We start from the raw sequence: 72,089 nt of genomic DNA on the forward strand, positions 1-72,089 counted from the left end.
ATCATGCTGCCAGGGGACCTCACCAGCACCTCCTCCAAGAATATTCAGTTCCTCCAAGGTATGTGCACAATGTCATCATGGCTTGAGTCTTCTACAGGAAGATGCAGACTTTCTACAGGAAGATGCAGACTTTCTACAGGAAGGTGCAGACTTTTCTACAGGAAACACAACTTTTCTACAGGAAAGTTCTGTATTTCTACAGGAAGCCTCCTGTAGAAGTTCGGGAAGGGCCAGAATTCATTTTATGAGGATATCTAACGACCAAGGGTCGGTTTGGACGCATGCAAGCTACTGTTGTCACCCTTATACATTGCTGTCACCTCTTTCTACCGTCCTTGTCGACATGCAACCAAGTTACCTGCACCATCAAAGCAGATCAGTGAGTTATCAAGAGAAAAGCAATTTTTGAAATAAAAAAACGTTGAGATGTCATACCATATCCATCCCAGCCATCCATGAGCTCTGTGAGCGTGATCGTGGGGCCATTGCCTTCGTCGTGCAGCATGCACCCGAGGAGGAAGAAACTGTTACAGGACATCCTGTAGGAGTCCCGTAACAGTTACGCCCGCTAGAGTGCACACCATATACGATGAAAACGCGGGCGCATGCAGCTGAAGCATCCAATCCAGCGTCAGCGGCCTATGAATGTGAACCTCCGGGCCTGTGCAAATCAAGCAGCAGCAACCAAATCCACTCATCGTCATCCAAGAGCCTGAACAATCGTGTTGCAGCCGCACAGGTAAGTGTCTCGACCCTTTCTTCCGACGAATTGCATGAATTTTACTTTGAAAATGTTTGCAAAGTGTGAAATGGATGGGTTGAGCGGTTGTATGGTCAATCGATTGGCCACGTCGACCAGTCAGCTGGTCGAGCTGGATGTGTGAATGGTGGCTGTGGAAAAAACGGGCAGTGGACACGTGAGAACCGTCCACTCGGGGAGAAACGAGTTCTAACAAGAATGGCGGCGGCGGATCTGCGGGGAATGATGCGGCAGTAAGTAAACTTGCAGAAGAATGATGGTGTGACGTCGCCCAACGGTCCGGCAGGGACAGCTCACCCCCGCGCCACGGATTCCGCCGATTCAAATCTAATTGGCTAGATTATCAACCTCATGCATTTATCATTCACCGTTTGTGACTCGAGTGATCATCCGGATCCATCTGCAGTTCGATACTCCGAGTCTTTGGCCATCAGAACGCCTGTAAAGCCACAGCAAGAGCGCAGACCCACTGCAGTATCCCCCGGAAATCGCGCGCTGCTCCTACATGAAAGCTGCTCCTACAGGAAAGCTGTTTCTACAGGAAGTCGGGTTCCTCACGTCAAAAGGTGGCGAATTAAAAAGGTAAGCCTAAACTCTCCATGAAATTGGTTTTTGAAGGTGGCAGAATCGTCGTCTACAGTCTGGTCGAAGAAAAATTGTTGCAATTTTTGTCTGCCGTGCATGAACTGTCGTCCTACAGGATGTCAGTGTAATTAGCTGTGTTAAAGGTTTGCAGGGGGTAAGCTTTGTGAATTATGTGCATGACAGAGGCGTAATCCTACGCCCTGTCCCAGTAGACCGAATTTCTTTCCCATTTGCCACCTCCAGCTAACACAACAGTTTTTCACCATGCCGGGTGGGTTCATCAGAAGGGAGCCCACTGATTCAGCGAAGTTAAGAGAAAATCCTGAGGTGGTGGAGCTCTTCACACGAGCACAATGGATATCCTTCTGTGACAAATTGCAGGGCTATGACGACGAAGTGGCAGAATAGTTTTTGCAAGCTCTGAGGCCGAAATCTAAAACGTTGGCCACCGTTACCTTCAGGGGTCTGAGCCTCAAACTCACCCCACAATTCATCAGCCGAGTTACGGAGCTCCCAATGGGATTACCATGGGATAAAGAAGAAAGGAAATTGAGCCAACAAGCTAAGAAAGAATTCTTTCCACCAGAGGAGGAATTCTCAGAAGATCGTAGAACCAGTTTACTGCCACCATGGAATGAAGTGAGCCTGCAAATTATGAAGTACATCACCTGCGAAGGCCGTTTTAGCATTGTATACGGGTACCACTTTCGGTTACTCAATGAATTACGGCACCAGATGGAGCTACCTGTAGAAAACAAACTCAGTCTCCCTTACTTTCTACTACAGTCTCTGATTGAGTGTGCAACCAAGCTAAAAAAAGGCATACCAGACCAGGTAGCTGACCATGGACTGATCAAACTCCTCGTGGAGGATGCGCTCCACACGTACAAGGTTCCTCTCTCATGGGAAGACTTCAGAAATTTGACAAAGGACGGGGAAATAAAGATGCTAACCTAAGAGATCGGTTCTTCTAGCAGTGAGGAGAAGGAGTCAGTGGCCGCAGTAAAGAAAGAAAAAGGCCAAAAGACCTCGACCACAGAGCAGAAGAAAAAGCAAGAGAAGAAACAAGAGAAAAAGGATGACAAGGAGAAAGATGACACACCCATCTTGACAGCAAGAGAGAAAAGGTTGCAAGGCAGAGTGGACAAGGCTGAGAAGGTCCATATCAGCAAGAGTGCCTCGACAGCGACCGCAACTAAGTCAAAAAGAAAAACTCATGCAGCAAAGCAAACCAAGGCGGCGACACCTGTTTCTACAGGAAATCCAAAACCTGCTTCTACAGGAAGCCCGAAAATTATTGAAAAAGGGTCTTCTACAGGAAGCCCGAAAATTACTAAAACAGGGTCTTCTACAGGAAGCCCGAAAGTGACTAAAACAGGGTCTTCTACAGGAAGCCCTGAAAAAGTGAAACCCAAGGAGAAGAAAGCTGACATTTGTGAAAGGGAGGCAGCAGCTGTGTTGGTCGGCCTCAGCACACCTCCTAAGCCAAACGAGAAGAGAAAGAGGGAGACCCCTCTATACTTTGAAGCTCGAAGAAGTGTGAGAATAAAGACGGGCAAGCCATAGCCTCCATCCAGCAGCCAAATCACTACAGGGGATGCCCCTACTTCACCCAGTGAGAGGTCCCCCTTGAAGATATCGGTCACCTACGAGAGGGGGAGCCCAAAAACAACTACTTGGAAAGGAAGGGTGGACCAATCGGCTTCAAAAGCCCGGCCCAAGGTCAAGGAAACAGAGAAGAGGGAAGGAGCGGCACCCTCATCACCACCAAGGGCAGAATAGGCAGAGCCACCAAGAGCAGGAAAGAAAGAGCGTATTTCGGAGCCTAGTTCCCGGCCAAGGACAAGGAGCCGAAGCAAAATTGCTCAAGGATGAGAAAATATTTTAGCTGGGGGGTGATGATGGGCCCCAAATTTTGGTAACAATTTGGGCTCATTTGGCCTACTTACCTTGCTCAACCCTTCATTTTTTATCACTTATGCATCATTTCTTAGTATATTCGTGTTATTTGTAGGGAGAAGGGCAGTCATTATGCCTACGTAGCTAATACATGATGATTTCAGGTTTTTTGGCATTAAATGGAGCAAAGACCATGCAAATGGAGACAAGGAGACAACCAAGGTGGCATTGCGGGTTTATAGGGAGGTTGTCCACAGCCTTGAATGACCTCCCTCGTGATCTCCACCCCAACTCCGAGCTCCAACAGCTATCACCACCGAGCTAGAAGGCAACCAACGGATTCTACAGGAACAGCAGTTCACTTTCAGTTGGACAGCCAAGCTCCACTAATTGAGGAGGCCAGCTTGGCCCTCATCATGTATAAATATTAAGGCTGTTGCCTTCGATGAGACTCTTGAACTTTTGTTGCAGATTTTGGATTACGAGCTGTAGCTCTGTTTTTTCTCTTTGTAAGCCAATTTTGGCATGTTGTTAGATTCATGATTATGATATTTTAATAAAGGCAGTCAGATTTGGATTCGATTCTGAGTTCTTAGGGGAGCTATAGCTCTCAGGTCAGGGCCCAACCTGAGAGCAATAGACCTCCTTTCCTTTGTATTGTTACTTTTTTTTTTATCATTGCATTTCTTTCCTTTACATGCACTTGAAAAATACAGTTTGCTGAGTTGATTGTTTCGGTTTGGTTATGTAGGTTAGTTTCATGAATGCAGTTGTTTCAGTAGTTCAAAATTAGCATAGGGAGATTGAAGTTACATTGAGTTCAAAAAAAGGTTGAATGCATGCTCACTTTCACCTCTGTTTGGGGACCGGAAGTGTAGACCGCGCCAACTGCCAAAAAAAACATTGTTTTAACATATGCATGCAAGTATTGTTGTAATTTTTTCGAGTGAAGAATTGTCCATGCGATTTTATCTTGAGTAATGACTCTTTGGTTCAACATTGTTATCACAAAATCAAGCACTGAAGGGCTGCTGATCAGGCAAACTCTGTGTAACTGTTTCAGACCAATCTTTTGACTAAGGATTAGCCTCCCTAGCCTGAGAGGGCTCTCTCAAAAGGTTATTGATTTTGACTATTGATAAGATGGCTAACTCTTGTAAGGTGAATTTAACAAACATGCTGGCTGGACAGAAATTACAAAGACTTCCATTGGGATTATGGAGTTAATCATACTTCAGTAAACTATAACACTACTCATACATAGAAGTCAGGGCATGTGATGTTTAAATACTCAAAACACATCTCATAGAAAACCTCAGCTTACAAATACACACAGGAAATCAGAGCAGCATAAGTGAATTCTGAGTGATTGTGTATTTATACAACTGTAAAAACATTAAGGATAAAGCAAAACCACATATCTTGAGCATTGAAACACTGTATGAATCCTGAGAAGAAAAGCAGCAAATTGTATTACTGAAACTGAGTTTTTACACAAGCCAAAACAATACTCTGTTTTCTCAAATATCCAACCCTCATTACATAGATATTTCAGCTATATATAGAAACATTATTCTAACCACTTCGAGCTTCCTCCTCCAGCATGAGGGGAGCTCGATGACTGTCACTAATGACACTTATCTGCTTTACAACAAACTATTAAATACAATTAATGCTAAGTGGAGTTCTAAAGAGTTCTACTTTGATTATAACTCTAACACTATCTTCTTCGTAGAAAGATTCCTTCTTGTTCTTTGACACCTGGATTCTTTGCAGTTTGGCTGAGATGAGCATTTAAAGCTCCATATTGGCCTCGGATGCTAAATACTTTAATCTGCTCAGTGATGCTAGGTGATATCCCCTGTTTTTTCGGTTCCAGTCCTCCATAACTTCGAATATATAGTAGCACATTTTAGCCCTTTAAATAACCCCAAAATATACGGGACCACCATGTTCCTGATGTGTTGGAGACTTCATCGATGGCCAAGTGTGCAAGCCAAAATTATTCGTATGCAACTTATTCCATACCCTATGACTGGTAATAAAGTGGCTTTATAACAAAAACTTCAAATTTGAGTTAAAGCATTCCACCTTTTAAAGGTACAGCTGTCTTGATCTGAATGGTTGTGATGGCTTCATCTGGTCCCTTTGATGTCCTTTAGGTGTCTCCTTTTGAAGATTCCCGCACATATCACCAAACTGTCTTTTTGCGTTGAAAACACCACCTACAGCAGTTTCGTAGCGTGCTACGAAACTGCTGAAGTGTTTAAATAGCTTGTCTTTTTCCTGAGGTATTTACCGCCTAGATCTTTGGTTGCCAAAACTCCTTTTGATCTTTGATACATATAGCAGGGATATACATGTCCTCAAAACAACAAAACAAAGAAAAATTTGCCAAAATTTGGAACAAAACCTTTCTTTGAACAACAACTTCATTTATCAGCTAATTGGTCTAGCTGGGCCTTTAAGTCTTCAACCTTCTTCCACTGACCTAGCTGTGATTCCAAGTCTTCAATCCTCTTCTTCATAGCTTTGTTTTCGGCTCTTAAACGCATATTTATCTTTCTGATGAATTTAGCCTCCTTAATTGCGGGAACTGTCCATGTATAAACATCAGCTACTGAATCGACCTGGTTTACTAGGTTTTCACTTCCTTTCAATACAACTTTACGATAATTTGCATACCTGACTGTAGATTCCCTAGTGGTATTCTTCAGCTTAGTAATCTCATGTTTGGCTGTTTCTAACAGGTTCCTTACAGCTATAGTATTACCTCCTTGGGATATGATGACTGTTCTATTTGTGTCTTTTTGCTTGATTTTCTCTGCCTCCTCTGTTCTGGACAATTCCTCAGCTACCTCTGTTTTAGGCAGTTTCTCGGCTTCCCTTACTTGCTTTCTTGTAATAGGTCTTCTTGGTTTGAAGATGAATTCATCACCTGGTTCATCAAACCTCAGTCTTTTTGAAGCCCTAGACTTCTTGGTGCTTTCTGGTGATGACTGTGTCAAATCAATGTGCACTGGTTCAATGTGCACGGGTTCAATTTGCTCAAACTCAATGGCCTCCAACAAATCACTCAAGCTTGCCTTAGATACCGGGCTCTCTTCAACAGCTAAGGCTTTACCCTTTTCTTTACTTATTTGGCTCCTTGTCCTAACTCTTGACACTGTTTCAGATCCACTTGGTCCGGGTACAGTCTTCTTATGCTGAGCTTCTTCTTTTGCTGATGGCTGAGGTTGTTCTTTAATGATCAATGGCTTCACTGACTTTCTCAACTGTGACTTGGCTTGCTTTTTATCCTTTGCTTCCTTTTGAAGCTCAGCTATCGTGAGTTCTTTGACTGATTGTTCTTTTTCTTTAACTGGTTGTGGAGTAAGACCTGTTTTACTTTGGAAACCAACCATGAAAATGAACGAGTTCCAGTCTCTACCTATTTTCTGGAGACCATCCAAAACTAACAATTTAACCAAACCATGGTGAAACAAAGATGTTTCACAGTCTTCCTTTCTTAATTGCACTTTGTCACACATTTTGCTCAGACTGCGAAACAAGTAAAAGGGAATGTCTATGGATGCTTTACCAGTAAAATGTAACAGCAACTTGAAGTGATAAGAGTAGACCTTATTGTATCTTCCCTCACAGGTCAAGTACTTCTGAATACAGGTGAGAAGAAGGGCATAATGCTCCTTGACATAGTTTCTAGGCACTGCTTTTGTTAGGTCTTCATTCACATATGCCTCTTTTAAAAACTCTTTGCATGGATTCATATCGAACTTAAAATTCTTAAACCATTCTTGCCCCCCTCTTGGGATCTCAGTTACAGTAGCTATTGCCTCCAGAGACACTTGAACTTCCAACATAGCTATTTTAGAATTTAAACCGGTGAAGTTTAAAGCAAAATCTTTTGTTACCTGAGCATGGCCACCTTGCAGCTTCTTACAGAAATTCCAACACCCAGCATCTTTGAATGCTTTCTTCACGCCTTCATCTCTTAATGCGAGGTCTAAACCTTCAGGTTCTGTTCTCTGACATCTTCCAGATCTATGTTCTTTCCTCTCCATTTTGCTTTTGAAATCTTCGCACAGACAATGACCAACAGCTTCAGTTAAAATGGTGATTCAATTCTCTTTGACTCGGCCTCGCTTGTAATCAGGCTCGCTTGGAAACAGGCTCGCTTGAAAACTCAAATACATCATCACACAAGCTGGTCACTTATGCATCGTTTACGATCATCATAAAGATCCATGCACGGTAAAATCCATTTGAATGATATTTCTGTGCATGTCTACAAATCTATTGGTGGAATTGTGGTTAATGACTGACATGAGAGGACAGAATTGATGACTCATCAACAGACTTGATACTTTGGGAAAAATTTTCTGCCAAACGCACGAATCTACGATTTCGCAGCGCGGTTAGTTTTGAATTCTCATAACGCGCTGCGGAATGGCTGAACAATGCGCTGCGAAACTGACCAATAAGAGACTGCGCTGCGAAATCACGGAAAGAGCCGGTGACTAGGATATGACAAGACATGGCTTATGAAACCATGATGGTGGAGGACGACCAATAGGATTAGAGTATAATTTAAATCAAACACCTTTAAAGCTCCAATCCTAAGTAAGAAACATAAAACAAAAACAATTTGACACCAACTTTTGACATTGAACTTAGAACAAAGGATTACATGCAAATTTTTATAGTTCTAAGTGATAACAAACATCATGCATGAATTCCCTTCAACTTACATTGTTGTTCTTTGATTCCTAATAAAACAGTTAGAATAGGTTGGTGAACTTTCGTTTTCATGCAAGATAAAGGTGATTTGTTTCATTTACACTGCGCAGCACCACTTCATCGTGTTCTTATCTTTCTGAACCGTGCCCAAGCCACCTACTCATCCTCTGTTCAGCTCATTTACCTTCCAACCCTTCTATTATCCACGTTGCTCAATCTTTTTGGCCTTCCATTGCCTCTACCCTTCTATCGACCAACCAGCTCTATCCACTCTCTCTCTCCACCTCATCTCTCTGACCATAGGTGTTATAGCTCCAAATCTCACTCTTATGGTTTGTGATGCTGCACTCATGGCTTAGGGCAACCCCTCCTTCCAGACCTGGTCCAAAAATTTTAAAAACAGTGTTTTATTCCCTATACGTGACATTGCCCTGAGTTAAACGCGTGTACACGCAGGTATGTCATACCCAACCCGCGTGTATCTATTAAAACACTTAAAAAAATAATAAATTCCTCTTTTTTGGGCGGAGATCGCGGGTTTACCTGCTGGATCACCTGTTAGTGCCCGTGGCCCAACTGTTCCCAACCAACTCCTAACTAAAAAACTACTTTGGAGAGGGTATAAAAAGACATCAAAGGGAAGGCCAAGGAGAGAGAAGAGAGCAAGATTATTATGCTGAGATTTTTCCCTTAGACCAGGTCTGAAGTCCTTGGTGCTTTCAACACTTCCCCCATTTTGCATAGGAAACCCTTGTTTCCATGTGTATTGGTGATCATTCATCCTTGATATCATCATTGAGTAGGACTTGGAAGGAGCTCTTGTTGGAGGCTTGAGGCTGGAACGAATCCAGGAGGAAGCTTTGCTTGGAGCCTGCTGAAGGTGTTCAGGTGATATGTACTTTATTTGCCTTTATATATAAAGAAACACGTCTTTGTTCCCGAAACAATCTTTCTTTATGCTTATGAGATTCTTGTCTTGAATTCTTATGCAAGTGGTTACTTAAAGATTTTTATAACTAACTTTATAGCATAAAGATGGTTTATACATAAGTATTTGTACATGTACTGTTGTGTTCTTTGATTTGTTTGTCTTGCAGGACAAAGAAAGAAGAAGGGAACTCCAAGAAGGGTTTGGACCCTAAAGGCCTTCTCGAACGTAGGACCTTAGGTACGTACCCTAAACATTAGAATTTGCTTAAAAGTAAAAATGATGGCTGTGTGTGTGTTTCTTTGAATAAGCAATTTTCAGTCTGGTAGAGTCTTAGCCCAAAGGACCCTAGGGGTACTTTCCCTTCAACCAGAATTGGCGACTCCGCTAGGGACAACACTCTTGTTGTTCCTAGTTTGGGTAGCCTTCAAGCCAATCAAGGCTCAGCCCCTCTGTTTGTTGGCTCTGACTGTCTGATCTTTTCTTGAACTCCAAGCTTTTCCAGTTTTTCAGTCTGTGTTTTTTTTATTTTTCTTGAAAGACTTCAGATACGCTCTTTTCCTGGATTACAGAAGCGTATATACGCAAGTTGCACTAAGTGAACCCACGTATACGCAGGTTTCCTTAGTTACAGTCGCGTATACATGCATTCTGCACTTAATTGCAGGCGCGTATATTACACAAATTTCAAGATTTATAAATTTTCTTTTTGCTGAATATTTGTCTGGTGGTTTGGGTCAGTGTCAAGCGGTCACTTTTCCAGTAACAGTTCTCTGTTTGACAGGGGGCATCTTGTTCTGAACTCTCTCTAGTCATAAGGAGTATTAGTCTTGTTTTCGTTGATTGCAAGCGTCATTGATTTTTGACACACAAGATTTCTGTTTAAGAATCTTGATTGCTCTGTTTCGGCAGAGTAGGAAGATTGGGTTCAATCTTTGTGTCCATTTTTGCTTTCATGACACTTTTTGTTTGCTTAACGAAATCATTTTTATGACCATTTGCTCCTTCGTTTCGGGAAACTTGTTTGTTACCATTTTCTTGAAACTTGTCTTTTGATATTTTGGACTTTCATTGCTGCTTTTGATTGTCAAAAGCGATTTCAAACACATTTTATTTTTGTTGAGTTTTCATCATTTGAAAGGTGTCAATTTACAAAAGTGTTTGGTTGCTTGTTTATCAATCATTGGTGTCAGTTTTGGAGAGCTTTCCTTTGAAAAAGACTTTTTGGTTTGATTGAAAGAAAATCTTTTGAAAGTTTTTGAGTTTCATTTTCTTAAACTTTCTTCTCATTTGATTTCCTTTTTTGCGAAGTGAAAGTGCTTTGTTTTTATCTTAGAACTTGTTTTTATTGTTTGGACGAAATGATTGGTAACACATCATCTTCTATCTAAGCATTTTAGTGGCAAAACAAAATTTGGTAAAGCAGCAACTTTCCTTCTTTGTTTTTAGAGTAGTCTTTGAATCTTGCATCCACATATAGTTCTTGCATTAGGGTAAGATTTGCATCTCTTTTTAGGCATATTTAGTTTTGTTAGTTTTTGTGAGTGTGGAGTCTGAAAAGAAAAAGAAAATTTGTTTATATTACAAGTACCTCTGAACCTCATAGAAATTGCTCTTCATCGAAAACAAAAGTGCATGTGCATGTAGCTAAGTTTTATTAATTTCTTTTGCGTCCATAAAAACACCACAAGTTTCACCTCCATTACCTTGTGACTTAAAGAACAACCTAATAAAATCAAGCGCTTAATTAAAATCCACTAGAACTTTTTGTTTTAGTTATTACACCAACAAGTTTAGGATTTTAGGGCCTTGGATTAGGCGAGAGGAGAGTTAACTCTCCAAGGCCACATAAAACGTCAAACATAAGAGTCTGATTAACGAGAGTAAATCCAATAGCGTTAGGAAGACCAGGAAAGCTCCGGATCTGGGAGTTAAGCACGAGGGTCTGTGAAGACAGGGAAGAGAGATACCCCCTCTCCTACTTGTCCGAACTTACCTCACGACTGTTCCGCCTGGCTTCTGCGACGAGTTGGTACCCATAGTTGCCTCTCCTAGGGATCTGCATAGGTGGCTGCGGAGGGGAATCCCGTGGCACCTGAGGTCGACGTTGTATCACTCTCGACAGTACTACTGGAGGGCACCCTTGCGAAGCTTGGGGGCTTGCACCGGCGCAGGCTATTGTTAGGAGGTCAGCGTAACTTCCTCTGTTACCTTCGCTGATAGGACTGGGCCGTCATTATCCCAGACTATCTTCGGAAGGCCCCTGACTCTACTTTCTTGTATTTTGGTGTCCGGTCCTCATCACCCAGAGCGGAAATACTTGGAAGTTTTTTGACTGGTTGTATCTTTAGGGACTTTATAGTGTGTGCTCTTTGTTCCTTGTATATAGTTGGCTTTAGGTATTTTTGTCTAGTCGTGTTTGGACTTTGTGTTCTGAGTGACTGGCTTACCACTCTACCAATCTTGAAAGGCTTTTGGTCGTTCTTTCAGAAGTTGTAGAGTTGCCTCCTCAAGGGCAAAGGTTTTGATTGCTTATCCATATTCCTTGAAGAGTTATTTCTATATTCCTGTAGGGGAAGGGTCTTTGGAACAGTTAGATATGGCCAATATTCCTGTGGAAACCAACCAAGGTGCCCTCCCAAAAGGGGATCCTTGTGCTTTCCTTTCTTTGGAAACATTGGTACTCCCTTGATGGCCACTTTGAATATTCCTGGGTTGAATGTTGGACTACCCGTTTGGTTGTGGTCCACTCCGAATATTCCAAATGCTCTTGAAGCCTCTCAGTTGAATGCTTTATTTCAAGGGCATCACATGGGTGATAATAGTTCATCTTCTTTCAAAGAGAAATCTGGGGTTCCTTCTTCTCCTCCTTCTTGTCACAAGAAATCTAAAAAGAGGAGAAAAAGGAAGTCAAAGAAGAAGAATAATTCTAGCACTTCATCACCGACCTCTGCAAGTCATGTTGGAGATGAGCCTTCAGCCGCTGCAAGTCATGCTGGGGGCACAAGTCTAGTCACTGCAAGTCACACTAGCACTCCATCCTCAACTTCTGCCAGTCATGTTGGAGATGAGCCTTCAGCCGCTGCAAGTCATGCTGGGGGCACAAGTCTAGTCACTGCAAGTCACACTAGCACTTCATCCTCAACCTCTGCAAGTCATGTTGGAGATGAGCCTTCAGCCGCTGCAAGTCATGCTGGGGGCACAAGTCTAGTCACTGCAAGTCACACTAGCACTTCATCCTCAACCTCTGCCAGTCATGTTGGAGATGAGTCTTCAGCTGCTGCAAGTCATGCTGGGGGCATGAGTCTAGTCACTGCGAGTCACACTAGCAAAGAGTCACCGACCTCTGCAAGTCATGTTCAGGACTCTCCGCAAACCACTGCTAGTCATGTCGGCGGAATGGAGGTTGATAAGAAACCTGGACGTAGAAGTTTTAAACCTAAGTTCCCTTGTAAGATATGCAAGGGAGACCATATTACTCATTTATGCCCTGGTATTCCAGAGGTTCAAAAGATATGGTCCGAGTCTGAAAGTACTTCTACTCCTAAACCTGATATGGTTTCTCATCAATCCCATCAACCATCGGTTGAAAATGTGGTAAAGCCAGTGCAATCACTGGCCGATTACACTCCTCTTTTGGGGGGTGAAGTGCCTAACAAAAGAGTCTGTTTGATCTCTAGTACAGAGTCTTCTAATATAGGGGGCATTCCGGTTACTTCGAATGCTCCCCCTCCAAGTGCTAAGAGTGTTTCCTTTGATTGGGATAGCCTTGTTGAGCCTCGTCTTCCTTCCGCTGCACCTTTTCAAATAAAGGTCAGGGTTAATTCCACAAATGTCTATCGATGTATGGTGGATGAAGGATCCTCTGCAAGTATTATATCCTCTTTGACTTGGAAAGCTTTGGGTTCCCCAAAGTTGTTGACAGCTCAGAGTCAGTTGTTAGCCTATGATAGAAGGCCTGGTGAATCTATGGGTGTTCTTCCTCAAGTGCCTATCACTTTATGTGGGAAGACTGTCTTAATCGATATGATGGTGGTTGATAGCCATTTAGACTTTAATATGCTACTTGGGCGTGATTATGTCTATGCTATGAATGCTGTGGTGTCTTCACTCTTTCGAGTAATGTGCTTTCCTCATAATGGGAATATTGTCACTATTGATCAGCTTGCATCTGGTAATCACCACCCTAATTCGACTTTACTATAGAATGCCCCTTGGTTTGTTCCAAGTGTTCAAGTAGACTCTACCCCGCCACGGGTGAATTATGTGGCATTGAGTCCTCAGTGTTCAATTTCTTCTGAGAGGGATCCTTTGACTTATTATTCTCCTTCTTGGGACTTAGTCTCGGCAGTTGACCGAGAGATTCATCCTATAGGGACATGGGACCCTTTAATTCCCTCTTTTGATCCTTGTAGTTCTCATGATTTCTTAGAACTTGTTTTGCCTTCACAGGAGGAACTCTTTGAAGCCATGAATTATGATTACCAAAGGAGTCCTTGGTCCGATCCCTGCAAAGGGTTTGTCCAGCAGAACTATTATGTGTAAGCCGCCAGGCTGCGTGGTTCCCTGTACCATATTGTACATATGAGGTACGCATTTTCAAGTTTTGTATTCTATAACACAAAGATTTTATATGAAGTTTATGTGTGGGATGCATTAACTTCGTGTCTAGTGTTCCTATTTATGTTTATAGAACTTGGAAGATTTCTCCTTTGGAAGTTTATGGTTGGTCCGTTCTGACAGGTATTGGTTCTCGAAACTGGCATATAGGTTAGGTTTTTCCACCTGCATTGTGCATTTATCAGTTTCCTTTCCCATTTTTGCCTTAGGATCGACCCCACCAAGTTATGGTGCGGAACCTTCTCATTGCTTAGAAGTATCATGACTTGTGTGGTAGAGCCTACCTTATCATGGGTGCCCTAGTTAGTACCTTTTTGTCGCTTGGCACTCATGCTGATTTTTCATCCCTAGGCTCGGGAGTCCTCTGTAGTCCCACCATGACTTATGCGTTGAAGACTCATTCCTCTTTGCTTCTGCGCTTCGTTCTGGCCTTATACCCTAGAGGCTCCTATGTGTGTTGAGTTGTACTTCTGCATTGCATGTTGACCATTTGCACCTTTTGGCCTATAGCCGGCTTCACTTGGACTCGTGTTTAAGCCAACTTTTGACCATAACGTCTGCAAAATCAACCTTGCATACCCTTGACTTCTGCAGCTTGACATACCCAGATCCGTGGAAGGAACTTACCTCTGAGTGTCACTCACCAGTTTTTCACCTCCTTGCATTGAGCATAGGAACGTTCCTTTCCCAGGAACTAGATCATCTGTTTCACCGACACTCGTTCTTTCCACTGTACCATAGCATTCTTTTATTCTTTTTCCGGCTTATCAGAAAAAGACAAAAAAAAATTAAATATTCCAAAAAGAGCGGGAACAGGGACATTATTTCCATTTATTGTTGGCAGCTAGGGCCAGTCGTGTCGCCCTTGAACAAAGCACTCAAAACAAAGTCTCCTCCGCATGGGTGGGATTTAGTTTGACTTAGGTACGCCATAACCTTGTTATCGAGTCAGTTCTCCCCCGATTGGTTATCTCTTCCAATCATATGGAGGGTTCGTTTGTGCCTCCTGCATGACGAACTTATACAGATTCATCATATGCTGCCACATAGTCACATTGAGTCGTGCTTTTGTTCAAGGGAAGTTAGCCTGAGTCGGCCTTTCTGCGATGTCTCTTGACTCATTTTTCAGTCGGCCATCCCTGGTTGTCAGTGTCATGTCTATCATCACATCAGTTATATTGGTCCATCTCAAGCTCCTCTTTCATATTACCCATCCATCCATACAGTTCCTTCGCTCCTCCATTACCCAAAACTCCGACTGTAAGACATCCTGTAGAAGTTAGCAGACTTCCTGTAGAAATCCCGAGTTTCCTGTAGGATCCCCTGCAGACATCCTGTAGAAGCCTGCAAACACGGTTGCCAAGCACCTGAACGTTGTGGACTTCTGTGGAATGATGTGATGGATCCCCTGGAACCTCTCCGAGCCCTCCTGACCGTTCCCAAGCCTTCCTCCCTTTGAACTACCCCTGCACAGTCAAGACCTAGTAAGAAGCACAATCACAATCGCTCCACCCACTTGAGCAAAAATACAAAAATGTGTTCTCTTCCATGAAAGTAGTTTAAATTCATGCATCTCATCTCACTAGAAGTAATGGCATCATTTCTAGAAGTTTGCACTTCCACCATTGCATCATAGAGATTAAACTAGTCAGATTAGGGTTTACTAGGGTTTCCATGTTTGGTTGGCTTTCAGTTCATTCTTGCAAAGTAGGTTAATTTCCTTTGAGATAGCCTTCGTCCATCATTTATAAAGCTTCTTCTAAGAACATATAGAAGTTGGCTTGAGCCCTAGCGGACTTGTGCCAGCTGACCAAGTGACAGCTGCGACAAGAGCTAGTACTTGTGCATACAGCACCGTCGCTTCCAAGTTTGTTACGAACTACCGGGTTGATAAAATTAGAGATAGGAAGCTCCAGGAGTTGTAGCATTATTGCTACAGTACTAGAGCCCACCACTAAGCTTATGGTGAGCACCATGTACTTGGACAATGAACGATGGAAATGGAAGGAATGGCATCAGCGTTGCAATGGACATTTTCAGAATTGGGCCCAATTTGCCAAAGCTCTTCGAAATCGCTTTGAACAGGAAGACTCTTTTTTGGGGCGTCTCACTAAGCTCCGACAGACGGGTACAGTGGAGGAATATATTACTGCTTTTGAAGCCTTAGCCTTCCGCACTAAGGGTCTCACAGATGAGTTCTACATGGAATGCTTTATCAGCAGTCTTAAAGAAGCCATCAAAGCTCAGGTTCTACTCCACCACCCTCCCACATGGACAGAGGCTTGCCAGGTAGCTCGTAAGGTGGAACGTGCATTAACAGCCCAATCCAGCCGCCCCAACTTCCCCGCTAAAGGTCGTCCCTCACAGGCTCCCAACACGACTCAGACACTTAAGATTCAAAAGGTGTCACCTGCAGAAATGGCCGAAAGAAGGAAGCAAGGACTATGTTACTATTGTGATGAAAAATATTCCCCGGGTCATAAATGCAAAGAGCCCAAGTTTTTTCAAATAGATGCCACTGACTACAGCTCCACCGAGGAAGATCCACCACTTGAGGAACTGGAGGCGATCGAAGAAGATAACCAAAAAGAGATTGTATCTGATGAACCAATTATTTCGCTAAATGCATTGGCAGGAATTTCTTCCCCTCAAACTCTCAAAATCAAGGGTTTTCTTAAACATCGCCCAGTAGTAGTCTTGATTGATAGTGGAAGTACCCATAATTTCATCCATCAAAAGATCGCTGAAGCAGCACATTGTTTTGTCCGGGCAGTTTCTAACTTCCAAGTCCAGATTGCAGATGGGGGCACAATGAAATGTGAAGGTCGCTGTGAAAATGTCAAACTTCAAATGGGGGATTATCAATTGAAAACCCACATGTTTGCAATACACATGGGGGTTGCGACATTGTCCTAGGCACGGAATGGCTCCGCACTCTTGGGCCAATCACAATGGATTTCCAGGAGTTATATATGAGTTTTAAGCAGAACAACTCCACACATACCCTCCGTGGACTACAAGCGGGAGCCCCCTCTATCATCAGCTCGCATAGGATGGAAAAATTGTTAAAAAAGGGCCATCATGGAGTGGTAGCTCAATTTAATGCCATCCAGGTAGTTGACACCATGTCTCTGCCAATTCATCCTGAGATGCAACAGATTTTAAATAAACATCGGACGGTCTTTGACAAGCCTCATGAGCTTCCACCCTCGCGAGGGGAACATGATCATAGCATCACATTGGTTCCAGGGGCCCAACCCTCAAATGTGCGGCCATACAGATATCCGTTCACCCAAAAGAATGAAATAGAAAAAATCATCAAGGAATTGTTGGAAGCAGGTGTCATTCGTCCCAGCATTAGTCCTTATTCATCCCCAGTGGTCATGGTCCTCAAGAAAGATGGGGAGTGGCGGATGTGTCCCGAATTTAGGGCCCTCAATAAGTTGACAGTCAAAGATAAATTTCCCATCCCGGTGGTTGACGATTTGCTAGACGAACTCAATGGGGCTCAATTCTTCACTAAGTTGGATCTTCGCTCAGGCTACCACCAACTTCGCATGAAGGAATTCGACATTCCCAAGACGGCTTTCAGAACTCATGAAGGCCATTATGAGTTCCTGGTCATGCCATTTGGTCTCTGTAATGCCCCCTCTACTTTTCAGAGCCTTATGAATCACCTCCTCAAACCATATCTCAGAAAATTTGTCCTTGTCTTCTTCGATGACATCCTCATCTATAGTGGCACTTGGGCAGCACATCTTCAGCAGGTAGATCTACTCTTGCAACTGCTCCGCACGCATAAATTATTTGTCAAGATGTCTAAGTGTTCGTTTGGCATGGAAGAAGTTGAGTATTTGGGCCACATTGTGGGGCGTGAAGGTGTCAAGGTGGACCCCAAAAAGATCCAGGCAATGCAAGAATGGCCTCAACCTAAGACCTTGAAAAGCTTGAGAGGATTTTTGGGTCTCACAGGCTATTATCGTAAATTTATCCGCAACTATGGCCGCATAGGGAAGCCCCTAACTCAACTCCTAAAGAAAAATTCCTTCTTCTGGAACGAGGAAGCACAACAGGCATTTACCGCTCTCAAAACCGCCATGTGTTCCACTCCCGTCTTAGCACTACCTGACTTCACCAAATCCTTTGTCATTGAATGTGATGCTTCGGGTACAAGTATTGGAGCGGTCTTAATGCAGGAAGGGCGACCATTGGCCTTCACCAGCCAACAACTAAGTGGGAGGAATCTGGGCCAATCTACCTACGAGAAGGAAATGATGGCCATCTTACATGCAGTCGAGACCTGGTGACCTTACTTGTTGGGGCGACGTTTCCAAATCCGCACAGATCATCACAGTCTTAAATATTTTTTGGAGCAACGCCTATCTTCCCCACAACAAAATAAATGGTTAGCCAAAATGCTGGGATATGATTATGAGATCATTTACAAGAAAGGGAAAGACAACAGTGTAGCAGATGCATTGTCGCACCAATTTGAGGAGGAAAGTACTCTGCTCGCAATTTCCCTCCCCATTCCAGACTGGATTGAAGAGGCTCGCAGGGAATGGTTTTCACATCCCGGGCTCTCCCAACTCATTTCTCAATTGCAGGTAGATCCTAATTCCAGCAAGGGCTACCCGTGGCAAAATCATATTCTTTGCTACAAGGACAGAGTCGTAATATCACCAACATCCACCCTCAAAAGTCGCATTTTGGCAGAATTGCACTCATCTCCCATTGCAGGACATTCGGGCTTTCAGAAGACGTATGCTCGCACCAGAAGATCATTTTTCTGGACTGGCATGAAACAGGACATCCTTACTTTCGTAGCAGAATGTGACATCTGTCAACGCCACAAAGGGGAAACCGTCAACACACCAGGCACATTACAACCATTGCCCATTCCAGCGTCAATTTGGATGGAGGTCTCCATGGATTTCATTACAGGTCTTCCAAAGTCTGGGAACAAGTTAGTCATCATGGTGGTTGTGGACCGACTGTCGAAGTATGCTCATTTCTGCGCCCTACCCCAACCGTTTACACCAACTTTGGTTGCTCAAACTTTCATGGATCAGATCTTCAAACTGCATGGCATGCCCACTTCTATTGTGTCCGACCGCGACCCGATCTTCACCAGTAATTTTTGGCAGGAACTCTCCAGAATACAAGGCACTCAACTCAAACTCAGTACTTCATATCATCCGCAAACAGATGGTCAAACCGAAGCCGTCAACAAATGTCTAGAAACCTACCTTAGGTGTTTCACTTCAGAAAAGCAACACCTTTGGGTACAGTGGTTACCTCTGGCTGAATGGTGGTATAACACCAACTATCATGCCACCACCAAAATGACTCCCTATGAAGCAGTCTATGGTCAACTTCCGCCTACCCCTACTTCTTATCTCACGGGGTGCTCCAAAGTACAAGCCGTGGATCAACTCCTACAACACCGCGCAACCATGCTCGCCCATATGCGCGAGAATATTCATCAAGCTCAGAACCGTATGAAGCAACAAGCCGACCAACATCGCTCAGAGCGCCAATTTCAAGAAGGGGCTCAGGTCTTTTTGAGGCTGCAACCATATAAGCAAACATCACTCAAAGAAAAGGGTTGTCAAAATCTCTCTCCAAAATTCTACGGACCATACCAAGTACTTCAGCGCATTGGAGAAGTGGCTTACAAGTTGGCTTTGCCACCTAGAGAAAAAATCCACCCAGTTTTCCATGTATCGTGCCTCAAGAAAGTGATTGGGAACAATTGCCGAGTTCAAACCAGTCTACCTAAATTGGACGAAGAAGGGTCAATCTGGCTTCAACCTGAACATGTTCTAGACACACGAGACAAGCACCTGCGCGGCCGCATGATTAAGGAGGTCCTCGTCAAATGGAAAGACACCTCTCCGGAAGATGCAACTTGGGAACCAGCCACTATTCTTCAGCAGTTTCCGCAGCTTCAGCCTTGAGGACAAGGCTAGTCTTAAGGGGGAGGGCATGTTAGGGTCCCACCCTAACCCCCTTATTTATGTCATGGGATCACGTCATAGTCAAGAGTCAATAAAGCCCATATTAATATTTGTAAGTGGTTAACCCGCAATTAATGACGGGACCACAATTAGTTGCAAATGGGCGGTAGTATTAGATAGATGGTAAATGGGCGGTAGTATTAGATAGATGGTATTAATAAAACCCACGGTATTGGCCCGTGGTATTGCATGTATGAGTCATATATAAAGGATAGAGACTCCCTGCGAGGAGTATCATGTCTTGTTTTTGTAATCGAGCTCTGCTCTATTGGAGGTTGCCCCCTCGAAGAGGCCTGTGAACATTTCTCTCTAAATAATAAAATCATTGCTATTTTGTGTTCTGGGTATCTTTTCTTCGCATATTCTGTGTTCTGGGTATCTTTTCTTCGCATATTCTGTGTTTGGGCATTACTTTGCAGGTTAAGAGCATAACATCTCTTCTCCTAACATTGAGCTAAGACTCTCCGTACAATGGCATCTTGGCATGAATTTTATTTAAGCCTGAAACGATTGAGTGAAATCTTGTGTAGCAGGTGGATAAAGGTAGAGTGGCCTTGTGGAATCTTTTTTCAGTTGTAATATTAGTTAAAGCCGCCTCAGAATGACTTCACCTCAATCGCTATAATATAGCTCGGGGGTGACAGCTACAAGTAACTGTGGTTGTAATTTTTCTATGATTGGGTGGAGATTTAGAGTCCCACTCTCAGTTGCCAAAACCTTATAAGATAAGTATGCACTTAATTTTGTGCTTGTGTTTGTTATTACGTCTTTTTTTATTACATAGAATTAATGATATGCTAATATTGAGGAGTTTTTTTATTGTATAAAATACAAATGTAAATAATTGTATAAAGATACTATGAAATGGTTCACTATTTATGGATGTGTTGATCTTGAAATAACTTAAGCCTTCTTGAGCATGAATAGATTGAAATATTTGTAAATGAGTAAATTATTTGTATTGATATGTTGGTATATTTAGTCTTTATGTTATGGACTGACACATGTTAATAATGAGGGATGTGGAATTCTTGTGTAGAAATGCTCTTGAATGTTTTCTTTCAGAAATGGTCATTTCTGTAATTGTCTCGAGTCTGTGGATTGGTTTGTATGACTTGTGTGTGAAGAGGTAGATAGTATATGCTAACTAATTAGTTGATTGATTGAAATGAAGAGACCAATGGATCTTGGTTTCTAAGTTGTAGTCTCAAGATGAATGATATAATAATGAGGGATGTGGAATTCCTGTGTAGAAATGCTCTTGAATGTTTTCTTTCAGAAATGGTCATTTGTGTAATTGTCTAGAGTCTATGGATTGGTTTGTATGACCTGTGTGCGAAGAGGCAAATAGTCTCTGCTAACTAATTAGTTGATTGATTGAAATGAAGAGACCAGTGAATCTTGGTTTCTAAGTTGTAGTCTCAATATGAATGATGTATATCTATATATATATATATATATATATCTATATACACGTTTGGAGGTCATCTTAGGTCAAGTTCTTGCAAGCGCAAGAGGGATAGCAATGGCTATATCTATGTACATACAACAAGTGCTAAGGGAAGAGTCCATTGAAAAAAATGGGCTCAAGCTTGTTCATATGCATTGAGCAGGAGCTAAGCTTTAGTAGTCTTATGGCACAAACGCTACGTCGCAAGGGCCGGGGAAACTTTTAGGGGCTAATATTTTCAAGTGGGCTATTCTTCCATGGATTTCCCCTGAAAATGATTCAGCGAATTCCATTTTTCCTAAAAATGATTAGCCCAAATTTTATAATATTACCAAAATTTTGTAGAGACTATATATAAAATAACTAAAAATTTGAAATTTTTTACAAAGATATCATCAAATATTTTACAGTTTGCATATTAGGGATTAGTATGATTCGCTAAGGTTTCTATACTTTAAGATAAATTTCCATCTTTAAAATTTTCCATGGAAAGGGCTTATGTATAATAGATCTTCCTAAGGTCGAGCCAATTTTTGGGAGTTAGCTCCATACCATTTATGTTTTACTTATGCCATGACATGGAGTTAAGGATTGGGGAAGCTTAGAAAGCCAATGTCCCATAATCCATGTGACCGGAGGCAATGACTAAACGCTTGGGTAGAAGAAAATTCAGGTCATCGATGAAGTGTGCCTATGGCCATTGGATGACTCTAGAAGCTTTTCCCTGAAGTTTCAAATAGATCATGGTAAAAACTTGTTGGGTTATTATCATCAAGATGATGTGCATGGTGGGACTCTAAGTGGGCACATAAAGCGAAGAAAAACCCTTCAAATCGCACATAATGGGGAAGCCATGAATGGTCAGAGTTAAAAGGTTACATGGGACCCCATCCATGTTGGTGAAGTGACGAAGGATGAAGTCACCCTAGATCCTGGACACTGGGGGATTGATACATAGGGTATGGTGGAATCTGTTATCACTGAAAATGCTGTTGCCAAAATTTTTTAGCTTAGCTTAAAGACCGGGTGTTTTCGCAGCGCCTGAATTCTTTTTAGCAGTTTCGCAGCGCATAAATTCGTTAGCAGTTTAGCAGCGCCATCTGTTTTAGTGATTTCATAGTGAAAACATTGACCTTGCATTGGCTGCGCTGCGAAATTGGGAAATGACAGATATTTAAGGGAAACTTCTAGAAGCACTACACAAGGCTGCATACGTGGCATTGGCAAGCTGCCCTCCAAATTGCCCAATTGTTCAAGAGAAATCCAGATCCTTTGTTCCTCCCTGCATCGAAACAATAATTTGAATGGATTGATTGTGTATAAAGCTGATAGTTAAATTGAAGTATACTTGTATTGGTTTAATGTTCGCATTAGTAGTTGCAGAACAGTGTCTATGGTTTAGTGGTTAATCTTCTGGGTAAATCAAATAAGAGTTTGTGCAGTCTTCAATAGTTTATTCCCTTCTGTTGGGTGATAATGATATAAGAGGGAAATCTCATATTAAAGAAGTGATTGGTGAAGAAGCAGATGCTTTCAGAGGAAGACTCATTCGTAGGCTTACCTCTGTCATTGTGCACCATGTACCAACATTTTGGAGATTAGCTCTTTTGATATTCAATGGGAAGTTCGCTAAGGTAGGTTCAACAAATGGCGCTCCTGGTTCAGTGAAACATGAAGAGACTGCTAGAAAAAACTCCTTTGAAGACGGCCTTGGTAACGTAAAGGATTCAAATCATTCCTTGGAGGAAGTTGCTGGAATGGTACAGGACATTATATCTGTTTGTGAAACTAAGGGAAGGATTGCGCACCTTTGAATGCAGTACAAACATTGTTTGCGTTACGAGCCAAGAAGACAGGTGCGGATGGTCTCTGTTTCAAAGAAGGTGTTCACATTAACAAGGGTTTATTGGCACTTGGAAATATCATAAGTGCATTGGGAGCGCATAAGCAAGGTCAATACCGCCCTTTCTGAACATGGACGTCCAGATTCTGGGCAATAGACAGCAGGCATATCAACACAAGATATCTCAACTTTCTCTTTTCAAAAAGGTCTTGAAGTCAGACATATATGGCGCCGTTTAATGTTTCCTGTAGTATCCTTGAAACACTTGCGGTAGTTACACTTGGTGCAAACGGTTGAATGGTGGATTTATAACTTCGACAGCATCAAAACATTAAGAGAACACGTGGTAACATGCAATCTTATGTAATGAAAGCTAATGAAGGATATAGCTGACATCTGGAACGTGTGAATAGTTTTTTGATGCGCCTAGTCGTCCTTATGGTGGAGTTTCTTGTTCAAAACATCCATATGTTGTTCTGGATTATGTTCCTAAGTATACAGAGCTAGATTTAAAGCACTCCAGAGCACGCCAAAAAATGAAACACGCGGTGATCTGAGTTAGAAATACAATGCAATTATTGCAGTTGTCTCGGATAGTTATCTGCGGATGTGGTATTCAAAGCCGCAGCACCTCTTCGCACCAGTCCATAATATTGTAACGAGGATCACGGGAACCTAATAGAAGTTCAGTAATGGCGACAGTTCTGTTAAGCCGGATAGCATTCTGTACATGTGTATGTTCAGCAACAAAAACCCGAAATCCATCGATGCAAGCAGGCAAATGTTGGAAATCCATAATATATCAATTGTGTTCCTTTGGAGAAAGATTTTCTATTTCGTAGCCAGCATACGAGCATGGTAATGAAAACATGGCACTGTGTGGTGGATTACGCATTCCCAGGTTGAAATCCAGTTACCAGCAAGCAACTCCTCCACAATCCGCTTGTGGTTTTTCAATGTCAACACAACGTTAATCACCAGACAAAGTCACAGGTGCTGTGGAGATTGGACGTGTTTTTCTTGTGAACTGCGTGCAAGGAATTGTAGTTAGCTTAATTCGACGGCAATATGCAGCTGCAGCTGCTCGACAAGGATCATATGATAGTGCTGGTGTCTGGGGGTCGTGTTCTAAGCCGGTGCCTCCCATTGCAAAGAAGGTTTTTGTGTCTCTGGCAAGAAACCGAAACAGGAAAAGCAGAGTCTCGAGGAACTTGTCGAAGATATGACCAAATTTCAGGACTTTGTGCATTGGCCCTCATACCGGCGCCCCCTGCATTACAAAGGGCTTCCTTTCCATAGAGTTATCAAAGGTTTTATAATACGAGATGGAGACATTTCAGTTCAGAATGGTACAGGGGGTGAATCAATATATGGATTAAAGTTTGATGATGAAAACGTTCAACTGAAACATGAGCGCAGAGGAATGTTGTCAATGGCAAACTCTGGACCTAATACAAATGTCTCTCAATTTTTCATCACAACAACAAGGACTTCCCATCTGGATGGAAAGCGTGTTGTCTTTGGGAAGGTAATTAAAGGCATGGGAGTTGTGCGTGGCAATGAGTATACTCCCACAGAAAGTAGTGACCGCCTTTCTCTAGATGTGGTAATTTCAGATTGTGAGGAGATCTCAAAAGGATCAGATGATGGAATAGCTAATTTCTTCAAAGATGGAGATTTGTATCCAGACTGGCCAGCTGATCTTGATGAGAAATCTGCAGAAATTTCATGGTGAATGAATGCAGTAGATTCTGCGAAATGTTTTGGGAATGAAAATTACAAGAAAAGGGATTATAAGATGGCTTTAAGAAAATACAGAAAGACATTGCGCTATCTTGACATTTGCTGGGAGAACACCAAATGTTGAACGGATCACTGTATAGGTCCTTCTATTGGTTCTGTTTGTTGCTTGTCGTTAGAATTCATGTTGAAGTTTTCATTAGTGGTTGTTTGGAGGACACTGACATGAATACAGTCATCAATTATAACTACAGGATACCAATCATATTCATAAGCAGAGCTATGATTTTATGATGGTCGATCTTCTTTAAAATGATGATGATGATGGATCAATGATAATGCGACAGTACATGACATCATTACAACACCCATACTACAACTGCAATGAAATTAAGTGAAAGTTATGTTTTGCAAGAACCTGTACCAGCCCCAGTGTTATGCAGAAGATAGTAATGTTGTAAAGAGGAGTTCAGTAATGAAGACTGTGAAGTGGAGTGAGCCCTGGTTTTGTAGGCCTGGGGAAGAAGATCAAGATAAGAAAATCAGAGTGTTACCTTCCTCAAGCCACATTCTAGGATGTGTTTCAAGGTTCACGTTCTTCATAGTAGCATTAATATTGAATAAATAACAAGAGAAACTACAGGTCAATTTGTTTTCTTTCTATTGAAAGTTGCAGCTTTAGAGGTGGTACGAAGGACTTCTGAAGCAAAATTTCCAGTAGTATGGAGGGGTATACAAGGACTTGGATTACTTAAATGCCCACCTTTTAGCTGTTTGCAGAGGTAGACTCCATTCAGACTTCTTGCTAAGAGCACACAGGAATTCTCAAGATTCTCAAGCAAATCATTTACCAACTACAGATTCATTTGCTACGGAACAAATAGAGGTTGTTAACAGCAGTTTCGTAGCGCGCTACGAAACTGCTGTAGGTGATGATTTTAAGCGCAGAGCAGCTAGTGTGATACTGTGAGCGGGAGTTGAGGAAGAGAAACACCTATCTATAAATACCACCTACAGCACATCAGAAACATGGTAGCATTCCATACCTGGGATTACTAAAAGATTTGGGGAACATGCTGCTACACTTTCGGAGAATGTTGGAAGACAAAGACCGGTAAAATAGAGCACATCTCTTGGTCAATTAATGAGCCATCCACGCAACTAGAATCCAAAGCTAGCTCGTTCAATGTACTCTCCTTCAAGATACCTCAACCCAAGCAGCAAAAGGACATGTGTCAAGAGCCAGAAAAGCATCATATTACGAGGAGCAAAGATTTTGGATTTTGATTAAATGAAAACCATTTGTAATTTCAGTTTAGCCATTATGTAATTAATAAATTAGTTATGCACTAGATAGGGATAGTCAATAGCCACCTTCGAGGCTCCCCTCATGCTGGAGGAGGAAGCTCGAGGTGGTTAAGTTTGTTTGCCTATATATGGATCAATGTTGGATGTAGAAAGGGTTGGACATTTTATACAAAAACAGAGTTATTTGGGTCAATGTAAAGACTTGTTACAGTAATAGTAAAACAGTGGTTGTTTCTTCTCAAGATTCTCAATGGATTATTTTGTTCAAATATGATGGTGGTGTTTTCTCTTATATGTTTTTTTTTACAGCCTTGTTATAACATAATCACTCAGAATTCATTTCTAATGCTCTGACTTCCTGTATGTTTGGCAAGCTGTGGTTTGTATGAGATATGTTTGAACATCTAATGCAAAGAGCCTTGACTTCCATGAAATGACTGTGCTTTTGTTTATTAAATGTGTAAGACTCCATAGCCCAATGAAGACCAATTTGATATGTGTTCAACCAGCTTTGTTTTCATGAATTTGTAAAGAGTTAGCCATCTGTTGTTGTGATTGATTTTTATCAAAAGTCTGTGAGAGAGCTCTCTCTGATCAAGGAGGCTAATCCTTGGTCTAAAGTCTGGTTGAAAGAGTTACATGAAATCTTGCTTGGCTGCAGCCCTTAGTACTGATTTTGTGATAACATTTTGGTGCGTCTGCCGGGAGACTGAAGATTACTCACTCCCGTAATTTGAAGATTGGATTTCTGAAGGTAGCAGGAGTTCAAAATGATTTTCGAGGCTGCAAAACTACCTTGGCGACTCCATTGTTGAAGAATTCAAGGTTTATACATTCATGGTGATTCCACTGGAGTTATGAAGGACCCAGAAGCTGCCATTCTTTGTTCAAGGTATGCATGCATAGATTTCTCAGGAATTCATGGTTTCCCAAATCATTTTCCCAAGGATGCATATTTTCTAAGGAATGGTCCAAAATTCAATGGAGAAGACTTGAGTTTAACGTTGAAGTATATCTCAGATTTCTGTCATTTTGCTGAGCTTCTTAGAGTTAAACATGAGGATGTTTGCATAAGGTTATTCTATGATTCACTCCAAGGGAAATGCAAACAGTGGGTTGAATGCTTTCCTGCCAAATCCATTAAGTCATTTCAAGACCTTTGGCTCATGTTTTTGGAGGAATGGATAGATAGGTCAGAGTTGGTGGCAGATTCTCCCTCATTTGAAGGTTTCAAACAATGGAATGATGATCATAGTAAAGAAGAAACAAGTGAATCCTTTTCTTTGTCATTATCCTCATATCTAAAATCCTTTGACTGCAAGTCAGAGGATAAGATGAAATTTTTTGATGAATTTGCCAAAGACATTGAGAAAGAAATTGAAGGTTTAGAAGGACAAATTCAGGCATATAATTTTCATGATTATGATCATTATTTTCAGAAGTTTGCTGTGACAGAACGCAAGGAGACTATGCTGCTTCCATTCTCTTTCACGATTGAGGAACTGAACACTGTGGTTGAAGATCAGTTTGCACAGCTGGAAAGTTACAAGGAAAGACAAGCTGATCATGTGTTCTGGGATCCTATAGCTGATTACATGGAAGAGTTTTACTCTCCAGTGTTTCAGTTTTCCTATAAAGATCAGAGGCAGTTTCAGTGGCAGCGGTCATCACACTGTCAGATTGGCTCTGAACTCCAATACGGTCAAAGAAATCAAATATCAGATAAAGCAGAGGATTGGCTACATTGGAAATTTCATATTGATTGAGCAGAAGAAAATTGAAATTGTTAGGGTAGGTAGGTAGGTAAATTGCAAATAAGCTCAAGGTTGACTGAGCATTTATTTTTCAGTAGATGTAGTTTTCTTTCTCCTACAGTCATGCTGGTCAGGCAAATTTCTGTTTGTCAAATAAATTTTATAAGGCACTGGAACTGCAGGTTCTTAGTGTACCACAAGGGCACACTATCCCAAGTGGAGCCACTGTTATCACTGAAAATGCTGTTGCCAAATTTTTTTAGCTTAGCTTAAAGACCGGGTGTTTTCGCAGCGCCTGAATTCTTTTTAGCAGTTTCACAGCGCATAAATTCGTTAGCAGTTTAGCAGCGCCATCTATTTTAGTGATTTCGTAGCGAAAACATTGACCTTGCATTGGCTGCGCTGCGAAATTGGGAAATGACAGATATTTAAGGGAAACTTCTAGAAGCACTACACAAGGCTGCATATGTGGCATTGGCAAGCTGCCCTCCAAATTGCCCAATTGTTCAAGAGAAATCCAGATCCTTTGTTCCTCCCTGCACCGAAACAATAATTTGAATGGATTGATTGTGTATAAAGCTGATAGTTAAATTGAAGTATACTTGTATTGGTTTAATGTTCGCATTAGCAGTTGCAGAACAGTGTCTATGGTTTAGTGGCTAATCTTCTGGGTAAATCAAATAAGAGTTTGTGCAGTCTTCAATAGTTTATTCCCTTCTGTTGGGTGATAATGATATAAGAGGGAAATCTCATATTAAAGAAGTGATTGGTGAAGAAGCAGATGCTTTCAGAGGAAGACTCATTCGTAGGCTTACCTCTGTCATTGTGCACCATGTACCAACATTTTGGAGATTAGCTCTTTTGATATTCAATGGGAAGTTCGCTAAGGTAGGTTCAACAAATGGCGCTCCTGGTTCAGTGAAACATGAAGAGACTGCTAGACAAAACTCCTTTGAAGACGGCCTTGGTAACGTAAAGGATTCAAATCATTCCTTGGAGGAAGTTGCTGGAATGGTACAGGACATTATATCTGTTTGTGAAACTAAGGGAAGGATTGCGCACCTTTGAATGCAGTACAAACATTGTTTGCGTTACGAGCCAAGAAGACAGGTGCGGATGGTCTCTGTTTCAAAGAAGGTGTTCACATTAACAAGGGTTTATTGGCACTTGGAAATATCATAAGTGCATTGGGAGCGCATAAGCAAGGTCAATACCGCCCTTTCTGAACATGGACGTCCAGATTCTGGGCAATAGACAGCAGGCATATCAACACAAGATATCTCAACTTTCTCTTTTCAAAAAGGTCTTGAAGTCAGACATATATGGCGCCGTTTAATGTTTCCTGTAGTATCCTTGAAACACTTGCGGTAGTTACACTTGGTGCAAACGGTTGAATGGTGGATTTATAACTTCGACAGCATCAAAACATTAAGAGAACACGTGGTAACATGCAATCTTATGTAATGAAAGCTAATGAAGGATATAGCTGACATCTGGAACGTGTGAATAGTTTTTTGATGCGCCTAGTCGTCCTTATGGTGGAGTTTCTTGTTCAAAACATCCATATGCTGTTCTGGATTATGTTCCTAAGTATACAGAGCTAGATTTAAAGCACTCCAGAGCACGCCAAAAAATGAAACACGCGGTGATCTGAGTTAGAAATACAATGCAATTATTGCAGTTGTCTCGGATAGTTATCTGCGGATGTGGTATTCAAAGCCGCAGCACCTCTTCGCACCAGTCCATAATATTGTAACGAGGATCACGGGAACCTAATAGAAGTTCAGTAATGGCGACAGTTCTGTTAAGCCGGATAGCATTCTGTACATGTGTATGTTCAGCAACAAAAACCCGAAATCCATCGATGCAAGCAGGCAAATGTTGGAAATCCATAATATATCAATTGTGTTCCTTTGGAGAAAGATTTTCTATTTCGTAGCCAGCATACGAGCATGGTAATGAAAACATGGCACTGTGTGGTGGATTACGCATTCCCAGGTTGAAATCCAGTTACCAGCAAGCAACTCCTCCACAATCCGCTTGTGGTTTTTCAATGTCAACACAACGTTAATCACCAGACAAAGTCACAGGTGCTGTGGAGATTGGACGTGTTTTTCTTGTGAACTGCGTGCAAGGAATTGTAGTTAGCTTAATTCGACGGCAATATGCAGCTGCAGCTGCTCGACAAGGATCATATGATAGTGTTGGTGTCTGGGGGTCGTGTTCTAAGCCGGTGCCTCCCATTGCAAAGAAGGTTTTTGTGTCTCTGGCAAGAAACCGAAACAGGGAAAAGCAGAGTCTCGAGGAACTTGTCGAAGATATGACCAAATTTCAGGACTTTGTGCATTGGCCCTCATACCGGCGCCCCCTGCATTACAAAGGGCTTCCTTTCCATAGAGTTATCAAAGGTTTTATAATACGAGATGGAGACATTTCAGTTCAGAATGGTATAGGGGGTGAATCAATATATGGATTAAAGTTTGATGACGAAAACGTTCAACTGAAACATGAGCGCAGAGGAATGTTGTCAATGGCAAACTCTGGACCTAATACAAATGTCTCTCAATTTTTCATCACAACAACAAGGACTTCCCATCTGGATGGAAAGCGTGTTGTCTTTGGGAAGGTAATTAAAGGCATGGGAGTTGTGCGTGGCAATGAGTATACTCCCACAGAAAGTAGTGACCGCCTTTCTCTAGATGTGGTAATTTCAGATTGTGAGGAGATCTCAGAAGGATCAGATGATGGAATAGCTAATTTCTTCAAAGATGGAGATTTGTATCCAGACTGGCCAGCTGATCTTGATGAGAAATCTGCAGAAATTTCATGGTGAATGAATGCAGTAGATTCTGCGAAATGTTTTGGGAATGAAAATTACAAGAAAAGGGATTATAAGATGGCTTTAAGAAAATACAGAAAGACATTGCGCTATCTTGACATTTGCTGGGAGAACACCAAATGTTGAACGGATCACTGTATAGGTCCTTCTATTGGTTCTGTTTGTTGCTTGTCGTTAGAATTCATGTTGAAGTTTTCATTAGTGGTTGTTTGGAGGACACTGACATGAATACAGTCATCAATTATAACTACAGGATACCAATCATATTCATAAGCAGAGCTATGATTTTATGATGGTCGATCTTCTTTAAAATGATGATGATGATGGATCAATGATAATGCGACAGTACATGACATCATTACAACACCCATACTACAACTGCAATGAAATTAAGTGAAAGTTATGTTTTGCAAGAACCTGTACCAGCCCCAGTGTTATGCAGAAGATAGTAATGTTGTAAAGAGGAGTTCAGTAATGAAGACTGTGAAGTGGAGTGAGCCCTGGTTTTGTAGGCCTGGGGAAGAAGATCAAGATAAGAAAATCAGAGTGTTACCTTCCTCAAGCCACATTCTAGGATGTGTTTCAAGGTTCACGTTCTTCATAGTAGCATTAATATTGAACAAATAACAAGAGAAACTACAGGTCAATTTGTTTTCTTTCTATTGAAAGTTGCAGCTTTAGAGGTGGTACGAAGGACTTCTGAAGCAAAATTTCCAGTAGTATGGAGGGGTATACAAGGACTTGGATTACTTAAATGCCCACCTTTTAGCTGTTTGCAGAGGTAGACTCCATTCAGACTTCTTGCTAAGAGCACACAGGAATTCTCAAGATTCTCAAGCAAATCATTTACCAACTACAGATTCATTTGCTACGGAACAAATAGAGGTTGTTAACAGCAGTTTCGTAGCGCGCTACGAAACTGCTGTAGGTGATGATTTTAAGCGCAGAGCAGCTAGTGTGATACTGTGAGCGGGAGTTGAGGAAGAGAAACACCTGTCTATCAATACCACCTACAGCACATCAGAAACATGGTAGCATTCCATACCTGGGATTATTAAAAGATTTGGGGAACATGCTGCTACACTTTCGGAGAATGTTGGAAGACAAAGACCGTTAAAATAGAGCACATCTCTTGGTCAATTAATGAGCCATCCACGCAACTAGAATCCAAAGCTAGCTCGTTCAGTGTACTCTCCTTCAAGATACCTCAACCCAAGCAGCAAAAGGACATGTGTCAAGAGCCAGAAAAGCATCATATTACGAGGAGCAAAGATTTTGGATTTTGATTAAATGAAAACCATTTGTAATTTCAGTTTAGCCATTATGTAATTAATAAATTAGTTATGCACTAGATAGGGATAGTCAATAGCCACCTTCGAGGCTCCCCTCATGCTGGAGGAGGAAGCTCGAGGTGGTTAAGTTTGTTTGCCTATATATGGATCAATGTTGGATGTAGAAAGGGTTGGACATTTTATACAAAAACAGAGTTATTTGGGTCAATGTAAAGACTTGTTACAGTAATAGTAAAACAGTGGTTGTTTCTTCTCAAGATTCTCAATGGATTATTTTGTTCAAATATGATGGTGGTGTTTTCTCTTATATGTTTTTTTTTACAGCCTTGTTATAACATAATCACTCAGAATTCATTTCTAATGCTCTGACTTCCTGTATGTTTGGCAAGCTGTGGTTTGTATGAGATATGTTTGAACATCTAATGCAAAGAGCCTTGACTTCCATGAAATGACTGTGCTTTTGTTTATTAAATGTGTAAGACTCCATAGCCCAATGAAGACCAATTTGATATGTGTTCAACCAGCTTTGTTTTCATGAATTTGTAAAGAGTTAGCCATCTGTTGTTGTGATTGATTTTTATCAAAAGTCTGTGAGAGAGCTCTCTCTGATCAAGGAGGCTAATCCTTGGTCTAAAGTCTGGTTGAAAGAGTTACATGAAATCTTGCTTGGATGCAGCCCTTAGTACTGATTTTGTGATAACATTTTGGTGCGTCTGCCGGGAGACTGAAGATTACTCACTCCCGTAATTTGAAGATTGGATTTCTGAAGGTAGCAGGAGTTCAAAATGATTTTCGAGGCTGCAAAACTACCTTGGCGACTCCATTGTTGAAGAATTCAAGGTTTATACATTCATGGTGATTCCACTGGAGTTATGAAGGACCCAGAAGCTGCCATTCTTTGTTCAAGGTATGCATGCATAGATTTCTCAGGAATTCATGGTTTCCCAAATCATTTTCCCAAGGATGCATATTTTCTAAGGAATGGTCCAAAATTCAATGGAGAAGACTTGAGTTTAACGTTGAAGTATATCTCAGATTTCTGTCATTTTGCTGAGCTTCTTAGAGTTAAACATGAGGATGTTTGCATAAGGTTATTCTATGATTCACTCCAAGGGAAATGCAAACAGTGGGTTGAATGCTTTCCTGCCAAATCCATTAAGTCATTTCAAGACCTTTGGCTCATGTTTTTGGAGGAATGGATAGATAGGTCAGAGTTGGTGGCAGATTCTCCCTCATTTGAAGGTTTCAAACAATGGAATGATGATCATAGTAAAGAAGAAACAAGTGAATCCTTTTCTTTGTCATTATCCTCATATCTAAAATCCTTTGACTGCAAGTCAGAGGATAAGATGAAATTTTTTGATGAATTTGCCAAAGACATTGAGAAAGAAATTGAAGGTTTAGAAGGACAAATTCAGGCATATAATTTTCATGATTATGATCATTATTTTCAGAAGTTTGCTGTGACAGAACGCAAGGAGACTATGCTGCTTCCATTCTCTTTCACGATTGAGGAACTGAACACTGTGGTTGAAGATCAGTTTGCACAGCTGGAAAGTTACAAGGAAAGACAAGCTGATCATGTGTTCTGGGATCCTATAGCTGATTACATGGAAGAGTTTTACTCTCCAGTGTTTCAGTTTTCCTATAAAGATCAGAGGCAGTTTCAGTGGCAGCGGTCATCACACTGTCAGATTGGCTCTGAACTCCAATACGGTCAAAGAAATCAAATATCAGATAAAGCAGAGGATTGGCTACATTGGAAATTTCATATTGATTGAGCAGAAGAAAATTGAAATTGTTAGGGTAGGTAGGTAGGTAAATTGCAAATAAGCTCAAGGTTGACTGAGCATTTATTTTTCAGTAGATGTAGTTTTCTTTCTCCTACAGTCATGCTGGTCAGGCAAATTTCTGTTTGTCAAATAAATTTTATAAGGCACTGGAACTGCAGGTTCTTAGTGTACCACAAGGGCACACTATCCCAAGTGGAGCCACTGTTATCACTGAAAATGCTGTTGCCAAATTTTTTTAGCTTAGCTTAAAGACCGGGTGTTTTCGCAGCGCCTGAATTCTTTTTAGCAGTTTCGCAGCGCATAAATTCGTTAGCAGTTTAGCAGCGCCATCTGTTTTAGTGATTTCGTAGCGAAAACATTGACCTTGCATTGGCTGCGCTGCGAAATTGGGAAATGACAGATATTTAAGGGAAACTTCTAGAAGCACTACACAAGGCTGCATATGTGGCATTGGCAAGCTGCCCTCCAAATTGCCCAATTGTTCAAGAGAAATCCAGATCCTTTGTTCCTCCCTGCACCGAAACAATAATTTGAATGGATTGATTGTGTATAAAGCTGATAGTTAAATTGAAGTATACTTGTATTGGTTTAATGTTCGCATTAGCAGTTGCAGAACAGTGTCTATGGTTTAGTGGCTAATCTTCTGGGTAAATCAAATAAGAGTTTGTGCAGTCTTCAATAGTTTATTCCCTTCTGTTGGGTGATAATGATATAAGAGGGAAATCTCATATTAAAGAAGTGATTGGTGAAGAAGCAGATGCTTTCAGAGGAAGACTCATTCGTAGGCTTACCTCTGTCATTGTGCACCATGTACCAACATTTTGGAGATTAGCTCTTTTGATATTCAATGGGAAGTTCGCTAAGGTAGGTTCAACAAATGGCGCTCCTGGTTCAGTGAAACATGAAGAGACTGCTAGACAAAACTCCTTTGAAGACGGCCTTGGTAACGTAAAGGATTCAAATCATTCCTTGGAGGAAGTTGCTGGAATGGTACAGGACATTATATCTGTTTGTGAAACTAAGGGAAGGATTGCGCACCTTTGAATGCAGTACAAACATTGTTTGCGTTACGAGCCAAGAAGACAGGTGCGGATGGTCTCTGTTTCAAAGAAGGTGTTCACATTAACAAGGGTTTATTGGCACTTGGAAATATCATAAGTGCATTGGGAGCGCATAAGCAAGGTCAATACCGCCCTTTCTGAACATGGACGTCCAGATTCTGGGCAATAGACAGCAGGCATATCAACACAAGATATCTCAACTTTCTCTTTTCAAAAAGGTCTTGAAGTCAGACATATATGGCGCCGTTTAATGTTTCCTGTAGTATCCTTGAAACACTTGCGGTAGTTACACTTGGTGCAAACGGTTGAATGGTGGATTTATAACTTCGACAGCATCAAAACATTAAGAGAACACGTGGTAACATGCAATCTTATGTAATGAAAGCTAATGAAGGATATAGCTGACATCTGGAACGTGTGAATAGTTTTTTGATGCGCCTAGTCGTCCTTATGGTGGAGTTTCTTGTTCAAAACATCCATATGCTGTTCTGGATTATGTTCCTAAGTATACAGAGCTAGATTTAAAGCACTCCAGAGCACGCCAAAAAATGAAACACGCGGTGATCTGAGTTAGAAATACAATGCAATTATTGCAGTTGTCTCGGATAGTTATCTGCGGATGTGGTATTCAAAGCCGCAGCACCTCTTCGCACCAGTCCATAATATTGTAACGAGGATCACGGGAACCTAATAGAAGTTCAGTAATGGCGACAGTTCTGTTAAGCCGGATAGCATTCTGTACATGTGTATGTTCAGCAACAAAAACCCGAAATCCATCGATGCAAGCAGGCAAATGTTGGAAATCCATAATATATCAATTGTGTTCCTTTGGAGAAAGATTTTCTATTTCGTAGCCAGCATACGAGCATGGTAATGAAAACATGGCACTGTGTGGTGGATTACGCATTCCCAGGTTGAAATCCAGTTACCAGCAAGCAACTCCTCCACAATCCGCTTGTGGTTTTTCAATGTCAACACAACGTTAATCACCAGACAAAGTCACAGGTGCTGTGGAGATTGGACGTGTTTTTCTTGTGAACTGCGTGCAAGGAATTGTAGTTAGCTTAATTCGACGGCAATATGCAGCTGCAGCTGCTCGACAAGGATCATATGATAGTGTTGGTGTCTGGGGGTCGTGTTCTAAGCCGGTGCCTCCCATTGCAAAGAAGGTTTTTGTGTCTCTGGCAAGAAACCGAAACAGGGAAAAGCAGAGTCTCGAGGAACTTGTCGAAGATATGACCAAATTTCAGGACTTTGTGCATTGGCCCTCATACCGGCGCCCCCTGCATTACAAAGGGCTTCCTTTCCATAGAGTTATCAAAGGTTTTATAATACGAGATGGAGACATTTCAGTTCAGAATGGTATAGGGGGTGAATCAATATATGGATTAAAGTTTGATGACGAAAACGTTCAACTGAAACATGAGCGCAGAGGAATGTTGTCAATGGCAAACTCTGGACCTAATACAAATGTCTCTCAATTTTTCATCACAACAACAAGGACTTCCCATCTGGATGGAAAGCGTGTTGTCTTTGGGAAGGTAATTAAAGGCATGGGAGTTGTGCGTGGCAATGAGTATACTCCCACAGAAAGTAGTGACCGCCTTTCTCTAGATGTGGTAATTTCAGATTGTGAGGAGATCTCAGAAGGATCAGATGATGGAATAGCTAATTTCTTCAAAGATGGAGATTTGTATCCAGACTGGCCAGCTGATCTTGATGAGAAATCTGCAGAAATTTCATGGTGAATGAATGCAGTAGATTCTGCGAAATGTTTTGGGAATGAAAATTACAAGAAAAGGGATTATAAGATGGCTTTAAGAAAATACAGAAAGACATTGCGCTATCTTGACATTTGCTGGGAGAACACCAAATGTTGAACGGATCACTGTATAGGTCCTTCTATTGGTTCTGTTTGTTGCTTGTCGTTAGAATTCATGTTGAAGTTTTCATTAGTGGTTGTTTGGAGGACACTGACATGAATACAGTCATCAATTATAACTACAGGATACCAATCATATTCATAAGCAGAGCTATGATTTTATGATGGTCGATCTTCTTTAAAATGATGATGATGATGGATCAATGATAATGCGACAGTACATGACATCATTACAACACCCATACTACAACTGCAATGAAATTAAGTGAAAGTTATGTTTTGCAAGAACCTGTACCAGCCCCAGTGTTATGCAGAAGATAGTAATGTTGTAAAGAGGAGTTCAGTAATGAAGACTGTGAAGTGGAGTGAGCCCTGGTTTTGTAGGCCTGGGGAAGAAGATCAAGATAAGAAAATCAGAGTGTTACCTTCCTCAAGCCACATTCTAGGATGTGTTTCAAGGTTCACGTTCTTCATAGTAGCATTAATATTGAACAAATAACAAGAGAAACTACAGGTCAATTTGTTTTCTTTCTATTGAAAGTTGCAGCTTTAGAGGTGGTACGAAGGACTTCTGAAGCAAAATTTCCAGTAGTATGGAGGGGTATACAAGGACTTGGATTACTTAAATGCCCACCTTTTAGCTGTTTGCAGAGGTAGACTCCATTCAGACTTCTTGCTAAGAGCACACAGGAATTCTCAAGATTCTCAAGCAAATCATTTACCAACTACAGATTCATTTGCTACGGAACAAATAGAGGTTGTTAACAGCAGTTTCGTAGCGCGCTACGAAACTGCTGTAGGTGATGATTTTAAGCGCAGAGCAGCTAGTGTGATACTGTGAGCGGGAGTTGAGGAAGAGAAACACCTGTCTATCAATACCACCTACAGCACATCAGAAACATGGTAGCATTCCATACCTGGGATTATTAAAAGATTTGGGGAACATGCTGCTACACTTTCGGAGAATGTTGGAAGACAAAGACCGTTAAAATAGAGCACATCTCTTGGTCAATTAATGAGCCATCCACGCAACTAGAATCCAAAGCTAGCTCGTTCAGTGTACTCTCCTTCAAGATACCTCAACCCAAGCAGCAAAAGGACATGTGTCAAGAGCCAGAAAAGCATCATATTACGAGGAGCAAAGATTTTGGATTTTGATTAAATGAAAACCATTTGTAATTTCAGTTTAGCCATTATGTAATTAATAAATTAGTTATGCACTAGATAGGGATAGTCAATAGCCACCTTCGAGGCTCCCCTCATGCTGGAGGAGGAAGCTCGAGGTGGTTAAGTTTGTTTGCCTATATATGGATCAATGTTGGATGTAGAAAGGGTTGGACATTTTATACAAAAACAGAGTTATTTGGGTCAATGTAAAGACTTGTTACAGTAATAGTAAAACAGTGGTTGTTTCTTCTCAAGATTCTCAATGGATTATTTTGTTCAAATATGATGGTGGTGTTTTCTCTTATATGTTTTTTTTTACAGCCTTGTTATAACATAATCACTCAGAATTCATTTCTAATGCTCTGACTTCCTGTATGTTTGGCAAGCTGTGGTTTGTATGAGATATGTTTGAACATCTAATGCAAAGAGCCTTGACTTCCATGAAATGACTGTGCTTTTGTTTATTAAATGTGTAAGACTCCATAGCCCAATGAAGACCAATTTGATATGTGTTCAACCAGCTTTGTTTTCATGAATTTGTAAAGAGTTAGCCATCTGTTGTTGTGATTGATTTTTATCAAAAGTCTGTGAGAGAGCTCTCTCTGATCAAGGAGGCTAATCCTTGGTCTAAAGTCTGGTTGAAAGAGTTACATGAAATCTTGCTTGGATGCAGCCCTTAGTACTGATTTTGTGATAACATTTTGGTGCGTCTGCCGGGAGACTGAAGATTACTCACTCCCGTAATTTGAAGATTGGATTTCTGAAGGTAGCAGGAGTTCAAAATGATTTTCGAGGCTGCAAAACTACCTTGGCGACTCCATTGTTGAAGAATTCAAGGTTTATACATTCATGGTGATTCCACTGGAGTTATGAAGGACCCAGAAGCTGCCATTCTTTGTTCAAGGTATGCATGCATAGATTTCTCAGGAATTCATGGTTTCCCAAATCATTTTCCCAAGGATGCATATTTTCTAAGGAATGGTCCAAAATTCAATGGAGAAGACTTGAGTTTAACGTTGAAGTATATCTCAGATTTCTGTCATTTTGCTGAGCTTCTTAGAGTTAAACATGAGGATGTTTGCATAAGGTTATTCTATGATTCACTCCAAGGGAAATGCAAACAGTGGGTTGAATGCTTTCCTGCCAAATCCATTAAGTCATTTCAAGACCTTTGGCTCATGTTTTTGGAGGAATGGATAGATAGGTCAGAGTTGGTGGCAGATTCTCCCTCATTTGAAGGTTTCAAACAATGGAATGATGATCATAGTAAAGAAGAAACAAGTGAATCCTTTTCTTTGTCATTATCCTCATATCTAAAATCCTTTGACTGCAAGTCAGAGGATAAGATGAAATTTTTTGATGAATTTGCCAAAGACATTGAGAAAGAAATTGAAGGTTTAGAAGGACAAATTCAGGCATATAATTTTCATGATTATGATCATTATTTTCAGAAGTTTGCTGTGACAGAACGCAAGGAGACTATGCTGCTTCCATTCTCTTTCACGATTGAGGAACTGAACACTGTGGTTGAAGATCAGTTTGCACAGCTGGAAAGTTACAAGGAAAGACAAGCTGATCATGTGTTCTGGGATCCTATAGCTGATTACATGGAAGAGTTTTACTCTCCAGTGTTTCAGTTTTCCTATAAAGATCAGAGGCAGTTTCAGTGGCAGCGGTCATCACACTGTCAGATTGGCTCTGAACTCCAATACGGTCAAAGAAATCAAATATCAGATAAAGCAGAGGATTGGCTACATTGGAAATTTCATATTGATTGAGCAGAAGAAAATTGAAATTGTTAGGGTAGGTAGGTAGGTAAATTGCAAATAAGCTCAAGGTTGACTGAGCATTTATTTTTCAGTAGATGTAGTTTTCTTTCTCCTACAGTCATGCTGGTCAGGCAAATTTCTGTTTGTCAAATAAATTTTATAAGGCACTGGAACTGCAGGTTCTTAGTGTACCACAAGGGCACACTATCCCAAGTGGAGCCACTGTTATCACTGAAAATGCTGTTGCCAAATTTTTTTAGCTTAGCTTAAAGACCGGGTGTTTTCGCAGCGCCTGAATTCTTTTTAGCAGTTTCGCAGCGCATAAATTCGTTAGCAGTTTAGCAGCGCCATCTGTTTTAGTGATTTCGTAGCGAAAACATTGACCTTGCATTGGCTGCGCTGCGAAATTGGGAAATGACAGATATTTAAGGGAAACTTCTAGAAGCACTACACAAGGCTGCATATGTGGCATTGGCAAGCTGCCCTCCAAATTGCCCAATTGTTCAAGAGAAATCCAGATCCTTTGTTCCTCCCTGCACCGAAACAATAATTTGAATGGATTGATTGTGTATAAAGCTGATAGTTAAATTGAAGTATACTTGTATTGGTTTAATGTTCGCATTAGCAGTTGCAGAACAGTGTCTATGGTTTAGTGGCTAATCTTCTGGGTAAATCAAATAAGAGTTTGTGCAGTCTTCAATAGTTTATTCCCTTCTGTTGGGTGATAATGATATAAGAGGGAAATCTCATATTAAAGAAGTGATTGGTGAAGAAGCAGATGCTTTCAGAGGAAGACTCATTCGTAGGCTTACCTCTGTCATTGTGCACCATGTACCAACATTTTGGAGATTAGCTCTTTTGATATTCAATGGGAAGTTCGCTAAGGTAGGTTCAACAAATGGCGCTCCTGGTTCAGTGAAACATGAAGAGACTGCTAGACAAAACTCCTTTGAAGACGGCCTTGGTAACGTAAAGGATTCAAATCATTCCTTGGAGGAAGTTGCTGGAATGGTACAGGACATTATATCTGTTTGTGAAACTAAGGGAAGGATTGCGCACCTTTGAATGCAGTACAAACATTGTTTGCGTTACGAGCCAAGAAGACAGGTGCGGATGGTCTCTGTTTCAAAGAAGGTGTTCACATTAACAAGGGTTTATTGGCACTTGGAAATATCATAAGTGCATTGGGAGCGCATAAGCAAGGTCAATACGGCCCTTTCTGAACATGGACGTCCAGATTCTGGGCAATAGACAGCAGGCATATCAACACAAGATATCTCAACTTTCTCTTTTCAAAAAGGTCTTGAAGTCAGACATATATGGCGCCGTTTAATGTTTCCTGTAGTATCCTTGAAACACTTGCGGTAGTTACACTTGGTGCAAACGGTTGAATGGTGGATTTATAACTTCGACAGCATCAAAACATTAAGAGAACACGTGGTAACATGCAATCTTATGTAATGAAAGCTAATGAAGGATATAGCTGACATCTGGAACGTGTGAATAGTTTTTTGATGCGCCTAGTCGTCCTTATGGTGGAGTTTCTTGTTCAAAACATCCATATGCTGTTCTGGATTATGTTCCTAAGTATACAGAGCTAGATTTAAAGCACTCCAGAGCACGCCAAAAAATGAAACACGCGGTGATCTGAGTTAGAAATACAATGCAATTATTGCAGTTGTCTCGGATAGTTATCTGCGGATGTGGTATTCAAAGCCGCAGCACCTCTTCGCACCAGTCCATAATATTGTAACGAGGATCACGGGAACCTAATAGAAGTTCAGTAATGGCGACAGTTCTGTTAAGCCGGATAGCATTCTGTACATGTGTATGTTCAGCAACAAAAACCCGAAATCCATCGATGCAAGCAGGCAAATGTTGGAAATCCATAATATATCAATTGTGTTCCTTTGGAGAAAGATTTTCTATTTCGTAGCCAGCATACGAGCATGGTAATGAAAACATGGCACTGTGTGGTGGATTACGCATTCCCAGGTTGAAATCCAGTTACCAGCAAGCAACTCCTCCACAATCCGCTTGTGGTTTTTCAATGTCAACACAACGTTAATCACCAGACAAAGTCACAGGTGCTGTGGAGATTGGACGTGTTTTTCTTGTGAACTGCGTGCAAGGAATTGTAGTTAGCTTAATTCGACGGCAATATGCAGCTGCAGCTGCTCGACAAGGATCATATGATAGTGTTGGTGTCTGGGGGTCGTGTTCTAAGCCGGTGCCTCCCATTGCAAAGAAGGTTTTTGTGTCTCTGGCAAGAAACCGAAACAGGGAAAAGCAGAGTCTCGAGGAACTTGTCGAAGATATGACCAAATTTCAGGACTTTGTGCATTGGCCCTCATACCGGCGCCCCCTGCATTACAAAGGGCTTCCTTTCCATAGAGTTATCAAAGGTTTTATAATACGAGATGGAGACATTTCAGTTCAGAATGGTATAGGGGGTGAATCAATATATGGATTAAAGTTTGATGACGAAAACGTTCAACTGAAACATGAGCGCAGAGGAATGTTGTCAATGGCAAACTCTGGACCTAATACAAATGTCTCTCAATTTTTCATCACAACAACAAGGACTTCCCATCTGGATGGAAAGCGTGTTGTCTTTGGGAAGGTAATTAAAGGCATGGGAGTTGTGCGTGGCAATGAGTATACTCCCACAGAAAGTAGTGACCGCCTTTCTCTAGATGTGGTAATTTCAGATTGTGAGGAGATCTCAGAAGGATCAGATGATGGAATAGCTAATTTCTTCAAAGATGGAGATTTGTATCCAGACTGGCCAGCTGATCTTGATGAGAAATCTGCAGAAATTTCATGGTGAATGAATGCAGTAGATTCTGCGAAATGTTTTGGGAATGAAAATTACAAGAAAAGGGATTATAAGATGGCTTTAAGAAAATACAGAAAGACATTGCGCTATCTTGACATTTGCTGGGAGAACACCAAATGTTGAACGGATCACTGTATAGGTCCTTCTATTGGTTCTGTTTGTTGCTTGTCGTTAGAATTCATGTTGAAGTTTTCATTAGTGGTTGTTTGGAGGACACTGACATGAATACAGTCATCAATTATAACTACAGGATACCAATCATATTCATAAGCAGAGCTATGATTTTATGATGGTCGATCTTCTTTAAAATGATGATGATGATGGATCAATGATAATGCGACAGTACATGACATCATTACAACACCCATACTACAACTGCAATGAAATTAAGTGAAAGTTATGTTTTGCAAGAACCTGTACCAGCCCCAGTGTTATGCAGAAGATAGTAATGTTGTAAAGAGGAGTTCAGTAATGAAGACTGTGAAGTGGAGTGAGCCCTGGTTTTGTAGGCCTGGGGAAGAAGATCAAGATAAGAAAATCAGAGTGTTACCTTCCTCAAGCCACATTCTAGGATGTGTTTCAAGGTTCACGTTCTTCATAGTAGCATTAATATTGAACAAATAACAAGAGAAACTACAGGTCAATTTGTTTTCTTTCTATTGAAAGTTGCAGCTTTAGAGGTGGTACGAAGGACTTCTGAAGCAAAATTTCCAGTAGTATGGAGGGGTATACAAGGACTTGGATTACTTAAATGCCCACCTTTTAGCTGTTTGCAGAGGTAGACTCCATTCAGACTTCTTGCTAAGAGCACACAGGAATTCTCAAGATTCTCAAGCAAATCATTTACCAACTACAGATTCATTTGCTACGGAACAAATAGAGGTTGTTAACAGCAGTTTCGTAGCGCGCTACGAAACTGCTGTAGGTGATGATTTTAAGCGCAGAGCAGCTAGTGTGATACTGTGAGCGGGAGTTGAGGAAGAGAAACACCTGTCTATCAATACCACCTACAGCACATCAGAAACATGGTAGCATTCCATACCTGGGATTATTAAAAGATTTGGGGAACATGCTGCTACACTTTCGGAGAATGTTGGAAGACAAAGACCGTTAAAATAGAGCACATCTCTTGGTCAATTAATGAGCCATCCACGCAACTAGAATCCAAAGCTAGCTCGTTCAGTGTACTCTCCTTCAAGATACCTCAACCCAAGCAGCAAAAGGACATGTGTCAAGAGCCAGAAAAGCATCATATTACGAGGAGCAAAGATTTTGGATTTTGATTAAATGAAAACCATTTGTAATTTCAGTTTAGCCATTATGTAATTAATAAATTAGTTATGCACTAGATAGGGATAGTCAATAGCCACCTTCGAGGCTCCCCTCATGCTGGAGGAGGAAGCTCGAGGTGGTTAAGTTTGTTTGCCTATATATGGATCAATGTTGGATGTAGAAAGGGTTGGACATTTTATACAAAAACAGAGTTATTTGGGTCAATGTAAAGACTTGTTACAGTAATAGTAAAACAGTGGTTGTTTCTTCTCAAGATTCTCAATGGATTATTTTGTTCAAATATGATGGTGGTGTTTTCTCTTATATGTTTTTTTTTACAGCCTTGTTATAACATAATCACTCAGAATTCATTTCTAATGCTCTGACTTCCTGTATGTTTGGCAAGCTGTGGTTTGTATGAGATATGTTTGAACATCTAATGCAAAGAGCCTTGACTTCCATGAAATGACTGTGCTTTTGTTTATTAAATGTGTAAGACTCCATAGCCCAATGAAGACCAATTTGATATGTGTTCAACCAGCTTTGTTTTCATGAATTTGTAAAGAGTTAGCCATCTGTTGTTGTGATTGATTTTTATCAAAAGTCTGTGAGAGAGCTCTCTCTGATCAAGGAGGCTAATCCTTGGTCTAAAGTCTGGTTGAAAGAGTTACATGAAATCTTGCTTGGCTGCAGCCCTTAGTACTGATTTTGTGATAACATTTTGGTGCGTCTGCCGGGAGACTGAAGATTACTCACTCCCGTAATTTGAAGATTGGATTTCTGAAGGTAGCAGGAGTTCAAAATGATTTTCGAGGCTGCAAAACTACCTTGGCGACTCCATTGTTGAAGAATTCAAGGTTTATACATTCATGGTGATTCCACTGGAGTTATGAAGGACCCAGAAGCTGCCATTCTTTGTTCAAGGTATGCATGCATAGATTTCTCAGGAATTCATGGTTTCCCAAATCATTTTCCCAAGGATGCATATTTTCTAAGGAATGGTCCAAAATTCAATGGAGAAGACTTGAGTTTAACGTTGAAGTATATCTCAGATTTCTGTCATTTTGCTGAGCTTCTTAGAGTTAAACATGAGGATGTTTGCATAAGGTTATTCTATGATTCACTCCAAGGGAAATGCAAACAGTGGGTTGAATGCTTTCCTGCCAAATCCATTAAGTCATTTCAAGACCTTTGGCTCATGTTTTTGGAGGAATGGATAGATAGGTCAGAGTTGGTGGCAGATTCTCCCTCATTTGAAGGTTTCAAACAATGGAATGATGATCATAGTAAAGAAGAAACAAGTGAATCCTTTTCTTTGTCATTATCCTCATATCTAAAATCCTTTGACTGCAAGTCAGAGGATAAGATGAAATTTTTTGATGAATTTGCCAAAGACATTGAGAAAGAAATTGAAGGTTTAGAAGGACAAATTCAGGCATATAATTTTCATGATTATGATCATTATTTTCAGAAGTTTGCTGTGACAGAACGCAAGGAGACTATGCTGCTTCCATTCTCTTTCACGATTGAGGAACTGAACACTGTGGTTGAAGATCAGTTTGCACAGCTGGAAAGTTACAAGGAAAGACAAGCTGATCATGTGTTCTGGGATCCTATAGCTGATTACATGGAAGAGTTTTACTCTCCAGTGTTTCAGTTTTCCTATAAAGATCAGAGGCAGTTTCAGTGGCAGCGGTCATCACACTGTCAGATTGGCTCTGAACTCCAATACGGTCAAAGAAATCAAATATCAGATAAAGCAGAGGATTGGCTACATTGGAAATTTCATATTGATTGAGCAGAAGAAAATTGAAATTGTTAGGGTAGGTAGGTAGGTAAATTGCAAATAAGCTCAAGGTTGACTGAGCATTTATTTTTCAGTAGATGTAGTTTTCTTTCTCCTACAGTCATGCTGGTCAGGCAAATTTCTGTTTGTCAAATAAATTTTATAAGGCACTGGAACTGCAGGTTCTTAGTGTACCACAAGGGCACACTATCCCAAGTGGAGCCACTGTTATCACTGAAAATGCTGTTGCCAAATTTTTTTAGCTTAGCTTAAAGACCGGGTGTTTTCGCAGCGCCTGAATTCTTTTTAGCAGTTTCGCAGCGCATAAATTCGTTAGCAGTTTAGCAGCGCCATCTGTTTTAGTGATTTCGTAGCGAAAACATTGACCTTGCATTGGCTGCGCTGCGAAATTGGGAAATGACAGATATTTAAGGGAAACTTCTAGAAGCACTACACAAGGCTGCATATGTGGCATTGGCAAGCTGCCCTCCAAATTGCCCAATTGTTCAAGAGAAATCCAGATCCTTTGTTCCTCCCTGCACCGAAACAATAATTTGAATGGATTGATTGTGTATAAAGCTGATAGTTAAATTGAAGTATACTTGTATTGGTTTAATGTTCGCATTAGCAGTTGCAGAACAGTGTCTATGGTTTAGTGGCTAATCTTCTGGGTAAATCAAATAAGAGTTTGTGCAGTCTTCAATAGTTTATTCCCTTCTGTTGGGTGATAATGATATAAGAGGGAAATCTCATATTAAAGAAGTGATTGGTGAAGAAGCAGATGCTTTCAGAGGAAGACTCATTCGTAGGCTTACCTCTGTCATTGTGCACCATGTACCAACATTTTGGAGATTAGCTCTTTTGATATTCAATGGGAAGTTCGCTAAGGTAGGTTCAACAAATGGCGCTCCTGGTTCAGTGAAACATGAAGAGACTGCTAGACAAAACTCCTTTGAAGACGGCCTTGGTAACGTAAAGGATTCAAATCATTCCTTGGAGGAAGTTGCTGGAATGGTACAGGACATTATATCTGTTTGTGAAACTAAGGGAAGGATTGCGCACCTTTGAATGCAGTACAAACATTGTTTGCGTTACGAGCCAAGAAGACAGGTGCGGATGGTCTCTGTTTCAAAGAAGGTGTTCACATTAACAAGGGTTTATTGGCACTTGGAAATATCATAAGTGCATTGGGAGCGCATAAGCAAGGTCAATACGGCCCTTTCTGAACATGGACGTCCAGATTCTGGGCAATAGACAGCAGGCATATCAACACAAGATATCTCAACTTTCTCTTTTCAAAAAGGTCTTGAAGTCAGACATATATGGCGCCGTTTAATGTTTCCTGTAGTATCCTTGAAACACTTGCGGTAGTTACACTTGTTGCAAACGGTTGAATGGTGGATTTATAACTTCGACAGCATCAAAACATTAAGAGAACACGTGTTAACATGCAATCTTATGTAATGAAAGCTAATGAAGGATATAGCTGACATCTGGAACGTGTGAATAGTTTTTTGATGCGCCTAGTCGTCCTTATGGTGGAGTTTCTTGTTCAAAACATCCATATGTTGTTCTGGATTATGTTCCTAAGTATACAGAGCTAGATTTAAAGCACTCCAGAGCACGCCAAAAAATGAAACACGCGGTGATCTGAGTTAGAAATACAATGCAATTATTGCAGTTGTCTCGGATAGTTATCTGCGGATGTGGTATTCAAAGCCGCAGCACCTCTTCGCACCAGTCCATAATATTGTAACGAGGATCACGGGAACCTAATAGAAGTTCAGTAATGGCGACAGTTCTGTTAAGCCGGATAGCATTCTGTACATGTGTATGTTCAGCAACAAAAACCCGAAATCCATCGATGCAAGCAGGCAAATGTTGGAAATCCATAATATATCAATTGTGTTCCTTTGGAGAAAGATTTTCTATTTCGTAGCCAGCATACGAGCATGGTAATGAAAACATGGCACTGTGTGGTGGATTACGCATTCCCAGGTTGAAATCCAGTTACCAGCAAGCAACTCCTCCACAATCCGCTTGTGGTTTTTCAATGTCAACACAACGTTAATCACCAGACAAAGTCACAGGTGCTGTGGAGATTGGACGTGTTTTTCTTGTGAACTGCGTGCAAGGAATTGTAGTTAGCTTAATTCGACGGCAATATGCAGCTGCAGCTGCTCGACAAGGATCATATGATAGTGCTGGTGTCTGGGGGTCGTGTTCTAAGCCGGTGCCTCCCATTGCAAAGAAGGTTTTTGTGTCTCTGGCAAGAAACCGAAACAGGAAAAGCAGAGTCTCGAGGAACTTGTCGAAGATATGACCAAATTTCAGGACTTTGTGCATTGGCCCTCATACCGGCGCCCCCTGCATTACAAAGGGCTTCCTTTCCATAGAGTTATCAAAGGTTTTATAATACGAGATGGAGACATTTCAGTTCAGAATGGTACAGGGGGTGAATCAATATATGGATTAAAGTTTGATGATGAAAACGTTCAACTGAAACATGAGCGCAGAGGAATGTTGTCAATGGCAAACTCTGGACCTAATAAAATGTCTCTCAATTTTTCATCACAACAACAAGGACTTCCCATCTGGATGGAAAGCGTGTTGTCTTTGGGAAGGTAATTAAAGGCATGGGAGTTGTGCGTGGCAATGAGTATACTCCCACAGAAAGTAGTGACCGCCTTTCTCTAGATGTGGTAATTTCAGATTGTGAGGAGATCTCAGAAGGATCAGATGATGGAATAGCTAATTTCTTCAAAGATGGAGATTTGTATCCAGACTGGCCAGCTGATCTTGATGAGAAATCTGCAGAAATTTCATGGTGAATGAATGCAGTAGATTCTGCGAAATGTTTTGGGAATGAAAATTACAAGAAAAGGGATTATAAGATGGCTTTAAGAAAATACAGAAAGACATTGCGCTATCTTGACATTTGCTGGGAGAACACCAAATGTTGAACGGATCACTGTATAGGTCCTTCTATTGGTTCTGTTTGTTGCTTGTCGTTAGAATTCATGTTGAAGTTTTCATTAGTGGTTGTTTGGAGGACACTGACATGAATACAGTCATCAATTATAACTACAGGATACCAATCATATTCATAAGCAGAGCTATGATTTTATGATGGTCGATCTTCTTTAAAATGATGATGATGATGGATCAATGATAATGCGACAGTACATGACATCATTACAACACCCATACTACAACTGCAATGAAATTAAGTGAAAGTTATGTTTTGCAAGAACCTGTACCAGCCCCAGTGTTATGCAGAAGATAGTAATGTTGTAAAGAGGAGTTCAGTAATGAAGACTGTGAAGTGGAGTGAGCCCTGGTTTTGTAGGCCTGGGGAAGAAGATCAAGATAAGAAAATCAGAGTGTTACCTTCCTCAAGCCACATTCTAGGATGTGTTTCAAGGTTCACGTTCTTCATAGTAGCATTAATATTGAACAAATAACAAGAGAAACTACAGGTCAATTTGTTTTCTTTCTATTGAAAGTTGCAGCTTTAGAGGTGGTACGAAGGACTTCTGAAGCAAAATTTCCAGTAGTATGGAGGGGTATACAAGGACTTGGATTACTTAAATGCCCACCTTTTAGCTGTTTGCAGAGGTAGACTCCATTCAGACTTCTTGCTAAGAGCACACAGGAATTCTCAAGATTCTCAAGCAAATCATTTACCAACTACAGATTCATTTGCTACGGAACAAATAGAGGTTGTTAACAGCAGTTTCGTAGCGCGCTACGAAACTGCTGTAGGTGATGATTTTAAGCGCAGAGCAGCTAGTGTGATACTGTGAGCGGGAGTTGAGGAAGAGAAACACCTGTCTATCAATACCACCTACAGCACATCAGAAACATGGTAGCATTCCATACCTGGGATTATTAAAAGATTTGGGGAACATGCTGCTACACTTTCGGAGAATGTTGGAAGACAAAGACCGTTAAAATAGAGCACATCTCTTGGTCAATTAATGAGCCATCCACGCAACTAGAATCCAAAGCTAGCTCGTTCAGTGTACTCTCCTTCAAGATACCTCAACCCAAGCAGCAAAAGGACATGTGTCAAGAGCCAGAAAAGCATCATATTACGAGGAGCAAAGATTTTGGATTTTGATTAAATGAAAACCATTTGTAATTTCAGTTTAGCCATTATGTAATTAATAAATTAGTTATGCACTAGATAGGGATAGTCAATAGCCACCTTCGAGGCTCCCCTCATGCTGGAGGAGGAAGCTCGAGGTGGTTAAGTTTGTTTGCCTATATATGGATCAATGTTGGATGTAGAAAGGGTTGGACATTTTATACAAAAACAGAGTTATTTGGGTCAATGTAAAGACTTGTTACAGTAATAGTAAAACAGTGGTTGTTTCTTCTCAAGATTCTCAATGGATTATTTTGTTCAAATATGATGGTGGTGTTTTCTCTTATATGTTTTTTTTTACAGCCTTGTTATAACATAATCACTCAGAATTCATTTCTAATGCTCTGACTTCCTGTATGTTTGGCAAGCTATGGTTTGTATGAGATATGTTTGAACATCTAATGCAAAGAGCCTTGACTTCCATGAAATGACTGTGCTTTTGTTTATTAAATGTGTAAGACTCCATAGCCCAATGAAGACCAATTTGATATGTGTTCAACCAGCTTTGTTTTCATGAATTTGTAAAGAGTTAGCCATCTGTTGTTGTGATTGATTTTTATCAAAAGTCTGTGAGAGAGCTCTCTCTGATCAAGGAGGCAAATCCTTGGTCTAAAGTCTGGTTGAAAGAGTTACATGAAATCTTGCTTGGCTGCAGCCCTTAGTACTGATTTTGTGATAACAGAATCATCGGGATCCAGTGCATGGGGTGACATAGCGAGTGGAGCCCATTTGGTGGGGCAAGCATCATGTGGCATAAGTACATTGTACTTGAGTCAAGGAAAGGGTTTGAAGCTTGCTACTGAGGTGGCACTTCCAATGCAGCCCGGATATAATGATCCTGAAAGTTCGGCGAAGAGAACTACAGAGACTCGTCATGGTTCATTATAGTGGGATGATGTGGCCATAGAGGGCTTGCCCCTGAATACACTTAATGTAATATATACACTGTCATGCTTGGTTTGTGTCGACCATAAAAATTGTGTTTGGTTTGTGAAATGGTATGAACGAGTCTACAACTGCCATTTTGCACATGTATTGGACCAACAAGTGGGTGCGATGTGGTGGGTTAAGATGGCATGGCACAATCTGAATGGCCAACTTTTAACTGGCCATATATTTAGATCTGGATGTCAAATAGAAGAAAGATTTATGTTGTTGGAAAGGTATCAATGAGACGAACACAACGGTGTCATCTACTTTACATCTTGAAGATGTTGTAAGAAATAAAAAAAAATTAGATCTCATTTTCATCACGTGACAATGGGAGTTGGGCCAGCATAGTAATTGCCTCCTTCTACCCTTGACTAGGGCCAGTGTTAGTAGGGGGTGTGTCATAGAGTGCCATTAGATCTTATAAGTTCAACACATGGACTATATAGGTTCTATCACAAAAGGAATATAGACAAAGGTTCAACACTAAGCCTTTGAGAATCCAATGAGGTCTTAAAGACTCGTGATAGGCTTTAGAAACATAACTATTGTTGTGAATGGATTATGTGTATGGTTTTGTGTGTCTTTGTGTAGAGTCTCATTATTGTTTTGTTTTTGACATCATTTTCCATCCATTTTTCCTCTTTTCATCACTAATATCAACTCCAATAAATAGTAAAATTAGGGATTTTGACATGGTAAGGTACTCATATGTCTTATTTTTCATACTTGTTAATGTGCCTTATTATTTAGTTAAAAATTGTAATAGCTACAGAATTAACATGAATCTGTAGTTGTTTTATGATTCCACAGCTACCTCCCTAGTTTTTTGGGTGCCAGTGCACTAGTCAAGCAAATAATCAAATGGGCAGATAGGAATTTATCTCCTCATGGATCTCCTCCTATTCATCTAAGCCAAATAATAAAGGGAACCGCCCAGTGGCACAGTTAAGGAATCGGATCAACGCGTGTGTGATGCAGGAAAGTGTTCCCTCTGCGGACAGAGGCAACCCCTCTAGCCCTAGAGTGGGTCTAGTGACAAACAAGGACAAATCAACAACAATTTTCCTTAAATAGTTCAAGTTGGAGGCCTGCCTCAACCGGTGGTCGATGGAGTTCTGTTGCGCTGCTCTACCTTCCATTTTCTTCTCCTAATGAGTGATCAACCTGAAACAAAGCAAAGGAAATACAACAAAGCACGTAACTGGATACAATAAAGAACTATTTACTCATAAAGTCAAGAAATAATGAGCTATCTAATACATGGTATACAAGACATAGGAAAACATCATTGATTGCATTAAATATAAAATAGAGTAATCTTACAACCCAGGTCTTGACATCACAAGCCTTCTCAGGAGGGTCCAGCCAGCATGTTCCTCAAGCATTCACTCTTAGAGATGGATCTCCCAAATTACAAGTCTCTCTCACACACAAGTTTCACACAAGATCAAAGGCACTTCACAACCTTCCTCAAGCTCTTAAACAATCCCACAATTGTCACACTCACACCAGCTATCTAACAAGCTCATAATACTATCAGCAACACTCCGAAGACTAAGAATTCCAAACTAGCAGCCCATAGCAATGGTGAGAGCTTAAATAGGAGAAGGAGTCCCCATGAATGGTGGGAGGATGAGCTTATCTCCAAGGAGGGTAGCAAAAATGACGAAACATCCACGCTAGAGAAAGGAGGGCGACATAAACAAGGCCAACAACCAGGTTTGGAGTCATCTGGAAGGCTGACTATTGGAACAAACTCGCCCAAACTGGATCATCGCGGGCACATGACTGGTCTTCCGTGCTGACATTGCTATTGCATAATGGAGCTAGTCATGTCATCGCGGGAAAATACAAGCAATAGTTGCGTTGTCACTTGAAATTCGACCATCGTGGGAATCACGTGTACTTCCGCGATGGCAGCACTTCTGGACTGTTTTGTAGCACCCGTTAGCGCGTTTATTTGACCAACAGACGCGATGAGGCAGAAACTTTGGCAAAGTGGGTCATTTGGCAACATCAGAGAGCATGAGCATGAATGATTTTGGACTCATGACACAGTAGGAAGACTGGGAGGAAGGAAGTGACAAATTAATGTGTAATAAATGCCCCCTAAAGTATGAAGCCCAAGAGAGAGGGAGGGGTGAAATGCTTTACGAAACTGACTGAATTGGAACACCATCCGGAAGAACCTGCACGCAAGTACAACTGATATCTCTGATAATGAATTACATGTAGTCTAGGCATGGGCGCAGCCATCAAAAAGACATACGAAATAGTTCTATGGTATGGACGCAGCCACCCAACTAATGAGACCGTGATAATAATAAAGGTATGGTCGCAGCCATCCATGAAGACTTAGGTATGGTCGCAGCCATCCATCAATGGGTCATGTAATCATAAAACCAATCCACGCAGCCTGAACATGTGTAAATTGAGTTCGGGGTCTTGAACCCATCCGATCATAGTACAAATCCTAACATGCGAATAGATGTGCTGAGGTCAAGCATGATAGAAAATCTCCTGATTACCGGTCAATGATGAAAATCGTTAACAAGCGGGAGATAAACCACCAATAATGCCAATGGCTCTCAAGGTACTGTCCAGCACAATCCATGAAGTGTGAAAAAGGAGCTGAAGTTGAACACTCGTGGAATCACCCAATAGACGATCAATGATGAAAGTCGACCGTCAGGTGCGAAGAACTTGCCATTGAGGCATGCAAGCTCTAAGGTACCAAAGGGGATCTCTAGGCCAATCTCCTGGATAATGAGCTGAAGTCGACAGGAGACGACCCGTCACAGGAGGGCCATAATGTTTCCCCCATCAACAACATGAGATAAGGAGCAAGTGGTAGATGGCGAAACAGAGTACCAGAGGAGAAGGCGAGGGTGTAAAATGTAGAAGGATTATACTCTTGAACACGTCGGCGACACGACTTCGGAGGGGGGTGTGGCAGAATTCAGGCATCAATGGATCAGAGGCTCGAAGGAGATGGCATGAATCGAATGGAAGGAGGCTAGAATGACAACCCAAACCCACGGAAGGTCAAATGACGATGTATGGATGTCCCAACCCAACAAGAAGCAAAAGTGTCGATGTTCAAGAGTGACTACCTGCCATAGACAATCAATGATAAACCTGTTGTTGAATCCAACCTAGTAATAGTTTAACGAGCCCTAGGAAGGAGAAGCTCGAGTCTCGTTATGGTGACGAGTCCAATGTTGTCAGGATTTAATGAGTTCGACATAGGTAAAACTCAGAGTCTTTTTCATGTTTAGAGAGTTTGAAAAAGACATGGAAAAGAAAACTCCAGGGTGCTCCTTTTTCATAAACTTATGTCTCGCGAGCCTGAAAAAGTATGAAACAATACTCGAAAGGACCGCCCGACCATTACGATGGAGGAGTACTTTTTGTAAGTAGTAACTTCGACCCAAAAAAGTTAAAAAGCGATCAGAAGCACGTCGTTTCCTAACCAATAACGAGCCTGAAACGACAAAAGCCTGACGATCTTTTTATGTTTAAACGGTCGAAAAAAGGAGCTTAAAGGTGACCGCCTCTCGTTTCTTTTAACGAGTCAAGAGGGAAACTCGGCCATATTTTCATGTTTTCAAGTCGGAAAAGAGCTTAAAGACAAATTTTTGAGATCAAGTGTATATGAAAACTGTCGTAATTCCACTATTTGAGATCCTGCACAAAAAACACATCACACGTAAACCCGTTTGAGATAATATGAACAATGCATAAAAACATAGTTAAAAACCATATTTTGACCATGTATATAGTAAAACCATGAGAAAAAGCCGACATTTATGAAATGTAATATTTAATTTCACATAATTACCATAAATAGGGAGGTTCATCCATAATTTTTTTCACATAATTACCATAAATAGGGAGGTTAATCCATAATTTTACTTTGGAGGTGCACTATAGGGAGCACAACCCACTGCAGTAGATACCTAGGTTTTATTTCATGCTGGTGATTTTTGAGAGACATGTGTCTCAGATGTACAGAGAACACAGACTCTATTTGGACATGTACACTTATTTTTGAGCGCCTCGGTGCGCCACACACACACACACACACACACTATATATATATATATATATATATACATATTTCTATGGTCTACTATTATGCTTTACATGCTTTCTTGTATGATGTTTTGATTACATATTATGCAAATGTCTGTCTAATACATGATTAGCCAATGCATCAGTTAACGTGTTCAATTGTCATGGAATATGCTGATATGTAATGAAATCAAAATTCCTCTCTAACAATTTAACACTTAAATACAACCTTAAAATGCGATGGTCTCTGACGAATATCGTCCATTGAGCTGGTGGACGACAAGTTGAGAGTCCAGGTTCACAACCAATGCACGGATACCGAGTTTAATTGCCTCAGCCAGTAATTCAATCACAACACTATATTCAACGACATTGTTTGCGGTACAACCTAAACACACACCTTGAAGATCTATCAACTCACCGTGAGGATCGTAGATCACCCACGCCGCAAAGGACAAGTTGCGAGTACTGTGGCAGGCACCATCAGCGAAACCAACTTAAGGTGCACCAGACATCTACACAAGAAGCAAAAGACACAATAAGCAGTAATCACGCCTTCACACCAAGCCAAAAACATGAAAACACACACACACACACAACACACCTTCTAACACACGTATGTACAAACCAAAGTGCATGGAATTCATGCATAGTACTTTTCAAAGTACAACTCGTTTCGGGGCTGCTCCCTTTGCGCCACTGTATGATCGTCCTAGATAATGTAGGCGTCGTCTCGGCCCATTGTGTAAAATATTCAATGGCACCGATGATATGTCCATGCCCCTCGGCCGAGCGAGGGTTACAGGCTATATAATAAATGCCTTTTTTAACAAAAGGGTCGATCATGTCAACGGGGTGCAAGGGGGAACCAGAAGCAAAGGGTCCAAAACAAGGAGCAAACCGCTCGAGACAGGTAAGCATTTCCCAATGGGCAGGGAGAAATGAGGAACGATGGTGATGATAAGACCAAGGAGGTTCCTCGAGAGACATGGGCTAGATAATGGCTTCATCAAAAGGAAATATTTCCTTTAAAGGGTCCAAAGAAGCATCATCTCCAAACCAAGGGGAATGAGCGTACGAGTCGAGAGCCCTGCTCGAAGGAGCAGGTTCAGAAGGGGGAGCCGATGCAGCAATGATTTCGACATAGTTGAGCTCTGCAGGACTCAACGACATATCATCGCCCCAAGATTATACCTGATCAGTGGGGGGAAGAACCCACAGATCAGAGCAAACGGAAATCATATTGATAGGAGCGACGTTAGGAGGTGGGAGTGAAAAAACACCCATCAGGGCAGGATCTTTAAAAAGTCCAACTCCCACACTCTCATATGGTTTGGAGGTATGCTCCACAAAAGGCACGTTGCCTTTGGAAGAGGAGGCGAAGAAGGACAGCTAGTCTACAGTGCTATAGTGCTGGGCAGCACGAGCATTAGGGTTGTAAGAAGATTTCGAGAGTACACCCTTGAGAGGGGGTCGGATGGGCGTCTTAGTGCTCGGTCTCTCAATATGGAGCAGACCAGAACTGGAAGGGGGAGCGCTAGAGGGGACCTCAGGCTCTTTCCCGGCAGGCGACGGATATTCTTTTGCCCGAGTACTAATGTGGACAGGAATTTTCCCAGCCATAAATACTTGAGAACCAAAGGAAGAAGAGGGTTGAGATGGATCAGCCACCATTTGCGTTTGCTGCGAGGGGAAAGGTTCTTTGAGCACAGTAGGAGTCCAGGGAGCACCTTTCAACAAACGACTAACTTCAAACCACCTTGGGCAGTCTTTGGTATACTGATCCTCGTCACAGATAAGACAAGGGTACTTGGGCTGGCATTTGGTGCCTTCCTCGGGTGGAGGTTTAGGGGAATCCTGCTTAGGTTGATCTGCTTTATTCTTTCCTTTTCCCTTCTTCTTTCCTTTCAAGGCTTTGTTCACCGTGGTGGACTGGACAGCGTTAATCACAGAAGTATTACCAGAATTGGATACAACCTGAGAAGTATTTTCGTTCGGAGCATTCGACTTTTGCTTCCCAGGGTTAGCAAAAGTTTTCTTTGAAGCCGGATTAACGGAACCGATGATACCATCAACAGATGGTGTTGGCGGGGCTTTGGAAGTTCCTGGTCTTGGGGCATCAGGCAAATAATCATATAGCATACTGGACTGGGAGTAAACCAGGTCAAGGTACTGAGCGCGTGTAATAGCTTGCTCTTCAGTTACACATGCCCCCATAGCAATGTCCCGTGCTAGCAGACTGACGAATGAAGTCGTGAACCAGTCAATGAGAAGATGATCAGGAATCCAAAACTTAATCAAACGATGACGCCATCTCCATTCATGGATATGATCAGAGATCTGCATAACCGTTGTCTGTTTTAAGGATTTTAGGAGGTGCGCACCTGTTTCATATCAAATTGGCAACTGAAAATGAGTTAAAAATGCCATAGCCAATGAGTTAAAGTCTTGAAAAGATCCACGAGATAACTCAATATACCATTTAGCAGCAAAGCCAGTGAGAGTCTTTTGAAAAAGGTGGAGCCAGATTGAATCATCAAGCCATGAATTCGATGAACACCATAGATGATAAGTCATGACGTGAGCTTGAGGATCTTCTCCAGCTTTACCATCGAATTTGGGGCAATCACCGGGAATCTTAGTTGGAACCGGTGGCCAATACGGATTATGAAGAATAGGATCATTGGTCAGTTTGGACACATCCGGTAATTCCAACGTCGCTAAAAAAGGTAATTGAGGGTTAAAGGACATCTGGGACTGTGGATAGGAAGGAGTACCAGGGTTCCAGCCAGCTGGCAGTTGCCCCCATTGATTTTGTCCAGACGGATTTGGCCTTGGAGGGTTTTGTCCATAGGGGTTATAGGATGGCTATGCCTGGATTTGTCCCCCAACATTCCATTGATTACCAACTTGGCCTACAGGAGCAACATAAGGTTGCTGGTAATTCTGATAAGGACTCACCTGCAGTTGTTGATAATTTTGATACGGGGCAAATTGAGTTTGCCCTTGGGATTGTTGGAAACCGTAAGGCGGCTGGGCTCCAAACTGAGCCTGAGAGGCAGGCTGCATTTGATAGGCTGGTTGGGATTGAAATCTAACCTGCATTTGAAGACCACCTTGGGTTTGGGGCCTAGCCTGGGTCTGTAAATTGAGTTGAGCTTGAGAAGCAACAATCATTTGAGTGCCCAGTTGAGCAGGCCCAGAAGGATGTGCTTGAGAGAACTGAGGCTGAGCCATCTGGCCAAAAGGTTGACCCAATTGAGATTGAGATGGGCCGGTTGAGCTTGTTGGGTGTTGGGCTGTCCTTGCACAACTGAGGGTTGTCCTGATAGACCGAATGGCTGAGCAGACTGGACAGTTAGTTGACCTGATTGGATTTGAGGCTGCCCGACTTGTCCAGACATTTGATGATACTGGACAGTGGGTTGGCCTTGTTGAAAGTAAGGTTGACCAACTTTCCCAGAAGGATAACCTTACTGGCCACTAGGTTGACCTTGTTGCATGTAAGGTTGTCTCGGATTACCAGAAGGTTGCTCAAAATAGGTAAAAGACGGACCACGAGAGGCCGAAGGTTGTCCTTGAACAGGTTGTCCTTGTGGGCCTCTAGGTTGCCCTGGATAAGACTGCCCGTAATACTACTGCCCATGAGAGGCTTGCATGTACGAAGGTTGGCCTTGTTAAGGTGGTCCTTGAGAATTCACAGGGGGTGCTTGGCCTCCATGATAAGTGGTGGTGCCCCAAGCAACTGATAAAGGAACCGAGACCTCAACGGTAGGCTGAGATGGCAAGGATCCGACAAGATAAAGGTGATGTCCTACGGGATCGTAGTAATGGAACAAACCTTGCGAGCCCGGATCTAGACAACTTGTAAATATTGATCGTATGCCCCCCCTTCTGGAAAGGAACTAGAAGAAGGTGGGGCATTTAACGTAGGATTAACAACTCCGAGTACGGATGCTGATGGGCCACTATAAGCTGACCCTGAAGAAGGTCCAGCTACAGCGGTCACAACTGAGGATGTAGTAATGGCACCGACAATGGGGATTGAAGAAGCCACACAAACAGTCGGAATAGTCGGGACGGAAGTGACAGACACATTGTGAATTTGAGGAATAAAGGACTCCGAAGTCGGAGTGATGGTGTGTGACCACATAGAACTCATGGAGGGAGTCCTAGAAGACATAACATCCCTTAATGCCTTATAGCATAAATGCAACATAACACCAAGAGGGGTGATACAAAAAGGTGGAGTTTCCGCTGAGGTGGGAATTTCACTGCTCGTCGCAATGAATTCTTCACTTGTGACAGGGGATATGTCCTCCATATCACAAGAAGACATTGGGACCGAAACACCAGGAGGAGTAGGAAGGATATCTTCTTTAGAAGGCTCCCAAACGGGTTTCTAGTGAAGCTCGTAAGTCTCGTCGTCTGGAGTGCGAGAGTTAATCGGTTGGATACTCAGGATTAATAGGGAGAGTATCACTCACAATCGGTACCTTAGGAGCAACAGAGGGAGGAGACCCTTGGTCACTTGGAACGGGAGACTGGATTGGTGACTCCGCCAGGATGACAACTTCAAAAGATCCTAGGCAAACTAACGAGAAAGGACCCTACTCAAGATAACACAAACAAGATCTAACCGGGTAAATGTGAATCGTGGCCGAATAAATTTTAAGACACAGGAACAAAACTTGACCTTTTCATTTTTAATGAGTCGAGAAAAGGACAAAAGATGACTCTAGTCGCCTTCAAATATTTAATGAGCCTAAAGTGACAAGTGCTCAGATGGACCTTTTCTTTTAGGGAATCCGAAAAGGAACGAAAGTGACTACTCTGGAGAACTAGGAAAAAGGGTTTACCAAACAAATCCGTAAAACTGTATATACACCTTGGCAATCATATGAAAACCAAGGACTTTCCGTATGGCAGTCAATCTTCCCTAATGTTGTGTTCGGTGCGTTACGGCTTGTAAGGCAGTAGACACGGCTTCCTATGGATAAAGGATGATAACCTAGTGGGGTCTCCCCATATACTTGACGGTACGTGGGAGCACAAATCCGTACTAGATCACTACTGAGTCACAGAAGGAGGAATCACACAACCTTGAGTGGAAACAAAAGTGACTAGGTTTAACGACGCTGAAGCACGTCTCTAGCCTAGACCTCCAAATGTGTGCGTTATGTTCCAATGCATTGTTAGATTTATTCAGTTCATTTTCAAGTTGATCTTGGATTATGTTTCAGTTTTCAGGCCTTACCGTATATATATATCAAAGCCTAGGATGCAACTAAAATGAATGAAGTATCATTTTTCTTCGATGAACACCTACCTATGGGAGGGTAGAGAGATCATTCCCAAACCAAGAAAACCAAGGCAACAAACAGTCACTCAATGCAAGCAGACATCAATTCTTAAAATGCACGGATACTACTAATGAGAGATCTAATCATTCGCTTTACAATATGCAACTTGAAATGCAAATTTACTTTCACTTTCGCATGCCAAATGAAATGCAATCTTTTTGATTTTGATGCCTTTAATCTAAAGAAACCAATCAGCAACAAACAAATGTGGAAAAACGGTTGATCCAAACAATTGTAATCTATGTCCGAGTAGTGAAGAGAAATTGAAACAATGCCAAGATTGGTTCAACAATGATCACTAAACAATTAACCAAAAGTAAGCAAAGGGGAAGGCTTAATCAGACCAACAGCAAGTAGCAACGAATCTTTGCAAACAAGTAACCAAGCAAAACGGATCCAAAGGACTTGAAACAATAAAACTAGGTCACAAAGCAAAAAGGTAAAATTTGTCCAACAAAGCTCACAAGCGAGTGCCACAACCTCTAGACAATGAAAAACAAGTCATCAACCAAGTGAGAACAGTAGGGACTAGCAAGACTGACAGATTTAGGAGGCAGAATTGAAAAAAATCAATTCTATAGCAATTAGCGCGGGCAATACACAGCAAAAAAGTGCTGATAAAGAACAACACGCAACAACAAAGCGATGTCAGCGCGGAAGTACATGCCTTTTCCGTGATGATCCAATTTACAGAACTGTCGCAACTGTTAGGTGTAATAACGTGATGGACAGGAAATTACGAAAAGGGTGACGCGATGACAGCGTGACTGTTAAGTTAAAAAACGCGATGATGTTCAAAGATAGCAATAGGCAAACCAAAAACTCCCAGACCAAAACAGTCAATCTTTAAACAAAAAAGGACATTTCCCAGCTCAGACAAGGAAACCAAGAAAACAGATAACTAATCCCCAAGAACTTGAAAAGAGACAAAAAAAAAAACTCAATGCAAGAATGAACAAGAAAGGAACAAAGGCCAGCTCCCCAGTGGAGTCGCCAATTTGTGATGCAAGAAAGTGTTCCCTCTGCGGACAGAGGCAACCCCTCTAGCCCTAGAGTGGGTCTAGTCACAAACAAGGACAAATCAACAACAATTTTCCTTAAATAGTTCAAGTTGGAGGCCTACCTCGACCGGTGGTCGATGGAGTTCCATTGCGCTGCTCCAGCTTCCGTTTTCTTCTCCCAATGAGTGATCAACCTGAAACAAAGCAAAGGAAATACAACAAAGCACGTAACCGGATACAACAAAGAACTATTTACTCATAAAGTCAAGAAATCATGAGCTATCTAATACATGGTATACAAGACATAGGAAAACATCATTGATTGCATTAAATATAAAATAGAGTAAGCTTACAAACCAGGTCTTGACGTCACAAGCCTTCTCAGGAGGGTCCAGCCAGCATGTTCCTCAAGCATTCACTCTTAGAGATGGATCTCCCAAATTACAAATCTCTCTCACACAAAAGTTTCACACAAGATCAAAGGCACTTCACAACCTTCCTCAAGCTCTTAAACAATCCCACACTTGTCACACTCACACCATCTATCTAACAAGCTCACAATACTATCAACAACACTCCAAAGACTAAGAATTCCAAACTAGCAGCCCATAGCAATGGTGAGAGCTTAAATAGGAGAAGGAGTCCCCATGAATGGTGGGAGGATGAGCTTATCTCCAAGGAGGGTAGCACAAATGACGGAACAACCATGCCAGAGAAAGGAGGGCAACATAAACGAGGCCAACAACCAGGTCTAGAGTCATATGGAAGGCCGAATGTTGGAACAAACTCGCCCAAACTGGATCATCGTGGGCACATGACTGGTCTTCTGCGCTGACATCGCTATTGCATAACGGAGCTAGTCATGTCATTGCGGGAAAATACAAGCAACAGTTGCGATGTCACTTGAAATTCAACCATCGCGGGAATCACGTGTACTTCCGCGATGGCAGCGCTTTGGACTATTTTGTAGTGCTCCTCAGCACATTTATTTGACCAACAGACGTGATGAGGTAGAAACTTTGGCAAAGTGGGTCATTTGGCAACATCAGAGAGCATGAGCATGAATGATTTTGGACTCATGACACAGTAGGAAGACTGGGAGGAAGGCAGTGACCAATTACTATGTAACAACGTGGATGAACTGAGAAACTAAATTTCAACTCAATCACAACCCTTTGATTTTCTTTCCAAATAGAAAATTGTCGAGAAGTGTTATAGTTTCTGTTGTGGAGGTAAATCCTCTCTGCGGACAGAGACGATCCCTACTAGCCCAGATCGGGTCTAGCAACAATCACACATTGCTATCATGCAAGTTCCTAACTGCAAATACAAAGTAGATGGTGAGAACCTACTTGGATTCCAACGCTAGTGTTCGTCGAAGAGATGTCGCATTCGTTCCTCTGCCTTGGCCGGTCATGATCCACACGATCCCCATGATAGGATACCTGCACACGCAAAGAACAACATGAAAACAAGTGTAAAATCTAGTAGATGCAATTATATATCGGTCAGAAAAGATATAACTCAACACCAAACATAAAGAAATGAGAGTGGAACCATAATGATAGTCATCTATTATTAATGAATAACAAAGAAGAATACAACCATTGTTCTGACGTCAAATCCTCCTTTGGCTAGGTAGTCAGCTTACACAAGTCTTGCAAAGCTTGTTGGGATGAGGGACAAGCCTCTCTCTCTTTGGGTGACAAGAATCTCCTTACTTAGATTTGGCCTTATGGGTGCAAAGAAGGCTCTTGCAGCTTCAAACTCTTGAACTCCTGGGATTATGAGTATTATGACTGTAACTATTGTAACTAACTTGCTCAAGGCATAGAGGCAAGCTTTTATAGATGGAGAAGAAAGAGATAGGATCAACCACATTATTCATGGGATTGGCTTTATCACTTGGAAACTTCCATGAAAGGTGGCAAACCACTTTCCCTTCTATGGAGATTCGAAGCCAAACCATCCTAGCTCAACATAGATTCAGTTGGTGAATGGGTTGAAGCGAACCTTTGGGAGTTTGGTGGTTGAAAACTTTACTCAATTCGGTTGGCGCGAGTGCGACTCTGGGACAGAGCGCCAATGGCGCGCCCTTTATAGAGGATTTCCCTCACTGGCGCGGGCAGTAAACTGTGAACCCGCGCTAATGTAAAAAGAGCTGTTTTCATGAGGATTTTGCAGGAGATGTCTTCAGGGCAAATGAAGCTCATGCTAAGAGGAATATGATGCAAGTGGTTTCAGATCATGTCACTTCTCATAGGTCCCGGAATGAGTCCTCTAGTGTACAGGTGAGGGATAACAGGGACGGTGACAAATTGTTGTGTAACAGATGCCCCCTAAAGCATGAGGTCTGAGAGAGAGAGGGGTGAAATGCTTTACAAGAACATGCGTGACTGAAAACACGGCCGCCGGAGAACCTGCGTAAAGAAGTACAACTGATATCTCAAGTACATGATATATGCGTGGTATGGGCGCAGCCATCCATAACAGTGTACATAATAATCTAGATCCAAGGTATGGACGCAGCCATCCGGAGAGGATCAATAAATAGACTCAGGCATGGTCACAGCCATCCAGTAAATGAGTCATGTAATCATAATAATCCACAAATCGTAGCCTGGATCTCAATAGACAAAATCCAGGGTCTTGCGCTCCATCTCGACCTGTTCAAAGTACAAGTTCAAGCATGCGAATGTATGAGTTGAAGTCGGACATGCATGAACATCGTCTGATTACCAGTCAATAATGAAAATTGTTAACAGACACGAGAGGTACCACCAATAATGACAATGGCCCTCAAGGTACTATAGGTACAATCTACGGCGTGTGAATGAATGAGCTGGCGTCGAACACCCGCAGAATCATTCGATCGGAGGCCAATGATGAAAACCTCTCGTCGAACATGAATAACCTGCCATTGAGGCATGCAGGCTCCAAGGCACCAAAAGGAGTCTCTAGATCAACCTCCTGGATAGTGAGCTGAAGTCAACAGGAAGTGATCTTGATCAAAGGTGGGCCATAGTGTTTCCCACATCATTGACACGAGACAGAGGAAAGATGTTGTGGTGATGCAAAATGATGCGAGGTATCAGAGGAGGTTGTAGCTCTGCAGAGGTCAACTTCTCTTGAACATATCGGCGACACGATAGTGGATTTGGCAGTATTTGACATCAAATGAACAAGGGTCATGAAGACAAGGCAATGAGCAGATGAGAGGCCAAATAGGATAACCCAAACCCATGGAGGCTAGTGTAAAACAAGATGAGATGTCCCCACCCCGGCACGAATGCAGACAAGTGCCATGTTCAAGAGCGACATACTGCCGACACGATGACAATTATGGATCCATTTTCCCCACCATTTCTGGCGAGTACCCCATTTATTTTTAACAAGCTTGACGGGGATAGCATATGCTTGTAAGGCGTCATTTCGACGGAACCCGATGTCATTAAGTTTTAACGAGTTTGACAAAGGAAGAACTCGGCGTCTTTTCCTGTTTAGAGAGTCTGAAAAGACAACAGAAAAGAAAACTCCAGGGGGGTCCTTTTTCGTAAAGTTGTGTCTCCCGAGCCCGAAAAAGTATAAAACAATGCTCGAAAGAACCGCCTGACCATTACGATCGAGGAGTACTTTTCATTTATAGTGACATCGACCTGAAAAAGTAAAAACGTGATCAACATCACGTCGTTTCGTAACTGGTAACGAACCTGAAAGGACAAGGGTCCGACGATCTTTTCATTTTTACACGGTCGGAAAAGAGTTTAAAGACGACCGCCTCTTATTTACATTTAACGAGTCAAGAGGGGTAACTTGGCGATCTTTTCATCTTTAAACGGTCGGAAAAGAGCTGAAAGAAGACCTCCATTTTTATCCTCTTTAACGAGTCAAAAAGGGAAAAATACTCGGCAATCTTTTCATATTTTATGAGTCAGAAAGGAGCTTAAAGGCGACTCATCCTAGAGGAACGAGTGGTATAAAGGGTAGCAACTGGTTCCGACAATGGTGGAACTGCTCAAAACATGTAATGCTCAATAGGTTGGCTAATAAAACCACTCATCGCTGCGGTTCCTCAGGAAAGGAAAAACAACCAAGTGAGAGCATATGATCAGCCAAAGAGATGGTAGCAATGGAGTGAAACAACCAAGGCTCATCTAACGGAATTCAGCGGATAAAAATGGCAATCACGAGATGTAAATTGGGTATGGGTTCATTTTTACACAAGCTTGAACCATGGAGAACTTTGCTTGGATTCGGTTTCATGTTTACACAAGCTTGAAACGAAAAACTATGCTTGTTATAAGTTTGCATGCCCCCAACATAATAACGCAAATCGAGGTACATGCCCCCCAAGCTTCATTGCATTCAACAAAATGGATGGAATGAAGGTTCACTCTCGAGATCTAGGAAAGACTTGACTTGTATTTTACGAGATCTTAATCAAAGACTCGATTGGGAAAAGGGGTTGTTTCATTTTTTAATGAGTTTGACACAGTAAAAGAACTATCCTCATAACCCTTGTTTCATTTTTTTAACGAGCTTGACACAAGATCAGGAACTATGCTCGATCACCTTGTTTCGCTTTTTAACGAGGTCGCCACAAGATCAAAACTATCCTCGGCCAGATCCAGGTTCATTTTTTAAGGAGCTTGAGACAGGAAAGGAACTGTGCTCCGACCAAGCCTAGTTTCATTTTTTAAGGAGCTTGACATAGGAAAGGAACTATGCTCCGACCAAAACTTCATCATAAGGAATAAAAAGTCGGGGCCTCCGAGATTGCCACTCCCGGTGGAAGGGAAACATCTTGGAAGTCAGGGCCCAATGCCCCTAGGACACTATGCACGATGGCGGCTGGATCGAGGCATGGGACAGGTGGCCACGTAGTTGATCCTTGGTGGGGTAGATGCAACTGGTGGATGACAACTAGGAGGGGGCGACAACGGCGCAGGAGGCATCGGGGGACTAACGAATGAAATTTGATCGATAGTCACAATTCTTCCATCGTGCGGAAAGCAAACCACACGGAAAAGAGAAGAAATGAGGGCCCCCATGGCATAAACATAGTCGCGACCAAGGAGAAGACTAAAGTCTAAAACACCTTGGGTAACCAAGACGTCTATATAGATGGTTTTGCCCCCCAAAGTAATAGGGAACTTCGGGAGAACTCCTAGAGATGGACAGGCTCCTCCGTCGAAGGCCAACAGATTCTGAGTGACTGGCCCAAGCTGCGGGGAACCTAAAGCTTGCCAAGTAGTGTACGGCATAAGACTGACAGACGCCCCTTCATCCAAAACAGTGCCAGGTACTGCCTTAGCACAGGCATGTACTATGATCTAGAAAGGCATATGGGATGGAAGACGACCGGCGATCAGGCGATTCCAATCAAAGGAAGCAACCAGACTACTTGGTGGGGGAATCGCATGATTGGCCCCATGTGCTAAAGGAACCGAAGGAGAACCTTCGGGAGCAGCTGGGTTAGGAGAGTCATTTCGGGACTCAGGAGAATCTGAAGAGACGAGAAGAACATGGGCGTGATGCTCTTCTGAAACAGAGTGAGCGAGCGGCGGACTCGAGTCAACACTCTTTCCAACCAATGGTTGGTCTGGAACAGGCTGGGGACAGCCGGGTTTGGGAAGAGGGGCCTGGACAAGAGAAGAATTTGAAGCAATCTCTTTGTCAGCAGGGGGACGATCTGTAGTTGCAGAGAGACATTGATAGCCAACGGGTAGTTGGGGTGAAGGAGTTGTGAGACTTTCCAAGACAACGGAGGCTTTATCCATGCGTGGACAATGGTGAAGGGGATGATTGCCTTCACAAAGTCTACAGGGGATTCGAATCTTCCCTTTTCCCTTACCATTTCCCACTGAGAAGGTATCATCGCCGTGAGCTTCAGAGGACGATGAGGGGTGGGACGGATCGCGAGACCACACTTCTAAGACCCTGGGGATGCCAGGACAATCGCGAAGAAGATGGTCCTCTCTGCATAATCAACAAGGAAACTTGACCTTCCGCGGAGGAGCGGAAGGGGGCCCGACTTCAGGTGTACTCGAGGGAGTAGCTACACTTGTAACCTCTCCTTTGGGAGCCTTCTTCTTCTTTGTCTTCTTCTTCTTCTTCTTAGCCACCTGGTTACTCAAATCTAGACTTTCACCAGATGAAGTAGAAGATGAGGATGTAGAAGTGGGCGTAGAAGGGGAGAGGTCCACCTTAGAATCAACATGATGTTGTTCAGGTGGAGGGACGGATTGAGTAGACAGTGAGACGGCAGGGACCAAAGAGGTTGAGAACAACCAAACCGGCAACCCAACAGTTAACCCTGGGAGGGACAACATCGCCATATAAGGAGCACCAACATTTCCAAAAGGAGCGAAATGACCAGGGTTCCCGTCAGAGGGGATCCCTGGGTTGGTGAACCCCGAAAAAGTTGCCATCGAGAATGAAAAGAAGCCTACTCAAGCTAACACAAACAAGATCTAACCAGGTAATGTTAATCGCGGCCAAATAAATTTTAAGACGCAAGGACACAACTTGACCTTTTCATGTTTTAAGAGTCGAGAAAAGGACAAAAAGGTGACTCTAGTCGCCTTCAAATGTTTTGTGAGCCCGAAGTGACAAACTGCTCAAGTGAGCCTTTTCTTTTAAGGAGTCCGAAAAGGATCAAAAGTGACTACTCTGGAGAGACTAGGCAAAGGGTTTACCAAACAAATCCGTAAAACTGCATATACACCTTGGCAATCATATGAAAACCAAGGACTTCCCGTACTGCAGTCAATCTTCTTGAATGCTATGTTCGGTGCGTTATGGCTTGTAAGGCAGCAGACACGGCTTCCTATGGATCAAGGATGATAACCTAGTGGAGTCTCCCCTATATACGCGACGGTACGTGGGAGCTCAAGTCCGTGCTAGACCACTATCGAGTCACAAAAGGAGGAATCACCCAACCGTAGTGTGAAACAACAGTGACTAGGTTTAACGACGCCGGAGCACGTCTCTAGCCTAGACCTCTACTTAGTGAGCATTATGTTCCAATGCGTTTTTAAGTTCATTCAGTTCATTTTATGGTTGATCTTTGATTAAGTTTTAGTTTCAGGTCCTACCGTATGTAATCTCTCACAATTTCCTGAATGAAAACTACATGCCAAAGAATATCATTTCGTTCGATGAATGCTAACTACAAGAGAGTTAAGGATCTTTTCAAACAAAATGACCACAAACAAGCACGAATCAATTTGATGCAGCTAATGACAAATAAACGAAACTTTTCTTTTTCTTTAAATCACTAAATCAATGAAAAGCTTCTACTTTCAATTAACTAATGTAACGCAACAAAGATTATTCGTTTTCATTTTCAATGGCAAAGTGCACAAAATGAATTTTGAGAGACAGTAACACCGAGAAAAAAACCAATTTCACTCAATGAAAACACAAACGGATCCCAAAAACACCAAAACAGTCCTTAAAACCAAAAATAAAATACAAAGACCTCTTATGAGCTATGTGATCCAAGCTCAAATGAAGCCAAGTGAAACCCAAGCGATAAAGAAACAAATCACTTGAATAACAAAAAAAAAACTTGACAACTACTGAGCGAATGCAAAGGAATAACCACAATGTTGACCGGACGATCAGAGAACACGAAACACCTCCGAGAGGCTCGACGCACAAAGCCACTAGATGCCCTAGGGCTAAGATGTGAAACCGATAGAAAAAAGTAAACACCCGAATGATGAAGGTCTGAAACCAGTCAAATCAAGACCAAACACACTCCAGTAATTGAAAAAAAGACAGCTAGACACAAATCCAAGCTCAGAGGGCTTAAGGACAAGCGAACTTGAAAAGTTGACAGGCCTAGCGCGACTGTCAGGCTGCAACTAGCGCCAATAGCGTGACTGTTTGGCTAAAAAGCGCGCTAATCAAGATAACTTAAATCAAAACAAAAGCAGGTGACCCAGGGCTTGAGAACAGTATCTAGGCAAACCAGGAAGCAAGAAACAGCAATAAATTCGACCCAAAAAGCTATCTAAGCAATCAAAACAAGAAAAACCAAAGAGACAAGACAAACTTTAAGTTGTTCAGTTCGTAAACCAAACTGGAGATTGACTGAAGTGGCGTTGATCTACTTCGCTAATGCAAAGCAATAGCGTTTCGAAGGCTACCTGGCCGTGCTTCAGGCTCCGTCTAAAGTTTACAAATCAAACAACAAGATCTCCCCAGTGGAGTCGCCAAATTGTTGTGGAGGTAAATCCTCTCTGCGGACAGAGATGATCCCTACTAGCCCAGACCAGGTCTAGCAACAATCACACAATGCTATCACGCAAGTTCCTAACTGCAAATACAAAGTAGATGGTGAGAACCTACTTGGATTCCAACGCTAGTGTTCGTCGAAGAGATGTCGCCTTCGTTCCTCTGCCTTGGCCAGTCACGATCCACACGATCCCCGTGATAGGATACCTGCACACGCAAAGAACAATACGAAAACAAGCGTAAAATCTAGTAGATGCAATTATATATCGGTCAGAAAAGATATAACTCAACACCAAACATAAAGCAATGAGAGTGGAACCATAATGATAGTCATCTATTATTAATGAATAACAAAGAAGAATACAACCATTGTTCTGACGTCAAATCCTCCTTTGGCTGGGTAGTCAGCTTACACAAGTCTTGCAAAGCTTGTTGGGATGAGGGACAAGCCTCTCTCTCTTTGGGTGACAAGAATCTCCTTACTTAGATTTGGCCTTATGGGTGCAAAGAAGGCTCTTGCAGCTTCAAACTCTTGAACTCCTGGGATTATGAGTATTATGACTGTAACTATTGTAACTAACTTGCTCAAGGCATAGAGGCAAGCTTTTATAGATGGAGAAGAAAGAGATAGGATCAACCACATTATTCATGGGATTGGCTTTATCACTTGGAAACTTCCATGAAAGGTGGCAAACCACTTTCCCTTCTATGGAGATTCGAAGCCAAACCATCCTAGCTCAACATAGATTCAGTTGGTGAATGGGTTGAAGCGAACCTTCAGGAGTTTGGTGGTTGAAAACTTTACTCAATTCGGTTGGCGCGAGTGCGACTCTGGGACAGAGCACCAATGGCGCGCCCTTTATAGAGGATTTCCCTCACTGGCGCGGGCAGTAAACTGTGAACCCGCGCTAATGTAAAAAGAGTTGTTTTCATGAGGATTTTGCAGGAGATGTCTACAGGGCAAATGAAGCTCATGCTAAGAGGAATATGATGTAAGTGGTTTTAGGTCATGTCACTTCTCACAGGTCCCGGAATGAGTCCTCCAGTGTACAGGTGAGGGATAACAGGGACGGTGACAAACGGTGACAAATTGTTGTGTAACAGTTTCCATTATCAGATTAAGATTTAGATTAGGATTGTCTTTAAGTTTTTAAGGCATGAAAATCTCAAAACTGTTGGGCATGAATGCTATATATATATATATATATATATATATATATATATATATATATACAGAAAGGAGACACACGCAGACATATATATAATTTGTAATTAACAGTTTGAAGTTCCGTGACTTTGTTCCTCTTTAATTGAAGAAGTATTTTCATGAATATCATGTGCATCTAGCTATTGAGATAGAGTTATAAACATGTTGTTTTGTGGAGGGCCCCTACAGACAGTTGAGGTTCATTCATTTTCTTAGTATTCAGTGCAGATCATTTCATTATTTCTTCCAAAATTGCATTATCATAGTTTCATTTCTTTGCAATTATTTGTTTACAATTTTCCATTTGTTTTCTGTCGATTTCAATTCATTTACATGCTTTTTAAAATAGGACTGTAAATATAAATCTCCTTCCTTTTATAAATAGATATATTTGTTGAGATCATATTCTTTCTGCTTTTGTTTTAATTATTTCAATTAATATTGATAATTGCAGTGTGTAGATCTTAATCTAGATTGATTTTATCTTTGAATAGAAGTAATTATTTTTAGAAGTATAAGTTGTTATATTTCTAAAATATTAGTTTAGATAGCTCTGTTTTTATCATTTACATAGTAACTAACAATAGTCAGTTAAAGAAGATTGTGATAGCTTACCTTACATTCATTTCCAAGAATTGATTGTATTGTAAACCTTTAGTTTTCATTAGGCACGTATGAACAAATAAAATCCTTAAAAATAAACCATTCATAATCATTATCTTAATAAACTCAAAAGGCTTCTAGCATATATAGTGCACTTGTACTTCACAAGTTTACCAACTCCGGTCGATAATTTATGTAATCAATTTAAGACAATTAAATTGACAAACATTTTGGCGTTGTTGGCGAGGAAGTGTAAATAGAAGTCTTGATTTAAAAAAAAACATGATATGCATAGGGAAAAAGACACTAGGGGTAGATTTGTAGGTAGAGGAAAGAGATTAATTCCAATAACATCACTCACTCCACCACGACCTCGTAGTGCCACACCACCAACACAAACCTGAATTCCATCCATATTAGGGCAATTGTTGGCTTATGGGGGCCTGACCCGTGTTTAGTGTTAGCTAGCCAAACAAATCCCTACACTACTGGCCCTTTAGACATCAGCCCATGGAGCACGGACTGAAGTCTCACCTGAAGCAGTATGGCAGGATGCTGGAACCAAGTTTCCACACCCTTGAGATGGTTGTGATGTCATTTTATTCCAACTATACCTGCCTTCATGCAGGGTGCTTCATGCTCTGTTCCACCTTTTAATATCTTTACGAAGGGTTACAATCGGCTTTTGTGCAGCCATAACTAGGGGCTGAAGTCCTTTCGCACTGCTAGGGCAGCGAATTGCGCTATTTCCCAAACTAGACTAAGTATCTTACTTATCTTATTGACAAATCTTAATTATCTTCATGTAAATAGTTATTCTAACTTGCGTTCACTTAACCAATACAGTTATACACATTCGCGCATCATATAAGCATTAGAAGTGAAATTCCTACCCAATATAATAGATGCATAAACCGAAAATAAAGACGTGGAATTGATAGAAACTTCTCTTTATTAATACTTCCAGATGATTATAGACTCAACTCACCCTGTGCACTCAGCGGCAGGGGTCTGCGCACTCAACTGTGTTAAAATTGGCAACTAGGGCCAAACTCCATGTGGGTCAACTTATTTATGGTAGCTAATATTTTTATTGGATCCCTGTCATTGAGAGGTGTAGGATCGATCCAAAGATCATTCGATTCCAATAAGTATTTATGGAGATATGAA

The 72,089-nt window shown here is 41.6% G+C and overlaps 5 pseudogenes; all 5 read left to right on the forward strand.

The window, feature by feature from the left end:
- Positions 1–24,064: 24,064 nt before the first annotated feature.
- On the forward strand, positions 24,065–24,709 carry LOC149198022 (peptidyl-prolyl cis-trans isomerase CYP40 pseudogene; annotated as a pseudogene).
- Positions 24,710–29,433: 4,724 nt separating this feature from the next.
- LOC149198023 (peptidyl-prolyl cis-trans isomerase CYP40 pseudogene) lies at positions 29,434–30,609 on the forward strand (annotated as a pseudogene).
- A 4,724-nt stretch (positions 30,610–35,333) lies between these two features.
- LOC149198024 (peptidyl-prolyl cis-trans isomerase CYP40 pseudogene) lies at positions 35,334–36,509 on the forward strand (annotated as a pseudogene).
- A 4,724-nt stretch (positions 36,510–41,233) lies between these two features.
- On the forward strand, positions 41,234–42,409 carry LOC149198025 (peptidyl-prolyl cis-trans isomerase CYP40 pseudogene; annotated as a pseudogene).
- A 5,254-nt stretch (positions 42,410–47,663) lies between these two features.
- On the forward strand, positions 47,664–48,307 carry LOC149198026 (peptidyl-prolyl cis-trans isomerase CYP40 pseudogene; annotated as a pseudogene).
- Positions 48,308–72,089: the final 23,782 nt, after the last annotated feature.

The sequence above is a fragment of the Pinus tabuliformis genome, chromosome 2_2, assembly GCF_031772625.1.
Source record: "Pinus tabuliformis cultivar Carrire ecotype Pingquan chromosome 2_2, CPIR1, whole genome shotgun sequence".
NCBI lineage: Eukaryota > Viridiplantae > Streptophyta > Pinopsida > Pinales > Pinaceae > Pinus > Pinus tabuliformis.